Source organism: Gallinula chloropus (assembly GCF_964237585.1).
Source record: "Gallinula chloropus genome assembly, chromosome: 27".
NCBI lineage: Eukaryota > Metazoa > Chordata > Aves > Gruiformes > Rallidae > Gallinula > Gallinula chloropus.
Window position 1 is genome coordinate 2319691 of NC_140112.1, and position 67411 is coordinate 2387101.

The 67411-nt window shown below is 59.8% G+C and overlaps 4 protein-coding genes across 4 annotated transcripts; 3 read left to right on the forward strand and 1 right to left on the reverse strand.

Annotated features, from left to right (window-relative positions):
* Positions 1–208: 208 nt before the first annotated feature.
* CSF1 (colony stimulating factor 1) lies at positions 209–7537 on the forward strand. Its single transcript, XM_084276012.1, has 9 exons — positions 209–302; positions 1360–1491; positions 3336–3398; positions 3658–3837; positions 4087–4264; positions 5276–6114; positions 6370–6425; positions 6518–6570; positions 6871–7537. The coding sequence occupies exons 1-8, from the start codon at positions 282–284 to the stop codon at positions 6567–6569; spliced, it is 1521 nt and encodes a 506-aa protein (XP_084132138.1). The 5' UTR covers positions 209–281; the 3' UTR covers position 6570; positions 6871–7537.
* A 4975-nt stretch (positions 7538–12512) lies between these two features.
* AHCYL1 (adenosylhomocysteinase like 1) lies at positions 12513–37024 on the forward strand. The gene is made up of 17 exons (XM_084276011.1): positions 12513–12727; positions 28041–28152; positions 28608–28751; positions 29470–29570; positions 29779–29881; positions 30122–30216; positions 31024–31130; positions 31212–31328; positions 31520–31583; positions 32979–33067; positions 33490–33560; positions 34004–34098; positions 34199–34297; positions 34858–34926; positions 35982–36060; positions 36636–36756; positions 36896–37024. Exons 1-17 carry the CDS (start codon positions 12620–12622, stop codon positions 36900–36902), a joined length of 1581 nt encoding a protein of 526 aa, XP_084132137.1. The 5' UTR covers positions 12513–12619; the 3' UTR covers positions 36903–37024.
* A 2441-nt stretch (positions 37025–39465) lies between these two features.
* STRIP1 (striatin interacting protein 1) lies at positions 39466–49764 on the forward strand (the record flags this gene model as incomplete). Its single annotated transcript, XM_084276023.1, has 21 exons — positions 39466–39588; positions 41037–41106; positions 41389–41463; positions 41973–42107; positions 42437–42557; positions 42889–42957; positions 43247–43353; positions 43782–43909; positions 44368–44550; positions 44646–44863; positions 45152–45217; positions 45425–45488; positions 45863–45934; positions 46163–46237; positions 46373–46470; positions 46734–46860; positions 46953–47053; positions 47247–47313; positions 47565–47669; positions 47989–48193; positions 49128–49764. The coding sequence occupies 21 exons, from the start codon at positions 39466–39468 to the stop codon at positions 49373–49375; spliced, it is 2457 nt and encodes an 818-aa protein (XP_084132149.1). The 3' UTR covers positions 49376–49764.
* Positions 49765–52268: 2504 nt separating this feature from the next.
* ALX3 (ALX homeobox 3) lies at positions 52269–57924 on the reverse strand (the record flags this gene model as incomplete). Its single annotated transcript, XM_084276016.1, has 4 exons — positions 52269–52580; positions 53218–53280; positions 54344–54654; positions 57675–57924. 4 exons carry the CDS (start codon positions 57922–57924, stop codon positions 52269–52271), a joined length of 936 nt encoding a protein of 311 aa, XP_084132142.1.
* Positions 57925–67411: the final 9487 nt, after the last annotated feature.

Sequence of the window (67411 nt, forward strand, 5' to 3'; positions counted from 1 at the left end):
GCCGAGCCGAGCAGGGCCGAGCCGAGCCGAGTGGGGCCGAGCCGAGCCGATCTGAGCCGAGCCGAGCGGGGCCGAGCCGAGCCGAGCCGAGGGGGCCGGGCCGCGGGCGCTGGCCGCCCGCCAGCCCTTTCTCATAAACCACATGCTGCCGCGTCTCTATAAAGGGCAGCGCGGCGGCGGCGGCTGCTCAGCCCGGCCCCGCTCGGTCTCGCCGCCGCCGCCGCCTCCTCTTCCTCCACCTCGCCCGGCCCCGCCGCAGCCCCGGCCCCACGGCAGCCCTCATGCCCCGCCTTGGAGCCAAGGTACGGCGGTCCCTCCCGGCGCCCCCCGCCCGGGGAGCTCCTTCCTTCCCCCCACCCCTTTCTGGGCGCGGCGATCGCTGTCACCTGTGCGGGGTCCCCCGGGGAGGAGCGGCGCCGCATCCCCCCCCCTCCCCATTCCCAAACACACACACACCCCCCCCGACCCATCCCCGCCGCCCCGGTCGCGCAGGGGTCCCGGCTCCCGGGGGGTGAGGCCCCGTCCCCGCCCCGGTTATGGGCTCCAGCCCCGTCCCGCTTCCCGGGGCGGGTGGGGAGAGGCTCCGGCTTCTCCCTCGTCCCGTCCCCCGGCTGCAGCCCGGCCCCGTGGCCGTGGCCCGGCGGCATCTCGTCGTTTCACCGGCGGGAGGATTCTGGACAAGCTCCAAGGGAAATTCCCCCCCCACCCCCTTCCCATCCACCTCCCGGGCACCCTCTCGGTGCTGGGGTACCGGGGCACCCACACCCACCCCGGGGCTCTGCTCGGTCCCCGCCTCGGGAGTCTCGGCCCGGGGACAAGCCCGTCACGGTTCGGAGTCTCCCCGTTTCATTGCGGGGGGGGGGGGGATGGGGAGGAATTTGGGGTGATGCCAGAGCTGCCGCATGGAAAGAGCCCGGCGGGCTGCAGGCGCTGGAGATTAGGGGGGTCCGGAGGGTGGGAAGAGGATTTTTGGGGATGGGTGGGTCAGCGAGTCAGATGGTTCCCTGGAGCCAGGGCGGAGGAGAGGATCTGCGGGAGAGACGGAGAAATGGTGCTGGAGAGGGGGCGAGCGTGGGATGGGGGGGGGGGGCTACGGATGTGGGCGAGACACTCAGCCCCCCTTTCCCCAGTGCCAGGCACTGGGAAATTCCCCACTGACCTGGCTCTCCTTAAAAATAGCAAGATGGGGATGGGGTTGGAGGGCTGTGGTGAGGTTATCCCGCTGGACCGCGGTCAAGTCCTGTCTGCCATGAAGGTGGCTCATCGGAGGGGGCGATGGGGCAGGGCAGGGTGCTCAGACCCTGCAGGGATTTGGGGGAAGGTTCGTCCTGTTCTAAACCTTTGCTCTGCCGTGCTCAGGTATGCCTGCTCCGCTGCACCCTGCTGTCGTCCTTCCTCTTCCTCCTGGTCTGCAGCATCCATGAGACGGAGCAGAACAGCTACTGCCAGCAGATCATCACGGAGAAGCACCTGGCCGAGCTGGAGGAGCTGGTGAGTGCCTTCCCCGTGGGACAGGGGCTCGTTTAGGGCCGGGCAGGCACAAATCAGTCCTTGTTTCGGACCGAAAATCAACAGATCAGCTCGTCTTCAGCTCCGACAGCCGAGTGGTGGTACCCAGGAACTGAGCATCCCTGGGCATGAGGGATTAGCTGGCGCTGTGGGGGGTGAGGAGGGGGGATGTTCCGCCGTGCCTTTAGCAGGGAATGGCTGCGGGAAAGCGCCGGCGGGAGAAGCATAAGAAGAAGGGAAGTGGGAGCTGGTGGGAGCGTGGCTGGGAAGGAGCCCTGAGCCGGGCAGGATGGGTGCGGGGATGATGGGGTAGCGGCGGAGGGGGCCGGTGCTGTGGGGCCACGGCGTTTTCCGTGCGGCGGCGCAGGGGTTAAGCCGGAGGAATCCGGCTGCATTCCTGAGTCCAGCTGCTTGCCTGGAAGCTGGGCTGGCCATGGGGCTGTGGGTGGGTGGCAGGCAGCAAGGAGGGGGGCTGCTAGCCAGGCTAGCTGGGCGCTGGAGCCAGCCGGGTTGAAGCGATGGGTGCCTTCATCCAACGTGGCCGTGGGCCGGTTTGGGCGCCCGCACCCACCCCATACGGGGTGAGGCAACTCCTGGCCCCGTCCCGGCTGCTGGGGCTGGATCCCGCCCTGGCCCTTGGCTCACCTCTGCGCGGGGGAATCACGCAGATGCTCGGGGAAGAACCGGGAATCGGGGCCACGCAGGGATTTGCACGGGTTGTCACAGATTAAACCTTGTGGCCAGCGGGGTCTGCGGGTGTGGGAGATGTCAGAGGCACCTCGGAATCCTCAGGGCCTTCATGCTTTGAGCTGAGTTCTTGGGTGTAGCTGCTGTGTCCTGACTCGCTTTATCTCTTCGAGTATCAAAAGCTGTGGTGACAGGAGCTGCCGGTTATCGTGTGTGCAAGCTCAGCTTCCTCTGCCTGAGGTTTCCCTGCACCCTCCCCCTGCCCCCCCCCCCCCCCCCTCCAGCACCCTGTGTCCTCGGGGATGCTTTGCTTTTTGCAACCCCTGGGGTTTCAAAGTGGGGTGCGTGGTGATGGTGATGGTGATGGTGGGGGAAAAAGGGGATGGAGCAGGTTTGAAGGGAATTTCTGATTTCCCTGCTGAGGATAGCAGCCCTCTCCTCTTCCCACTGCTGGAGGAACCAGCCCTCACTCCAGCTCCTGTGGGATAATGGAGCAATTGTTTCCGGGCCGGCATCCCAAGCTGGGAGGGCGAGGGCTGCCAGAATTGCCAGCCGGCAATTCTGGCAGCCCTCGCCCTCCCAGCTTGGGATGCCGGCCTGGAGGCAAGGGGCTTATTTGGGATGAGGTTTCCCCCCCATTTGCCCCAGGGGTGTGGGAAAAGGGGGTCCAGCAGTGCTGTGTGTGGGATCCTGGTGTAGCGTGATGCTGGGATGTGTCTGACCTCGGTGTTACAGCCACCTCCGGAGTGGCAGGATGCTCTTCCGCAGCCCGGCATTAGTGGTGTGGGGGAGATCCTGGGGGAATCAAGCAGGGTTCAGTTCTGCCCTGGTGCTGGGAGGAAGAGGAGGAGGGGTAGGGTGAGAGCAGGCATGGGGAGGCAGGCGTCCCAGCTATGGAGAGCGCACTGTGCTGGTGGGAGAGGGATCCTGGCTCACCCCTGCCAGAGGTTCAACCTTAGGTCTGTGTGAAGAGGAGGGGGATGGTGTGGGATGAAGCTGGGGTGGGAGCAGAACTCCCCATCCTGTGGACTTGAGGGGACTCAGACACTCCTTTGTGCCCTTGGGGTGCCTGTGTGGGCTCTGCTGCCCCTTCCTGCAGGGTTGTCACTGTGGGAACATCCCTCTCTCTCTCCTTCCAGGCTGACACCCAGATGCAGCACCCGGGCCGTGTCTCCTTCAAGTTCATTGACAAGATGCAGTTGGTGAGTGGCTCCTCGCTGGGCACCAAGGGACAGAAGGGGGGACAGGGCTGGTTGGTGCATGAGGGGATTCCCCAGTTCTCCTGTCCCCCTTTTTTGGGGGGCTGAGTCCCAGCTTGAGCAGCCCATAAGACCACTGAGAGGCATTTTGTGCCTCCGTGCCTCAGTTTCCCCCAGGCTGAGTGAGATGGGGGGGTGGTCCTGCCTCTGCCCACCCAGTAACCAGTCTGGCTTGCTTTTTTTTGGTGGGTTGTCACTGCAGAACGACTCAGTCTGCTATGTGAAAGCTGCCTTCCCTCTGCTGGGCAAGATCCTGGAGCGGACGGAGTTCAAGGAGAACTCGTCCAACGCCAAGAAGATGCAGAGGGTGCGCAACATGTACAGCCGCATCGACGAGAACGTCGACCCCTGCATCAAGGAGGAAGATGATGAGGAGAGAGAGGTAAGGTGTCTGCCTCACAGAGGGGCCAGGTCTGTGGGGGTGTGGGTCTGAGCCCTCATCTTTGGGTGGCATGGGGTGCCCGAAGCATTCTGGGGTGGGTTGTGTGGGCAGAGATGGGGTGGGGTGTGAGCACAGGGTGCTGTGATGAGGTCAAACCCTGCCCTGGGCACAGTGGGGTGCCCTGTGGCAGTGACACTGGGTGCTCTGCGTGGTCCTTGGGGCTGATGCTGAGCTCGGTTCTTCCTCCAGCTCTCGCAGATGTGCTTTGAGGAGTTCACCACTTCCCCATACGAGATGCTGGTGCTGGTGAAGCAGTTCTTCCAGGACATCAACCAGCTGCTGCAGAACAAGGAGACCTTTGAGAAAGACTGCACCCAGGTCTACCACAGGACCTGCCACGGACCCAAAAAGGCCGGACCCCCTCCAGGTGAGATGCCAAGGCTTTGCCACCACCTGGCAAATCCCTGCTGGGATGGAGGAGGGGGGGGCTTGGGCTCACCTGCATGGAGCAGCTTGACAGCCGTGTGTCCCCATCCGTGGGCACACACGTGGGCACAGCAGGTGTCTGTGTTGGTCCCCGTCTCTGTCGCTCGGCTGGTGGCCGTCCCGTGGAGTGGCCTTAGCGGTGTGTCGGCGAGCTGTGTGTTGGGGGAGAGCTGGGCTTGGGAGAAGGGGCTGGCCACCCTTTGGAGCTGGGATTTGGGCTGAATCCTGCTGGAAACAAGGCCAGGAGTCACCTCCATCAGCTGGGCTGGAGGCCTCCAGCTCCACTCCGTCTCAAGCCCCAGTGCCCGGGTCAAGTGTAACATGGAAATGGAGGTGTCAGGACCTGCCTGCTCCTGACGTGCTGCATGACCTCAGCCATGTCACTTCAGCTGCCTCATGCCTCAGTTTCCCCTGACCAAGGCTCTGAGGGAAGCGTTTCCTGCTGGGGTGGAAGAGCCCATGTTGCCGTCCGTGCTTTTGCCAGTGCCCACGCTGTGTGTTTGCATGTCCGTGGAGGAGACGTCTTGTTGCCATCCATGTGTCAGAGCCAGGCTGTGTGTCCCCTGGACCATGGGGGACCTTAAATGTGACCATCCAGCTCCTGCCAGCCGGGCATAACCTCCTGCCAGCAGCCCAGGGGAACCTGGTGAATTGGGTTTGCTTCATCCTGCCCGCTGCTTGTCATCTTTGTGCTGCTGCCCAGCCTGCTCCCAGCCTGCTCCCCGCCAGCTCCCTCCCAGCTCCTGGCCCGACCTTTGTTCTCCCTCTCTCTCTTGGTTTTTTTTTTTTTGGTGTTTTGATTTGGTTTTGGTTTTCTTTTGGGGCTGTTTGACCCGCTTGCCCGGGGCTGCGGGGAGGGACGGGGATGCTGCCCCTGACCTCGGATCTGCTGGCTGTGCCCATCTCGGAGGCTGGTGACCCCACGGCCGTCTCTTCTCTCTGCTTCTTTCAGGTGTGGGGACAGATCCTGACTGCAATTGCCTGTCCCCTGCCCTCCCTTCTGCCACCCAGCCCTCCCTCTCCGCTGCCACCCATACCGGCAGGGACGTGGCACCTGCTAGCGCCCAGGTTCCCTACAACCTCCTCCATGCCACCCTCACTGACTTAGACGCCCCGTCTCAGCCCCCCAGTAGCACGGACGGCGGCTCGGGCACCGAGGAGGTCTTGGGTGCCGGGGTAGGTGACGTGGTGTCGGTGCTGTCCCCCGCGATGCAGCAGATGGCTCCAGCCAGCGGCGCCGAAGCTTTCCAGGACCCAGCCAAGACCCTTAGGCTGGCGGCGGTGGACGTCTCCATCCTGCGTGGGGATGGAGAGCTGGTGGAGAGCGGCACCAGAGTGGTGGCCGGCCATCCGCTGCAGGATTTGGCCCCGAAGCAGGGAGACTCCATCCTCCCGGACCATCCCGGCGGGCTCAGGACCACCGTGCCGGCAGCATCCCCCAGCACTGGCTTGGCAGGCAGCGGAGCCGGCATCCGTGTCACCAGGGCGTCCGAGCCTGTCACACAGCTCCGTTTCTCCAGGATGGCCCCGGGGATGTGGGACCGAGTGCCGGATGGGCCCGGGGATGGGGCCAGGGTGCGAGGCTGGGGGCCGAGCCAGCTGCGGGAGCCCGAGGCCGGCGGGGCTGGCCCCAGCTTTGACTCTGGCTTTGTTCTGAGCACAGAGCAGCGCAGGAAGGAGCCGGCTGTCCGGGAAGGCCACCGAGAGCCCCTGATCTACATCACAGTGGCCAGCGTGGTGGCCATCCTGCTGGCCATGGGAGGGCTGCTCTTATACAAGTATAAATCCAGGGTAAGCCCATCATGCCCCGCTCCCACCCCCCCTCAGGCACAAGCATCCTTTCCTGCCTCAGTTTCCCCACTCATGTCTATGCATGGATGTTGAGTCCTCCTTTCCTCATTGTTTTTTGGGATGGGGAGGGTGGTGCTGAGAGGGTTAATTAGGACATTCTACCCCCTTTTTCAATGAGGTGGGGGTGAGAGCCCTCCTGCCCTGCTGCACCCCTTCCCTAGGGCTCAGCTCCCCTTTCCCCCTCCCTCCACACAGGTCCTGGAGCGGCCACTGGAAGATGGAAGCTGTGACCCTGAGGAGCCAGAGAGGAGGTGGGTGTGATACCAACCTGTTTGGGGGGGAGGGGGATGTAGGGACCCCCACCTCAGCCCTAACCACCCCCTCTCCTGATTTTCCCTGGCAGGACGCTGCAGGGAGCAAGGGGATGTCCGGAGCTGGAGACTCAGGACCTCTGAGGTGAGAGGGGCTGGATGGGACCTCACAGGGCTCTGGCCTGCGGCGACAGGGGTGCGTCCTTGCACGCGCCCCCCCACCCCTGACCTCAGCCACAGGCAGGGGAATTTGGCTGCTGGAGGGGGGTGGACGTGGTGGGAAGCTGTGGAGAGGAGCAGGTCTGAGCCAGCGCGTGGTTTCGCAGCCCATTAATCCATTACCGGCACGTTCCGAACAGTCGGAGTGTTTGTCCCTGTGGTTTTTGCTCCCCCCCTCCCTGGCAGCATCTCCGCTCCCACTCATCCCTCTCCCTCCTCTCCCCAGGGCCCGAGGCGGGATGTGAAGCTGCTTGGGGATGGATCCGGATGCTCCTCGCTGGGCGAAGGAGGGTCAGCGCGCCCCGGCCCCTCCGCGGTCCCGCCATGATGCTCACGCTCCCTCCTCCCTCACCTCGCGCTGGCGGCCAGAGACTGCAAAGGAACAACCCCCACCCAACCCCTCCCAGGCAGGAGGTGAAAGGAGGTGGGGGGGGGGGGGCTTTGCCCTGAGCGGGACCCCCAGGCACCGGGAAGCCAAGGGCTGGAAGGCGTTGGATGTCACCCAAGGGCTTTGTCGTGACGGCGGCAGCGGCTGATGTGACACCGCAGTGCTGAGCAGGGTGACCAGAGGTGCTGGATGTGGGATGATGGATCCCCCTTGGACATGGCCAATGCTGGCTGAAGATGGAGGGAACCAGCACCCCGAATCCACCGGCACTTCTCCCACCCCAGCATGGGGAGGGGGGGGGGGTCTGGAGCAGCACCCATCGCCTCCCCCTTCCCGAGTGTCCCAGATGCTGTGGGTAGAGGAGGGTCTGTCGCCAGGACTCCCAACCCTCCCAGGGCTGCACGACCCCAGCCCCAACTTACAGCTTCAACCTCCACACTGTGAATATTTCAAGCCCGCTGGTCCCTGTGTCCCCCCACGGGGCTGGGCTTGGAGGGGGGGGGGGGTGATGCTCAGCACCGTCCTGGCTGCGGTCCTGCACCCGAGCTGGCCTCGGCTCGTCCTCGTGCCATTAGGGTTTTGAGATGGCAGAGCAAAGTCTTTTATCCTGTGGAAGTATTTGGGGGGGGGGGTTGGGAGAGGGGAGGGGAGCGGGCTGTGTTGTCCCCTCCCAGGGTTACTGCGAGCTGGCCTCGCTTGCGACTGGATGTGTGTTGTGACTGCGCTTTGAGAAGGGAATCGGGGCTGGGGAAGGAACTGGAGCCATCAGGGATGGAGATGCCCCAGCCACGTACCCGGGGGCTTTTCAACTCAACCCCCTCCCCAGCTTTTGGGGGGGAACCCACTGGGGGAGGTACCAGCCTTGGGGGCAGCATCCTGCCCCAGCACAGCACCCCTCCAGCCCTGACTGTGAAGCGTGGCTTGCGCTGCTTTAGGATTGGAAGTGTTATTTTTGTATGATGGAAGAAAACGGACAAAACCAAACTGTTTTTAAGGAAGCATTGCTATCAAGGGGTTTTATATAAATATATATATATATATATGCATATTTATAACTGCCAAAAGAGAAAGGGGCTGGTGCAAAGGACTGGTGTAAAGCAGGAGGGAAGCTCTGACCACGGGCCAGGCTCAGTGCTGGTATAAGCCACTGATTTGCACCATGAAGGAGATGCTGACAGCACCCCCACCCCTGCCTGGGGAGGAGGGGGGGGGGAACTTGCCTTTCAGCTGGGTCAGATTCATTTTGCCTCTGTTTTGGGGTTTGGGGTTGGTTTTTTTTTGATATGAAGAGAGGGTGAGATGTTTTATACAAAGTCATTTAAAGAAATCTATTTAAAGAGAACCACAGCACCAGCCTGGGTGTTCTGTGCCAATAAAGAGAGAGGTGTAGCACTGCCTCACTGAGGGAGATGGGGGTGGGAGGGGGGTGTGGGACCAGCCCTGGCTCTGTGGGTGGGGGGGTTTGGGGCAAGAGAGGGGACCCATCCCTCCTGCAGCTGCTTTTGGTTGAGTACTGGGGGCAGAGGGGGTGTCCTGGAGCTCTGGGATGTGTGTGTGTGGGGGGAGTTGTTTGCTCCCCTGCTGCTGCTCCAGGCTGGGGCCAGCTCTGAGCTCTGCCAGGGTGGAGGTATGAGGGGGGCCCATGCTGGAGCACAGGCTCAGGACCGGGCTTGATGCAGCCTGTGGCCGGGTGAGGGGTCGGGGTTGGGTCCCGACCCCGTTTTCCTGTTGATGCTCGTGGGAGTTCATGGTCACCAGCTCCAGGGCGGAGGGACAGATCCGGCCCTTCCCACCCCAGGCCCCTCCGCACCCCCTGGCAGGGCTGGGGTGAGGGGCTCCCAGGCTGAGCTCCCCTTCCCAGCCAGCTGCACCCCCCCAAATCCACGCAGAGGCCGGGGAGCAGCTGGGTAATGCAAACACACTCCGGGCAGAGCTCCTTGGGAGCTCTTCACTTGGAGAGGCAGCTCTTGAAGAGGCATTTCCTCCCCCCTGCCCTTATCACCCCCCCCCCCACCCTACCCAGCTCCCCTTTACCTTCCAGAAACAGCAGAGCCCCACTCCCTGCACCCCAAATCAGCATCCCTGGGAGAGGAGTGGTACCCAGAGCATTGAGGGGGCTTTGCCCCCACACCCAGCCCCCAGCAGCGCGCTCAGGGAGGAGTTTGGTGCTGGAGGGTGCAGGGTTAAGCCCTCACCACTTAGGGTTAAGCAATCCCTCCTTAGGGTTAAGGGCCACCCCCCCCCCCCATCGCTCACCCAGGGGACGGGAAGGGCAGGATGGGGCCCTTTTGCGGGTGTCGGTGCTGAACCCGCCGCCACGTTTGCTGACAAACAGGATTCCTCGAGGGGAGCTGACTCAGCCCAGCTCTTCCTCTCCCCAGCAGCAGCCGGGGGTTTCCCAGGTCCACATCCCCTTCCCAGGGAAATGGGACCTATATATATCCCACCAGATCCAGGCCACAATCATTATGGTCAGATTTTTCTTTTGGGGGGGGGTACTTAAGGTCAGAGGCTGCTTTGAGGGGGTAAGCAGGGTGTGCCTGGGTTTGGGGGTGCTGGGGGGCAGTGAGCCCCCGTGCTGCAGGCAGCTCTGGGTGGAAGCTGGCTGTGTGTGTGCAGGAGGAGGTGTTAACTCTGGAGCGGAATGATTGCAGGGCTGTGGAGGCAGTTGAGTGATTCGGTAAAGCTTGGAGGAGCAGAGGGAGTGCTCCTGGCTGGTGGCGGGGGGGTCAGGAGCACCAAGATTTGCCCCACACTGAATTTACACCCCAAAAATCCTCAGCACTGCCCCTCCCTCCCCCCTAAACTGCTTTGAAGGCACATGGGCAACGTGGGCAAGGCCTCTTCTCCACCCCATTGCTGGGGATTTGTTGTCCTGAGTAGCCTCCCTGCCCAGCCCCGAGCAATTTTGGGTGGGGGGAAACCTGCCCTTAGCCCCCCCCACATCAGGCATCCCATAGCTGGGGGCACATGGAGCTGTAGTCCTGTCCCTCCATGCTGGCAGGGGAGGGTGGGAAAGAAATCCCACCCCCAGAGTAGAGTGGGGCATGGTGGGGGGGGGGTACAGCATCCTGGGGTGCAAAATAGGTGTTTGTGCCTTAAAAAGCTGCCTTGGCGGGGTGAAAACTGGTGATTTTGGGGAAAAGGCAGCTGGCAGAGAGGATGGTATCACTGAGTGGCCCCCAGGACCTGCTGGGGGGTGGCACGAGGTGGGGCACCCTGTTCCAGCACCCTCCCCAGGCACCCCAGCACACAACCTGGGGGGTCTCCCGCATCCCCACTGCTTGTGGCACTGGAGGGGGGGTTGTCTGGGACCTCCCAGCCTCACCCCACTGCCCTGAGATCCCACCAAGTGCCCTTAGACCCCACCAAGTGCCCCGAGAGGCCTCTGCCCACCCTGGGAAACCTCCCCCCCGTGCCGCCGCGGGCACCACAAAGCTGCTGACGGGGCAGAGGAGCCCGGAAAGGGCCCCGGGTCGCGGTTCCTGGGGCACAGCGGGTCCGGGACAGGATTTTGGCCAAGGAGCTGCTGGAGGATTTTGGTGGCCAGAGGCCGTTTTGTGGCCAGACACAGTGATTTTGGTTAAAAAATGTTATCTGCACACTCCCCCCCCGGGGGTTTAACCCAAATGCTGATGTTTTTCCAGCCTGTATTTTAAGGGAATGCCCTTGGGAATGCAGAGCCCAAGTGGGGCTCAGACACTGTCCCCACCTCCCCTGGCTGCCTGTGGGGGGTCTGGGGACGAGGAACAAGGTCAAGATGCCCCGTGCACAGGGCTGCTGCCTTCCTGGGCACTATGGCACAAGCCCACCCCGCCCCCCCCCCGAGCCTGTTAGGGGACCCTGAGGACCTGGGGGGTGATACTTGGGCAGGCTGGGAGTGGGGTCGTGACCCCAGTGAGGGACCCCTGGCTGCACCTGTGCTCTCAGAGCCCCCCCCCTTGCACCCTGCCAAGTGGGCTGTGGGTGCTCTTGAGGGTCCTGGGTGCAGGATCAGCCCCCTCAGCAGCTCTGGCCACCTCAGGGTGTGGGTGTCCCTGCATGGATCCCCTGTAATGGGGCCAGGGCGAGGAGGAGGAGGAGGAGGAGGGGAGGAAGGCAGCCCTACCCAGGCTCAGCACCCCCGGACAGGAGGACTGAGCACCCCGTTGCCGGGCAGGGGATGCAGATGGGTCCTTCCCAGGGACCTCGGGGCCGCCGGCAGCTCGTTAATGGGTAACGGGGCCGGGGAGGTCACGGGCTGTGCTGGCGCTGAGCTGGGAGCTGCCGCGCTGGCGGGGCCCGAGCGCCCCCCGGGTCATGGACCCCCCCCCCCGGCCCCCCCCGCCCTCCCCCGCCCCCTGCGCCGTCCCGGGCTCAGAGCCGAGGGCGCGGCAGGACCCGGCCCGGCCGGTTCCCCCGCCCGGGGCGCCGCTCCCGGGCCCCGCCGCGCTCCTGCCGCCACCCGGCGGCTGCTCCGCGGGGTCTCCGTTTGCCGGGGGTTTGTCACTCACCGGGGGTTCGTCCCCCCCCCCCCGGTTTCATTCTGCTTCTCCCCGCTGATCCCCCCCCCCCCGCCCCCCACAACAGCCCCGCCCGGGACACCCCCGGGACCCCAGCCCTTGACCCCCGGGATTCTGCCCCGTAACCCCTCCCCTCGCGTGACCCGGTGACCCCTCCGCTCCCCGTGACCCCTCCCCGTGACCTCTCCCCGTGACCCCTCCGCTCATGTGCCCCTCCCCGTGACCTCTCCCCGTGACCCCTCCCCGTGACCCCTCCCCATGACCCCTCCCCTCATGTTCCCCTCCCCGTGATCCCTCCCCGTGACCCCACCGCTCCCCGTCACCCCTCCCCGTACCCCCTCCCCGTGCCCCCTCCCCGTGCCCCCTCCCCTCCTGTGCCCCTCCCCGTGACCCCTTCGCTCCCCGTGACCCCTCCCCTCATGTTCCCCTCCCCGTGACCCCTCCCGTGCCCTCTCCCCTCCCAGTGCCCCCTCCCTTCCCCGTGATCCCTCCCCGTGACCCCTCCCGTTACCCCTCCCCTCCCCGTGACCCCTCCCCGTGACCCCTCCCGTTACCCCTCCCCTCATGTTCCCCTCCCCGTGACCCCTCCCTTCCCCGTGACCCCTCCCCTCCCCGTCACCCCTCCCCTCCCCGTCACCCCTCCCGTGACCCCTCCCCTCCCCGTGACCCCTCCCGTGACCCCTCCCCTCCTGTGCCCCTCCCCGTGACCCCTCCCCGTGACCCCTCCCCGCGCCCTCTCCCGGCCCCGCCCCTTTCCCCCTCTCCCCTCTCTGCTCCCTCCCGCCGCCGCCAGGGGGCGCCGCGCCGCCGCCGCGCCCGCCCGTCCCTCCCTCCGCCGCCGCCACCACCGTACGGCCTCACTTGCCCGGCGGGTGCGCGCTGACGTCACGCGCGCTGACGCCACGCCGGGACCGCCTCCCCCCGCCCGTCCCGCCCCCCCCCTTCCCCCGGCGCCCAGCGCGGCGGCCGCAGTCCCCGCCGCAGCGCGTCACGGGCCGCCGGGACCGGAGTCCCGAGTCCAGCCGAGCCCCACCGGGCGCTGCCGCCTGCCCGCCGCGGGCCGCCTCCGCCTGCTCCTCCTCAGGATGTCGGCGCCGGAGCCCGCCGGTGGCGAGGAGGTGAAGCAGGCCAAGGAGGTGGAGGACGCCGAGAAGTACTCCTTCATGGCCACCGTCACCAAGGCCCCCAAGAAGGTGCCGGTACCGCGGCGGTCGGCCCGGCCCGGCGCCGGGGGGATGCTGGGAAGGCAGGAGGGAGCTGCTCCGGTTTGAGCGGGATGGGGCGACCGGGGAGGGGGGGGGGGGGTGTTGGTCAGTGGGGAGAGGGAGGTCGGTACCGGGCTGGAGGGGCTGGTACCGGCGGGGTGGGGGATGCTGGCCCGGTTTGGGGTGGAATAGAGAGGGCCCAGGTCTGTGCCTGGTCTATGGCCCGGCCCGGCTGGGGATGGGGCAGGGACCGGGGGTGCCCGGTTCCTGGGGGGACGGGGGTGCCCCCGGGGGAGGCCACGGGCAGGTGAGGTCGGGGGAGCGGCTGTGGGGACGCGGGGGAGCGGGGCCGTGGCAGGGACCCGTTAAACAGGCCGAGAGGGCACCCTGCTGCCGGTCCCTTGGAAGGGTGACAGGAGGAAGCTGGGGGTGCTGATCTCTTTCTGGGGCGAGGGGGCCGTGCGGGGGCGGGTTGGGAGCATGTTTGGCCTCAGGGAGCTCTCCCGAGTCACCTCTTTACCCCTCTCATCCCTGAAGACCTCGCAGGAGCTCCTGAGATCTCCTGGTGCTGCACCCCACGGTGCTTGTGTCACCCTTTTGGGGTGCGTGGCTGGCTGTGGAGGGGCACAGGACCCCCACTGCCTGGGGTAACCGCCTCTTAGATGGGTGAGCACACACAGACCGGCCTTTCTAGCCTGAGGTGGACCCGCCGGGCTCGGTAACGGTGCCGCCGAAGTCCTGGTTGTACCAGCGAGGTGGGTTTATGCCCCTGAATGCCACACGGATCCAGGGAGCTGTGGCTGGAGGTCCTGGCTGTGCTGAGCATCATGTTCTCTCCGGGGCTGCAGCTGCCTGGTTCTGTGCTGGAAGGAGCAGCAGAGCAGTCGCCCTTCTCTTGGGGGAATGGGTCTCTCACCTGCTCCGGGCAGGATTAGGGCAGCATCCAGCCTTCCTGGGGGTGCTGCCGTTGAGGGGCTGTGATCAAGGCATGGCTCCTTACCCAGGTGCAGGGGGCTGGCGTCTCTTTCCTGCACCCTGACCTTGTTTATCCGGGCTGTGGATGTAGCCTGGAGGCAGGAGCGGAGGAATGTGGAGCTGGGATCTGCCTCTTCCAGCACCGGCTCAAACTTGGGGATTGTTTTTCCCTTTTCATTACCCTCGTCTTTCTCAAAGCTGGACAGCCCGAGCTGTGAGGGGAGAGCAAACTGCTGCTCCTGAGAGATCCCTCAGGGCCAAAACATGGTGTAAAACAGAGTGTGGTGTATGTGTAGGGGGGAATCAGTCCTGCATCCTCAGAGGTGAAGTTCCTTTGCATCTCATGGGGGTAGGGGGTGTTGTATCCCCCTCAGGTTTTTGCACAGCCACACTCAGAGGCTGCTGCAGCCTCTCCTGGCATGGGTGAGGATATTAAAGGTGCCCAGAGCAACACAAGACATTTGAGGCTGATACCATCAGCAGCCAGCAGAGATCTTGGGGAGCGTTGTGATGCGGCTGAGGTCAAGGAACAAAATGCTTTGGGCCGCTCTTCTCCCTGCCTGGCTGGTTACCGCAAATAGCGCTCGGTAATAGCGGAGGCGTTGGCAGGAGGATAAAAGGACGAGGAAGGGAGAATTGCCCTCCTGAGATAAGATACTGAGTGTCCCCAGCTCAGATGCCTTCGAAGCAGGATCGCAATTAAGCCATTAAAACCCATTTCTGTTTCCACGCCAGTCGAGGTGACTTTTGTGCTCGCTGCCCCCAGAGCTCCCAGCTCGTCCAGCAGAGATGATGGTGGAGAGATGATTTACCAGTGTGGAGGCAGGGGAAATCCCTGGGTTTTTAGGCTCCTTGAACTTTGCCGATGCAGTTGGCATCAGGGGTTTGGGGATGGGGAGGGTGGGAAGGTGGCCAAGCTTGGTGTGGGTTCCATCTCCTCCGTGTGACCTGTCCCTGAACTGCATTTCAACAAGGAGCCTTAACTCGTGCTGGCACTTGGGGAAAGTGCCTGGGTGAGCCCACCAGCATTCTGTACCCAGCTCGGAGCTGGGGAAGCATCTTGGCTGTAGCTGGAGGCACGTTGGTGTCCTCTTTGCTGTTGACAGGCTGTGGTGGGGGGCACCCAAAGCGACCTGAGCTGTGCAGCCAGCCTGGGGCATCGCTGTCATCTTTGTTTCCTCTCTTGTCAGCGACTTGTTTAAGGTGAAAAAGTGAAACAGCGGGAGGTAAGAGATTAAGAGATTAAATATCATCGACTCTGGATTGAAGTGGGAGGCGATGCAGTTGGGGCGAATGGAGCTGTAGCCTCCCCACAGAAATGGAGCAGTTTTCTCCTGGGGCCTGGGGTCTCCTGGCCCTGCTGAAGCTCCTTTTTTTCACTGCAGTTTATAAGAAATTGGGCTGTCAGCAAAATAACCCCAGTTCGGGTCAGAGTGAGGTGGTTGTTGGGCGGGGAGCGGTGCTGAGCTTTCTGCTGTCTCTGGTGCGTGCTGGGGAGGGGGCTTGGAAACCCTGAGGCTTGTGGCTCCCCTGGGCTGAGCGAAGACGGGATGAAGGGAGAGCTCAAGGGCACAGGTTGTGCTCTTCCACATCCCACTGTGCCATCGCTGTTGTGTCTGGGCATCTGTTCTTCTGCCTCACTGGAGTCCGGAGGTGCCCTTGACAGCAGTTGCTTCCCTGAATCCCCTTCGACCGGAGCTGCAGGTGCCCCTGGAGCGGGCAGGACACGTCGCCGTGCTTGGGGGTGCATCCCCATTGCACCCTTGTCGCGTGGGGATCGCTGTCCGGTGGGTTCCTTCGCCTCTGGGCGCCGACAGACAGACAGACAGACACCCAGCGGACAGATCTGCTTACTCATGCAGCACACCTGGAGTCTGAAACGGGGCTGATGCCTCCAGTTTGCTCTCAGGGGGTGTTGGGGGGGGGTGAACCCCAGCGCACCCAGAAGCTGCCGAGTCCGTGTTTGGGTTGGTGCTGTGCGGCTGCCGGCGCCGGAGGGATCCCGCTGAGGCTGTGCGGCTGGGAATGCTAATGCACGGCGCTGCGGCTCTGCAGGGCTGGGGAGCGCCGGCTGGCTCCAGACCGGAGCAGGGGAAGGCTGGGAAGATGGGGACAGAACCCTTGGGGGGGTTGCTGTTCCCTTGGGGAGGGCTGGACACCTCCTGGGCATCGTCTCTGCTGCTGCTTTGTGCTGCTGCCTGCAGAGCCGCTCGCTGGCCCGAGTGGTGTCTGACCTTGCTGCAGTCTGCTGCTTCCCTGCCCTGCCCAGAGCCGGGATTTCTGCCCCATTTTTCCCTTTCCCGAGTCATCTCAGGTCCCTGCAGCTCTGCCAGCCTGGATGCTAACAAACCACCTTCCCCCTCGGTCTGTCAGGGGACGGGACTGTCCTTGTTTGTACCCACAGAGCTCCTGGAGCCGCTCTGGTTTCCTCTGTCTTTAATTTCATCCCTTAGACCGGCTGCTCATAAATCCTCCCCAGCCTTTGTGCGCTCGTCCAGGGCCGTGGCCACCACCTCCTCCCTGGTCCTTCAGCCAGCTGCCCTGCACCCGACTCTTCTTGCTTCCTTGCCCAAATCCTCTCCTCCTTTTCCTTTCTCCCTCTCTCCTCTCCTCTCCCTGCTGTTTTCCTTTCTCCTAAGGAGATGCCAGGGGTCAGGATGAGTCAACAGCTCATTCTGCATCCCTACTCTGTCTGGAGCACCTAGGATGGGTCTGGCCGTCCTCAGGGTGCTGGGAAGCCCTGAGGGGTGACGTGTTGCTGTGGTTAGATGTTCACAGGTTGAGCTGGTCATACCCTGACCCATGGCAAGGACAGACCATGAGGGTGTTTGGAACGGGGATGGTTTACCAGGGGCTGGGAGCAGGCAGGGCATGTTCAATGACAGCATCGTAATTCCTGCTGTTCAAAGTCACTCTTGGGTCCTGCTTGTGGCTTGTTGGAGGGTCTCAGTGGTGGCCAGAGGGGAGGCAGGTCCTCGTGAGCCAGTGCTCCTGCGAGGCCAGAAGATGCTTAGTTATGTTATTGACCTGGGAAGAGAGGAGATGCTGAGGGACACCACCCATCTTCACAAGGACTTGCCAGGGCGAATGCCTTTTGCTTCTCCCTTCTCCTGCAGTCCCAGTCTGGAGTCTGGCCTTTGGAGCTGGGAAAGGAGTCGGGTATTGATTCTCTGCTCTCTTGAGGAGCAGCTCTGGCCATCTTTTGATGGGGTGGGTGTGGGGACCACCCAGCTGAGCAGTGCTGGTTCTCCTGCGGGCCCCGCTGCGTTCGGGGGTGCCCAGCCTTCCCATGGGAACAGCAGGGTCTGGAGCACGGGAAGTCTGGTGGCAGCAACCCCTCGCTTTCCTTAGCCCTTTCCCGAAATGAGAGTCTATCTCTTGCTGGGCCCAGCCTACCACAATACTTTCTTTGGGACCCAAATGGTTTTCCCTTTGCTTTCCAGCCTGTGCAGGCGCTGGAGCTTGTTCCTCTGCTCTCTGCTAGAAGAGGTTGAAGGTGGGTTTTTTTGGGGGGGTGTTCCCTCTGGAAACCATCTTCTCAAGGCCAGGTTGGAGTGGGTCCTTTCAGATAACCAGCTGGCTTGGTGGCTGGGCTTTGCTGGTGATGATCCCTCCGTGCTGCTGGTCCGAGGAGTCGGCGAGTCGGCTTCATCCCGGGCGTGGGGCTCGGCGCAGGACTCAGCTGAAGAGATTTGCTCGTGCCTGGCTGTGCCTTTTATCGCCAGGAGCTTCCTGCGGGGCCCGACGTTGGCGTTTGCAGAGGGCTTGTTGCGTTTCCTGCTGAGCCCTTTGATCAGGGCTGCTTATCTGGGAACTCTGACTCACCTTCACTCAGGCAGATGGTGCTGACGTTTGAGGTGGCTGTCCCAGCACTTTGCTGCTGGTCCCCGTGGGGCTGCAGAGGACCTTGTGCAGAGTGTGACCCCCCCCCTGCTTCTTTCTCGATGGGGCTGCGGGTTGGATCAACGTGGGGCTGATGTAAGAGGTGTGGGGTGTCCCACCAAGGAGGAGCATCTCGTTGCCATCTCAGCACTTTGTCAAAGCCCTGGGGACTTGGTCACCCTCAGCAGCACCTGAATCTGCTCTCTACTGTACCCCATGAACCTTGGGGAAGCATCTCCATGTGCTTCCCCCGGTGTGGTTATCCCTTGGTGGGGCACGACACAGGGAACGGGCACGCAGGGACATCTTGGTCTGTGGTCTGAAGGGAAAAGTGCCACTTGGGGTGTTTTTTGGAGCAGCCAATCTCCCCCCATGGGCTCCCTGCCCCTGAGGAAGCGGGATGCGGAAGCTGGGGCTATTCATGCCTTCAGCAGGCTGCCCCGGGTGCCCTGTCGCACTGGGGCTGCTTGAACTGTGAATTTTAATTACACTTTGGGATCAATACGGTGGCCTTGGTAACGAGCTTATTGCTGCTGCAGAATCTGTTTACTTCAGGTTGGTGACAGCCAAAGAACTTAGGTGGCCGAGGACATGATGTTCCAGCTCTTCAAACAGGCTGCATTGTAATTCGGGTGAGGCTCCCGCGGCCCTGGGAGGTGGGTACAGCTTCCCCTTGGCTCGCTCCTGAGGACCTGGAGTTCGTTGGCAGGACAGAGGAGCCGCCTTCCTTCAGGAGCCGGGATTTGGGTGGGGATTGTGGGAGCCTGGTTTATCTGCGAGGCGTGGGTGGAGGGTAGAGCTCCTTCCAGCCTTTTGCAGGGGGAGAGAGGAGGTAGGAAACCTGGAGAGGAGGCTCCTCGGGGCTCTGCCTTGCTGAAATTCATGTTTGGGTTTCCTCCTTCCACTTGGCACGTGGTGAGGTTCAACCTGTGCCTGCTGTTTGGTGTCTCCCCTCCTTCCACCTCCCTGCAGGGAGCCCTGAATATGGCACATTCTTGCACTGCAGGGAGAGGCTTGCATCCAACCTGGCCGTGTTTTGGAGTGAGAACATCTGGCCCATCCCTGTTGACCTTGGAACCTGTGTCTCCCTACGTTAACCAACCCCTTCTCCAAATACTCCTTGAGCTCGCTGTCCACATGAAGAGGTCGAGTCTTATTCCTCCTGCCCCATGAAAGGGGCTTGATCGTGTCGCCCCCCGAGCCTCACCTGCTGTGTTGGTCTCTTGGGGGGCCAGGAGAGGTCTTGACATGCTCTGCTTCTCTGAGCCACTTCTGGGGGAGAGAAGAAGGTGTGGAGGGGCACTCAGGGTGACTCCTTCCCTCCTTCCTTCCCTGAAAGGTGGGGGCTGCTGTAGTGTTACGGAGGAGAGGTTTGGGGGTTCAGTCTGGTGCTTTTTGTGGCTGACCCCAGAGCTGTGCGTGGAGCTGAACGTGCTGCTGAGCATCCCCTCGCCCTGGGTGTAAGGGGGCTCCTGCTTCATTTAAACATCAATGCTGAGTGAAGCTGGTTCCCCATCAGCTGTGACACACCAAGACGTTCCTACAGGCTCCCAGCCCCGAGGAGCCCGTTAGTCCTCTGTTCGCCCCGCGAATGACGTAACCCCCAGCTCTGCCCCTGCTCCCAGCAGAGTAACTCTGATTAATCCCAACCACCCCGTTGCCTGAAGCCTGAGGGTGCCACAGGGCTGGGTGGGCACCACAGAGGAATCCATAGGTGAAAAAAGTCCAGGGTGTCTTTAACCAGATAAAACTTGTCCACTGTGGGATGTGACATTTGTCTGTCCGAGTTGCTGGGCTGGGTTTGTGGGCTTAACCCCTGAAAGGTGGTGGGAGGTCACTGTCCCCAAGGATCCCAGGTATGGGACTTTCGCTGTTCTTGCCATGAAGGAGATACCCTGCTGAATTAAAGCCAGGAGCAAGCCTTTGCCTCAATTCCTGGAGTCCAAGGACTAAATGCCTTATCTGCTGGTGGGGAGCTTTCCCTCTGCTCGTGCACCTTTGACCTCAAGGTGTTTAGAAGGCAGGAGTTATTCCCAGTTACTATTTAACAGCTGGGCACTCAGAATCACATTTATTTTAGCTAATCCTGCCTTCTGTTTATTTTTCCTTTAAGTAGCATTTACAGTGATTCCCTTGATGACTGAAATCTCGTGGTAGTTTCCAGCCTATTAACCTTTGGAATGGACTCATTTCTTTCCTGGTGCTGCTGCTTCTCTGCCAAGCTTTGGGATTTGTGTGAAAGTCCTTAATTCTCCTCTTGTACTCAGGGAAACTTGGTTCTTCTCCCCGCCCCCCACTCCCTGGCCCCCCTCTGGTGCTTTACTCAACCAGCCCTTCTCTGCCCATGAAGGATGGAGGTTGGTATCAGGGTTTGGCTGGTTTACTTTGCCAGGACCTCAGTGCACTTTATTTCCTTGTCTGTAATGGTGTAAAGGTTTCCAGGCAGAGAGCTGGCTGTGCCAGGCAGGTCCCTACCTTCCCAGAGAGACAAACCTGCCCCATGAACCTTCTGGGGAGCAGAGGAGCAGATGCTGAGTTCAGCACTGTTTGTGTTTCCATCTGCTCTGGTCCCAGCGAAGCACTTGGAGGTTTCCTCTAAAGGTTTGGGGTGGGGGAGTCACAGAATCACAAGGTTGGAAAAGATTGAGTCCAACTGTCCCTGTCCTGTGCTGACCCAGATCCCTCAGCACCTCATCTCCCCTCTGTTAAACACCCCCAGGGGTGGGGACTCAGCCCCCTCCCTGGGCAGCCTGTGCCAGGCCCTGACAACTCTGCCAGGGAAGAACTTTTCCCTCCATCTGCTCTGACCCTGCCCTGGGGCAGCTTGAGCCCATTGCCCCTTGTCCCATCTCCTGTCCCCTGGCTGAAGAGACCATCGCCCACCTCTCTGCACCCTCCTGGCAGGGCAGGGGAGGGGTGAGAAGGTCTCCCCTCAGCCTCCTCTTCTCCAGGCTCAACACCCCCAGCTCCCTCAGCTGCTCCTCAGAGGATTTGCCCTCCAGCCCCTTCCCCAGCCTGGTTGCCCTTCTCTGGACTCGCTCCAGGACCTCCATGTCCTTCTGATGGTGAGGAGCCCAGAACTGGACTGTCTGGAGGAACTGCTCCCATTGCAAAGACCACACCTGGGCCAGAAGCAGGTCTTGTTCCTACATTTAACTTCCCTAACTGGTGCTGTGCTGTTCCTAGCTCTTCCCAGGGCACTTGGTACTCACTGGAGGATCAGAAGATGCCTGCTGTGGCTGCTGGCCCTCTCCTGCAGCATCCCTGCAGCGTGGTGGGGCTGGAGCCATGGGCATGGCCAATGCAAACCCCTTCCTGGCCTCGTGCTCTGGCTGGGGTGTCTTCTGCTGCTGAGCAGATTGGAGGTGGCAGTGTGGTTGTCCCAAGAGCCTCGGGTGAACTCTGGTCACCTGGGTGTTTACTGGGTGCTTGGCCAGAGCACGGAGGTGGGAAAACCAGGGTGGTTTATGAGTCACCTAACCAAATCCACCTCAAAACCCTCCCTTGTGTGTGGTTTGGGGCTGAGGACGATGCGTGGTTGGGGTGGGAGCCTTATGGATCCTGATACTCCCATCCTTCTGCTCCAAGTACCTGATTTTTCCTCTCCTTCAGTGCTTTTGGGATGCCACAGGCCAGGAATACCCCTCTGGGGCTGTGTGACCTCACTGGAGAGGAACTGTAAAACCGTGTCTTGCCTTGCTGATTTCCACCCTAAAAAGATGTGTGTCCTGTCACGTGGCAGAGTGGGAGCTGCACCCCCTGTGCTGGGGTGGTTTCCCTGTCCCTTGTGCAGACACTGTCCTGGGGAGCAGGAGCTTGGCTCTCCCAGCCTGGCAGCAGGGCAGAGGGGCTCTGAGGACAGCAGCAGCCAAGTCCTCTAAACAAACTGGGCACCCTGGCCACAGCAGGACTGCTGCCAACCCCGGGGCCAGCACAGGGGAGAGAGACTGGGAACCTGCATCCAGTGGTTCCTGGTCCCAAGGGCGATGAAAGGGGCTTTGGGTGGCTTTGGGGATTAGCTCTTTTCCCCTGGTCAGGAAGTGTGGGGTCCCTGCCAGGATCCGGGTGGTTGCAGGAGCAGAGCCTGGAAGAGTGCTGTCCCCTTTCTGGGGAGCTGGCACCAGCAAAGCTGCTGCTGGGCAATGTGTGACCTAGAATGGAAGCCCAGGCTCGTGCTGGTTGTTTTATTTCACTTTCCCTTCCGCTGGCTGAGGGGACCTCAGCCCCTGGGGTGCCTCTACCCTCCCTCACTGCCGGGTTGCTTGGCTGTGCCGACTCGCCCTGCCAGTGAGGGGTTGAAATCACTCGTCCTTCAGAGACCCTGAACTGCTTGGACCCGGCTCCCCATGAGAAACCAACTGCAGCTCCTGGGGGGGGGAATGTTCCTCTGCAGCTAATGAAGCTTTGGTGTGTGGAACCCGGGTGCCTGCAGGTGCCCCTCTCTGGCTCTGCTGCATCTCAGCCCTGGTACAACTGATCATGGTGGGGCTGGTGACAGGGATGAGTGTGGGTTGGAGCTGTAAAACGTTTCTAGGTTGGCTGAATTTCCAGGAGTGACTGAGCACCGATGGACTCCATCAGCAGAGGGATGGCAGCAGGGACAGGGAGGGGATTGTCCCTCTCTGCTCTGCCCTCGTGAGGCCCCAGCTGGAGTCCTGTGTCCAGAGCTGGGGCCCCAGGACAAGAAAGATGTGGGACTGTTGGAGAGGGGTCAGAGGAGCCACGGAGATGCTCAGAGGGCTGGAGCAGCTCCCCTATGGAGAGAGGCTGAGGGAGCTGGGCTGGTTCAGCCTGGAGAAGAGAAGGTTGTGGGGGGACCTCACTGCAGCCTGCCAGTCCCTGAAGGGAGCAGAGGAACAGGAGGGGAATGGGCTTGTTAAAGGGCAGAGACTGGCAGGACAAGGGGGATGGATTAAAATTAAAGGAAGGAAGGTTTAGATTAGATATTAGGGGGAGGTTTGTTACAGTGAGAGTGGTGAGGGGCTGGAAGAGGCTGCCCAGAGAGGGGGTGGGTGCCCCATCCCTGGGGGTGTTCAAGGCCAGGTTGGCTGGGGCCCTGGGCAACCTTGTGTAGCTCCAGGCCTGGAGGGTGGTGGCCCTGCCTGTGGCAGGGGGTTGGAGCTCTGTGACCCTTGGGGTCCCTTCCAACCCAGACCAGTCTGGGATTCTAAGATTCTATGAGCTCCCAGGGCACATCAATGCTGGGTGCCCTCCCAGCCTCTGCCAGGGAGATTTTGTGGGGGAGAGGAGATTAAATAAGGGGACTTGGCTGCCTGGAGTAGTTCTGAGCTCTGCTGCTGCCTTTCTGTCGTCAAAGGAAAGGTCCCAGGACCCCAGATCCTTTGGGCTTTCTCCTGGGAAGGCAGAAGTGGGTCACAGAGGCCTCTTTGCTTTCGGGGGGGTTTTGTTGCAGCAGGAACGTGCTCTGCTCTGGTTTTGCTGTTTCTCCCTGGGTGACTGTGCTGTGGCGTCACGTCCACGGATGTGGTGGAGGAATCTTAGAGGAGGCTGGAGGGGTTTAGGTGGTTTGCTGCTTCCTTCTCACCTTGGGTGATGTGCAGAACGTGCTCCCTGCCCCTCCCCAGGTACTCGAGGGCAGAAGAGGGTGTAAGGGCATTTCTTTTACTGTGGATGTGCCAGCACTTTTATGTCCCTGATGACAAACAATCACTTAGAAAAGGTTGATAGAGCTGCTGGTGGTGAGACAGGAGCCTGGAGTCGCTCCCCAGCATGAGTCCTTTCCTTCACAGAGCTGCACCTTGTGAACAGGGTCAGCGTGCAGCCCCTGGGGATGGCTGTGAGCTGGTGGATGCTTTCCAAATCCTCCTCCTCCTCCTCCTCTTCCTTCCGCACCCTGCTCTGCCTCTGTCCCCCGGGGCTGCACGGGGTGGAATCAGAGATGTGGAACAAGGCAAAGGGACTTGAGGATCCTCTGGAGCCTTTCTGGGCATGGCAAGAGTTTGAAAATTCAACGCTGGGTTGTGTGGTGTGAGAAGGACGTGCCTGGCTCATCTGTGCCCGAGGTAAATCCAGCTGGATTTACAAAGCCCTCCGCAGCTCAGAGACAGGGGGTGGGACTTCTCTTGCTCTGTAAGCTCAAAACTCTGCTCTCTAGCCTGGGCTGCTGGGGAAATAACCACAGGATGAAGCGTGGAGGATGGCACACCCAGCCCGCGGTCACGAGCTGCTGGTGCGGTTCGGTGGTAGCAGGCAGGACCTGGGATCTGTTTGTCCTTCCTGTGTTGTAATGATTAAACAAAGGAGGTTGGATGTGCCACCGGGCACGTGTGCTGCTGGGTTCAGGACTGGATGTGGATTGGCACCTTGTAGTGCAGGGAGTGGCCTGGTGAGGCTGGTTGTTCAACTCCACGGTGGTTTTGGGAAGGAAAGTGGCTGCTGTTTCCTTCAGGGGAGCCCAGGGGTTCTGGCACCTCAGTTTTGAGATGCGATGCCACATCAGTGGGATCCTGGGCTCCATCAGCAGAGGGGTGGCAGCAGGGACAGGGAGGGGATTGTCCCTCTCTGCTCTGCCCTCGGGAGGCCCCAGCTGGAGTCCTGTGTCCAGAGCTGGGGCCCCAGGACAAGAAAGATGTGGTACTGTTGGAGAGGGGTCAGAGGAGCCACGAGGATGATCAGAGGGCTGGAGCAGCTCCCCTGTGAAGAAGGATGAGGGAGCTGGGCTGGTTCAGCCTGGAGAAGAGAAGGCTGTGGGGGGACCTCATTGTAGCCTTCCAGTCCCTGAAGGGAGCAGAGGAACAGGAGGGGAATCAGCTTGTTAAAGGGCAGAGACTGGCAGGACAAGGGGGATGGAGTGAAGCTGGAGGAAGGAGGGTTTAGATTAGATATTAGGGGGAAGTTTTTTACAGAGAGAGTGGTGAGGGGCTGGAAGGGGCTGCCCAGAGAGGGGGTGGGTGCCCCATCCCTGGGGGTGTTCAAGGCCAGGTTGGCTGGGGCCCTGGGATTCTGTGATTCTACCATCAGCAAGGTTGATGCTTCCTCACCTCCAGCTCAGCCAGACTTGCCACTGGAGGGATGGTTTGAGCTGAGAACCAGTGGCTGTTGTTGGGAAGTGTGGGGTCTGCGTGGGAATGGTCACACCAAGTTCTGCAAGGGGAGAAAATGTACTCCTGGCTTGGCAGGTGTGACTGGGAGCGAGCAGCATTCAGCGTCGCTCTGGGAACACTTGGCAGGAGACCTCAGATCCTGGAGCTTCTTCCACAGAACATCTCCCAGAACCCCCTGTTTCACCAGGAGCTGCTCGCTTGGCACAGGGCTGCCCCAGGACCCCAGCCCTGTCTCCTCCTGTAAGGGGGCAGCGATGCTAAAACCCATCCTGGCTGTTTCAGTGAGGAGCAATCCTGCAGTGCTGTTTCACCTCCTTGGTCCTGAATCGCTGGGATGAAAAAAAATCCATTCCTTGCTCTTAAACCCCTGTGCCTCCACCCGGTTGGAAAAGCAGGATGCAGTCTGGGATGTGATTTATGACCGTGCTCTGTGCAACCAGACAGCCCCCGATCCCGGTTCCCTCTCGCCGCAGCCAGCCCGGTCTGACGCCGGCTGACTCTCCCCTGCCCAGGGATGCTGTTCATTCAGATTCCCATGGCAAGCTGAGGGATTAGGAGATTTTCTCTGGCCTCTTAATGCAGCCAGAGAGCCCCAGCACGGGGAGGGTAACGCAGTCAGCAGTGGGTTTGGTGGCTTTGCCTGACCGCAGCACCCGCCGCCCTCCCTCATCTTCCTCTCAGCTGGTTGCTGGACTCTGCTGGGCTGAGAGGAGGTTGGATGTGCCAAGGATTCTGTTCGATTCAGAAGCAACTGGTGATGTTTGATGATAATTTTAGACAGGGCAGATTTTGCTAAGCTGCAGAGTTCAGATGAGCTCTGGTAAAGCCACGGCGGGGATTACTGTGGTTAATTCAGCACTTGGGTCCTTCCGCGGTGATTTCCCCCTCTCCTTGAAGCCAAACCTCTCCCTCATTCCTAGAACTGCTGCTTCTCCTGAAAAGTGGGACTGTGCCTTGGAGCTGGCTCCACATCCCAGAGGGGATGATGGTGTCTGATAGACTCATTCACCATGGTGGTGTGGGGATGGTGGGGACCAGGGGAGCACAGCAGCCGTCCATCCCCACCCTCTCCTTCCCATCGCATCCCAAACAGGCTTTGCTCTGTGAGACTGTCCAGCCAGGACGTTTCACTCCAGGGAAGTCCCAGGTCCAGGGATGTCCTGGGGGCTGTAAGGAAGGACAGACACCCATCCAGAGCAGCAAAGCTGGGTTATCTGGGATTCTTTCCCCCTCCTGCGTTCACCTCTTCCCTAGAAACCTTTCCCTGAGATGGAGAAAATTCCTCAGCTAACACTTTAAGCTGTTTTAATGCCAGCAGCTGTTTTATGGGGTGTGTTTACACCCTCTGGTTTGGTGAGCTGCCAGGGGAAGAGATGGGAGCAAAGGGATGGAAATCTTGCTGTGCTGAAATCCCTGATTTCCCCCACCTCCCCTCCCTGGAAATGCCTGTGAAGGATACACCAGCACAGAGGTGCCACAAACCTTTCCTGGGCAGTCTGGGGAAGATTGATCCAGGCAAAAGACCTTGAACAAATTCCAGCAATCTCATTCCTTGGTTGGGAAACCACTGTGCCTGCCAACTGCTGCTCCACGCCCCGAGGACACTGCTGTTACCTGCCTCGTGCCGCTCGCCCTTTCTGCGTGCCCCGGTGCCAGCTCTCCCAGCTCGGGGTTTCGGTGCCCTCTGGTTCCCTCCCCTGCACCAAACACCCTCAGCCAGTTGCCAAACCAAACCTTAAACTCCATGGGGCATTCCCATTCCTTCACCTAACGCCCATTCATGAGCTTTGAGTCAGGACCTCATGGTGTCTGCTGGGAAGTCGGCTCTGGGAGGCTGATACCAGCAGCGTATCCAGTGTGGAGGAACCTTTTTAGCAGCAGCAGCACCCATGGAAACCCCCCAGGACACATGCCCGAGTGTGATGTGGATTCCTGGGGGGGATGCTGGTGTCACCTCCATCACCCCACATCACCCCAAGTGTCTTCCCTTGGACTGAGCAGTGGGATTCATCTCCATTTCCCCCTCCTGAGCAGAATGCCACGGCTGCTTTTGGCCCATCGGCTGGGTTTCCCCAGGAACCCTGGCTCCCTTTCATAGCCCAAATAACCACCCTGGTGCTGTGGACACCCCAGACTATGCAGATTCCTCTTTTCTGGGATGGATCATCTCAACTAAATAGTTTCATCAGTCCCCCCTTAAAGGCCATTCCCCACATCAAAGCTTTTGGGGAGCTTTGGGGATGGTTGTGGCATGGAAAACCCATCCTTGAAGCCTCTGTGGCCTGTCTCTCTCCATCAGCTTGATTTCTTCAGGACTCTTCTTGAAGTCTCCTGGGTCTGTGGGGGATGCTTTGTTAATCCCACTCCCTGTCATGACGTCTCATCCCTGTTAAGTGGCAAAATTAAATCCTGCAGTGAGGATCAGAGGGAAGAGGCTGTGCTGGGGCTCTTTGTCAGGGTCTCCTGCGTGGTGGCATGCTGGGGAGGGGGTCATTGGCCTGGTTTCACTGGTGCTCTTCCTAATTCCCTTTCATCTCCACCATCTTTCTCTGGCAGAAAGCAGCCATAAGGCTTTTTGCTGGCTGGTCATGCAGGATGAGTGCAGCAGCTGAGCAGTGTGGGGTTATTTTCCCCCTCTTTTCAGCCCAATGTGCTTGAATTTGATGAGCTGGTGGTAGGTGCTGGAGTCTTGAGTTGCCTCTGGCCTGGAGAGGAAGGAGGGGCGGTGGTTTTGGGGCTTCTCTTACAATGGAAACATCTGTAATGCAGCAGAGACTGAAAGCCAATGCAATGTCAACTACTTCTTGTTGAAACGTTCTCTCTTGTTGAGTTCTCCCTCCCGCCCCCCCCTGCTCTTAAGAGTTGATTTTGGAAGGATGCGCCGTGTTTTTAACCTGTGGGATGCTCTCTGCTCCTGGGGAAGGACCTGGAAGCACCAGTGGATCTGAGGGGCTGCTGGGACCATGCCAGCTCTTGCTGCTGTGCTGTTGGGCAGAAATCCTTTGGGATTGCTTGGGACAGGGTCCTGTTGGAGCTGGGTTTGTCCAGAGGGCTGCAGGGTATTTGTGTTCTGTGAGCAGCCTGACTTCCTTGGAGGAGCTTCAGAGATGGGCTGAAGGGGATGTTCTCAGCCTGGTTGGGTGCTTTTGTCTTCTGCCTTCAGGCATTTGGTGTAAAAATCTGCTTTAAACTCCCTGCAATGGGGGTGATCAGGCAGATCAGAGGTTCAGCTTTCAGTCCCTGCAGCCACAGATCAGTTCCTTGGTGTATTTGTTTCTGCGACTGCAGCAGTCAAGAGGGCCTGAAGGGAGCTCCAGGCTGGGAGGATGATGTGCCCTAAGGAGTGTTTGCTGACTTGGCACTTCTCTTTGCTCTTCCAGCAAATCCAATTTGCAGATGACATGCAGGAGTTCTCCAAGTTCCCCACGAAGACGGGCCGCCGGTCCCTGTCCCGCTCCATCTCACAGTCTTCCACCGACAGCTACAGCTCTGGTAAGTGCCAGGCTCCCTCTCCAGACATGGATTTCTCCCAAATCCAGCCCTGGTGCTGCAGTGAACACGCTGCTTGTGCCACGTGTCGGGATGCTCCACGCTGCTGTGTGTACTCAGGTGTGATCCAGTAGCTTCAGGCTTGGAGGTTGGTGGCCCTGCCTGTGGCAGGGGGGTTGGAGCTCTGTGATCCTTGGGGTCCCTTTCAACCCAGACCATTCTATGCTTCTATGTAATAGGGATAATTCTGGGGGTTCCTGAAGCTCAGGCATCGATTAGTGGTTGACAATCCCTGATGTTCTGGGCTGTTTTAGGGAGCAAGAGTGCAAAATTCCTGCTGGATATCTGCTTCCCTTGGGGGAGCTGTAGTATGAACTGTGCATGAGGGAGCTGGGAAGCAAAACAGGGCAGAAACCTGGGATGTCCTGGGGTAACGTGTGTTCCTCCCCTGGCTTTAGCTGCCTCCTACACGGACAGCTCTGATGATGAAGTGTCTCCTCGGGAGAAGCAACAAACCAACTCCAAAGGCAGCAGCAACTTCTGCGTGAAGAACATCAAGCAGGCAGAGTTCGGGCGTCGGGAGATCGAGATCGCTGAACAAGGTACAAGCAGAGCAGGGGGGGTTGTGGGGCTTGGTGGGAACCAGGAGCTGAGCCAGGCCAATTCCCACATGGATTCCCCCCAGTTCCTTCCATGGGGAAGAGCTGGAACGTTAACGATGCGTGACATCCGTGTTTTAATGGCAGCAGAGCTCTCGCTGGGTTTAATGTCCTGGTGGCTTTGGATGAGAGACCTCAGTGGGCAGGGATCTTGCTGGCTGTCCCCACCCCTTCCCTGGGGTGGTGGGAAGCTGAGTTAACTGTTTCTAGTGGGGTGATGGGGTAACTTTGCTTTCAGGCTCCTTTCAGACACGTGCTGCCAAAGCTGTAGAGGAGGAAGCTAATCCAGGCATGGTTAGAGCAGCTCTTCTGAGCGTGGCAGCACTTTGTCATCTTCTGTAGGTGCTTCTCCATGCTGTTCTGCTGCCCTTAGCTGGGGCCCATAGGGTGCCTCCCTTGGGCAGGGCCTGTCCCAGCCCTCTCTCGTTACGTGGTCAAGTGAGAAATGAGGCTGGTCTTTTGGTCCCATTTGGACAGATCTGCCCGACCAGGGGTGAGGAGTTTTCTCCCTGGCCGTGTAACAACGAGAGCAAAGACTGGGGCTGGATGTAGCCTGGGAGACCCTGGGAAGGAGAGGAGCTCTGGCAGAGAGGGGTGAGCCATTCCTGAGCCATCAATCATGTCCTGAGCCATCAATAAAACCCCTCCCTTCCTTTTGCAGACATGTCTGCTCTGATTTCGCTCAGGAAACGAGCTCAAGGGGAGAAGCCTTTGGCTGGAGCTAAAATCGTGGGCTGTACCCACATTACAGCGCAGACTGCGGTGAGTGGCTGCGGAGTCGGGGTGTCTGGGGGGAAGGTCTCTTAACGTTCCCCAGCTTTGGTGCCCAATTTGGTTCCCGTTTCTCTGGAAGCTCCTCACAGAGGTTCTGCTGCCCTGCTCTGCCCCAGGGTGCTGTTTGCTGGAGCCCATCTCTCTCTGTGCTGTGCGTGGGGCTCCCTGCCCATCGCTCACCCGCGCTGTCCCGCAGGTGCTGATCGAGACGCTGTGCGCGCTGGGAGCGCAGTGCCGCTGGTCTGCCTGTAACATCTATTCCACCCAGAACGAAGTGGCAGCTGCTTTGGCAGAGGCTGGTGAGTATGAAACCCTTCCAGCCCCTCCTGGCACTGCAGCCTTGTCCCAAAGCTCTGGGTTTGAGGGGTGGTTTGAACCTGAGGTATCTTCTAGGGAAGGATAAAACAGGTCTAGTGCTGTTGGGGTCTGTGGTTTGAGCCCCGTGGGATCTCTCCTGATTGGGGCTTTTCCTGAGTTGGCCAAGTAGGGGAGAGCTCTGCCAAATTCGGCAGGTGCCAAGGACGCTCCTCTTCTTCTAGGTGTTGCTGTGTTTGCCTGGAAGGGGGAGTCGGAGGATGACTTCTGGTGGTGCATTGACCGCTGTGTTAACGTAGATGGCTGGCAGGCCAACATGGTAATGAGCCTTCTTCCAGCCCTTCCTCTTCCTCCGTGGAGCGGTCACTGGGTGCTCCTCACCCTTCCCTCCCTGGGGCTGTTCCTGGGAACCTGCTGGCTTCACAAAGGCCCTCTGAGACCCTGTTAAAGTGGGGGGGTTTTGGGAGCTGGTGTCCTGAGCAGGTCCAGCCCGATGGCGTGGGAACATCTGCCGGAGCTGCCAATGGGCCAAGAAACCACGGGACCTCTTTTCCCCCAGGGTCAGCCCTAAAGAGGCTACCCCAGCTGCTCCTCTCGTGACACAGATCCCAGCCACCCTCTCCCAAAGAATGAAGGGGTGTCTCTGCAGGGGACCTTTCCCCTGCTGAAAGCAGATGGCACCCCTCAGTGCCCTGATGCATGGTCCGGGATCGCTCGTGATGCAATAGCACGTGTCGGTGGGCAGTGACAGCTCCTGCAGCCTTTCCTCTCCACTGTTTGCTTTCAGGGCATGAATGTTGTGGCGTCCTTCTGATCTCAGCCTGTTTAGTTAGTGCTGCCTGTGGTCACGTTTCCAGGCTGCAGAGCAATAGCAGGGGCAGAAAACCCTGTTAGGATCCATCAGCTCCGCACAGGGGGTAAGAAATCCTCTGTGTTTTGGAGGAGACCCCGAGTTGCTGGCAACTAGGGGAACCCAGGAGTCCTGGCCCCAGGCCTCTGCCCAAACAGCCTTCCATCAGTGCCTGAAGATGCTCTCCATCTCTTCTCTTTCCCCTCCTGTCCCCCACGAGTGCTTTTCCCAGTGGAAGGCCTGACTGCTCCATGTTTTTCCTTGCCTGTTCTCCAGATCCTGGATGATGGTGGGGACCTGACCCATTGGGTTTATAAGAAATACCCCAATGTCTTCAAGAAGATCCGAGGGATTGTGGAGGAGAGCGTGACTGGTGTGCACAGGTAGGAGGTTTGGGAAGGCTGATCTGGAGATCTCTTACTGGGTTTCTGCTCTCTCCTCTGACCTGCCTCTGGCCTCTCCAGGCTGTACCAGCTCTCCAAGGCTGGGAAGCTGTGTGTCCCTGCCATGAATGTGAATGATTCTGTCACCAAACAGAAATTTGACAACCTGTATTGCTGCCGGGAGTCCATCCTGGACGGGTGAGTCTGACCCTGCTCCCCATCCCCCTTGTCACTCTCACACTGGTGGATGTGGCTCCAGCTGCTCTCCAGCAGAGCTCGGGCTCGTTGCTGCTTCGCCCTTGCCTTGTACTCACAGGACGTGGTTTTGGGGGCTGCCCAAGTGGTGTGTGCTTGACTAATCCCAACACAGGTCTCTCTCTGTCCCCCAGCCTGAAGAGGACCACGGATGTGATGTTTGGAGGGAAGCAAGTGGTGGTTTGTGGTTATGGGGAGGTGAGTTTCCTAAGTGATAGTCGGTGGAGCTGTGAGTCAGGCTCCCCCTCAAGCCATCCTTCCCCTGAGCTCAGCATCCCGCTTCTCCCCTCTGCAAACACCACCTGCCCTTGATGCAGGAGCAGCTCAGACCTGGTGAGCGATTTGCCAGGGGACTCTTAGCTAAAACCCACTGGGAGGCTGGGGAACAGAAGCATCAGGTTTCCCAGTTTGCCTGCAGATTAGCTGGGCTGCAAATACGGCAGTTGCTGGGAGCGCTGGCCTGAATTACAACTACCCATGGGTGCTCCCATCTGTTGTCCCTGGATCGGGTTCAGCATCCAGCCCGGCTGTCACCGAGCCTGTGACAGAGGAGGCAGAGGGACAGGCTGCAGCTCCTGCTGGATAATGTTCTGTCAGAGGGGAATCGGATCGTGAACTCGTAACCGATTCTGCCCTGGAAGAGCTGCAGAGCTGGGAGCTGACACCTTCCCTCCATCTGTGCACTGTCTGTGTGGGTGTTGATCTTCCCGCGCTGCGCAGGGCCTGGCAGGAGCTGCAGATGCTCTTCCCAGCAGGAAAATGCTTCCTGATTTATTCAGACACCGGTGGAGCCCGGCTCTGCTCGACCAAGAGCCTGTGCTGGCTCTAACCCAGGCGCTCTGGGCTGGCCTCTGCTGCTCCAGCTGGGGGTTGTGCTGGGAGTTGTAGTCCCCAGGGCATGTCCTGACTTTTTCCAGACTCCTTCAAAACAAGGGCGTCCTTCTCCTCTTACTGGTTTCCCCTTTGGATGGGGGTTGGAGTCCCAGTTTGCCCTGTCTGGCTGTTTTCAGCCGACCTGAGGTTGGAAGCTGGGTGAGAGGGGAGGGGGTGTCCCTGAGGGTGTTTCTTGCTGGTTGGAAATCAGGGCTGAATGTGGGGCCATGTGGGATAGCCAGGTGTCAGTGGGGGCCAGTGGTGTGGAGACTTGAGTTAAAACTTGGGAGGGGGATAGAGTCAGAGATGCTGTTACAGGAGCTGTGCCCTGCCCCATGCTGGCATGGGGAGCAAGGGGGAAGGGTCTGTCCCCTGGTTGGTGCAGGACAGCTCTGAATGCCAACCCCCCCTTTGGTTTAAAGTCAGGTTGAGGGGGTAAGTGGATGCTTGTCCAGAGTGGCTTTGATCTCCCCTTGGAGGAGAGCTTGGGCGATGCTCAGGGCTGCACAGGCAGCAAGTGCCTTGGGCTTGGAAAGCTCCTGCGAGCTGGTGGCTGTGCTGGTGGCCTGGGAGGGGTTCCACTCACCACGTATGTGACTGAGCTGCTCCTGGCAGTATGGATGAGCATCTCCCATGGGGCTGCTTTAGGGAGGGGATTGTCTGATTGCCTCACTCGAAGCATCCTGTGTTCAGCTTGACGCTGGTGCTTTGCCTTGGCAGGTGGGCAAGGGATGCTGTGCTGCTCTGAAAGCCCTGGGAGCCATCGTCTACGTCACGGAGATCGACCCCATCTGCGCTCTCCAAGCTTGGTAAGATGTTATGTCCTGCCTGGGAGCATCTCTCTGTCTGCCCTCTGGCCTGAGGGGCTGAAACCGAGCCAGGAGGATCAATGGCTCATCTGGGAGAATAAACATCTTGTTGGGATGTGATGGGAAGGGCTGGGGTGGCTTTTGGGGCTCAGGGGTACCAGGCAGTAGGCACCTGCACCAGCTGGCTCAGGAAGGATGCTTGAGGTCTGTGCAGGGCTGGCTGAATGCTCCACATGTCCCCCAGCTCCTCCAGCGTTCCTCAGCATGCATTTCATGCCACATCCCTTGCACCTCCCGTCCTCGTGCATCTGGTGTCCCCAGGGGTGTGGAGGGGACAGTGAGGACCCAGAACAGGGAGGGAACAGCCTTCTCCTCCTCACCATGGTCCCTCTCCCTCCCCCTTTATATTCTTTTTTTGCCAGCATGGATGGATTTCGGGTGGTGAAGCTGAGTGAAGTGATCCGTCAGGTGGATGTTGTCATCACCTGCACAGGTAGGGGTGGAGAAGGTCGTGGGTGAGCCCTGAGCAGGCTGAGGAGGAGAGGTCCTTCCCAGGCGGGGTGTCTCAAGGGCTCTGGGGGAGCTGGGGGTAGAAGCCGCTTCGCTGCCATGTGCTGCTGATTTTACAGGAGCCATAGCTGTGCTCTGACAAGAGCTTCCCCTCCCACCCCAGCCTCTTTGGCCACAGCCCTCCTCAGCTCCTGGGAGGAGGGACGTCACAGCCACGTGTCCCCAGAGGAATTTGGGGTCTCTTAGAGCCTAGTTAATTCCTGGCACCACAGATCAGCACTCAGCCCACACGTGTATCTGCTGTCACAGCTCTTGTCCTGGTTGCACTTCACCTGGTGTTGCCCTGAGCTGAGCTGGGAAGGGAGAAAGGGGGGAAGGGTTTTGTTTCCACTCCCTTGTGTTCATCTGCTCTCTCTCTCTCTGCAGGAAACAAGAACGTGGTGACCAGGGAACACCTGGATCGGATGAAGAACAGCTGCATCGTGTGCAACATGGGCCACTCCAACACCGAGATCGATGTGGTGAGTCTGCCCGCGGCCGCGGCGCCCGCGGCCTCCCCGCTGCCCTCCCACCGTGACTCCAGCCACCTCCTCCTCCTCCTCCTCTTCCTCCTCTTTGCAGACCAGCCTCCGGACCCCGGAGCTGACCTGGGAGCGGGTCCGTTCCCAAGTGGATCACGTCATCTGGCCGGACGGGAAGCGGGTGGTGCTGCTGGCCGAGGTGCGCTCGGAGCTGGGCTGCCGCGGGGCTTCGGGCCCCTCTCGGGACATCGCTGCGTGATGGAGCTTGGGACAGGGATTTAACCAGGTGGCAAGGCACAGGGACGTGTAGGAGGAGGTTCAGAGCTCAGGGAAAGGTTTCCCAATTGATGTCTTGTTGTTATTTCCCTTTCCTTGAGGCAGGGGAGCTCTCCTGTGCCCCGTGCAGCCACAGAGGGGCCATCTGGCTCCAATTCTTTTGGAGCCAGGAGCCATCCCTGTCACCCAAACGCCATCCACTTCTGGCTTCTGCAGCATTCCCCCACACAGCAAACTGGCCTCAGTTGCTCTGCTCTTCTCACTCGAGCTCTGCTGGCAGTAGGAAGGACCTCAGAGTCTTACAGCTAAGGGTTAGGGTGGAAACAGAGGCAGCATTTGGACACTCTGGTTGCGCAGACAGCCCTTGAGTCCCTGCGCTGTGGTTGCCCCCTTGCCCCAGGGAGGGGGGGAGAGGTGAATCCTGTCTCATTTGGCTCTGGGGGCAAGTTCAGCTCTCTGCAAACTCTTCCTGCTGTCTCCTAGGGCCGTCTTCTCAACCTGAGCTGCTCCACGGTTCCCACCTTCGTTCTCTCCATCACAGCCACCACTCAGGTCCGTACACTGCGGGGCTGGGGGGTGCTCTGGGGCCTTGGCATGAGCTGTGGGGTAGGGATGGTTTGGAAGAAGCTGGAGAAACACAGCTGGATGGGTCCTTGGGGTGGCACTGCTGCTGGAGATAGGGCAGCCACCGCATCCTGGCTGGGACCTGGGTAATGGTGGGAGCTCACTGCATTGGTTACATGAGCTGGGCTTGATGGCAGAGCTCCTGCTGCGCTGTTGCCTCTTCAGAGCTCCCCCAGCACGGGTTTAAGCCCTTTCAAAGCAAGGCTTAGTTTTGTCTTTGGGCTCTTTGACTTCTCCAGCACAATCCCCCTTGCTGGGGTGAGTTTCGGGCATCGGGGTGGAGCTTGGGGGTTAAAATCCACCCCAGCACCAGCTGGGCTGGGTGGACACAGCTTGTGCCTTGTCCTGGTTGTCATTACTCTGCCTTTCCAAAGAAAACATGGATTAGATTTGGCTCTGCAATCCGGTGCTGGCTGTGTGGGCACCCAGGCCCTGGCTGGCTGAGCCAGAGGGGGCTGGGGACTGCCAGCTCCAGGGAACTCCCTGGCCAAGCTGAAGGGGACCAGGGCTGTGTCTCATTCCTGGCTCCCAACTCCATGCTCTGGGGGGGATGCTGTTTCATTTCCACTGGCAGTGTGTTTTGGAGTGACACCGCCAGCTTCAAACCAGCGATCCCTATTTCCCTGCGACGTGGCAGCCATCTGGTTTAGGAGACTTGGAGCTGCTCCCCTCTCCTCCATCCTCCTGTTGAGTTTTCCCCTGGGCTGTGAAGCCCAGGTGCTTGCAGACTGGCTTGGTGGCATCTCATCTCCCACCCCTCTGGTCCTCTCCTGGTGTTGTAGAGGGAGACCCTTCCCAGAGAGGGATGTACTCAGAGGTGGAAGCCTTTCCTCCCAGGCATTTTTGGAAACGCTTGCCCCTTCTCTCTGGCTCCAAAGCCTTCCCACTGCTGCTGAGAGCTTTGTGCTGCTGTGGGTGTCCAGCGCTGCCCAGCATGGTGTCCATCCCTGAGTGTCCTGAGTTGTCCCCTGTGATCTCTGCAGGCTCTGGCTCTGATTGAGCTCTACAACGCTCCCGAGGGCCGTTACAAACAGGACGTGTACCTGCTGCCCAAGAAGATGGGTGAGTGGCTGGGACCCTGGGTGCTGGGTGCAGGGAGAGACTCAAACCTGTGCTGGACAAACCTGCCAGCGCAAGGATGAGCTCAGGGAAACCAGCAAATGGCACTGTTAAAATCATAGAAGGGTTGGAAGGGACCCCAAGGGTCACAGAGCTCCAACCACCCTACCACAGGCAGGGACACCAACCTCCAGCCTGGAGCTACACAAGGTTGTCCAGGGCCCCATCCAACCTGGCCTTGAACACCCCCAGGGATGGGTGGTTGGATTTAGTTTCCTCTGTACTCTGCAGCATGGCAGGCTCCCCTTGTCCTACCACCTTCCCACTCTGAGGCTTTTCACCTATCCCCCCGTGCCCTTTGGTGCACATCCAGCCCCACTCAGCACCAGGGCTTGGGCTCAGCTCTGCCGTAGGCTTTGCCTGAGGGTGACTCCTGCACCGAGTAACCAGGACAACCCAGCCAGACCCAGCGTGGTGCCCCAGCCTTTTGTCATGCCATGAGTCCATACAGCACCCCCCTGGCAGTGCTGTGGGGCACGAGCACCCCCGATCCCCTCTTTCCTCTCCCCCTTGCCCAGACGAGTACGTTGCCAGCTTGCACCTGCCTTCGTTCGACGCCCACCTGACAGAACTGACGGACGATCAGGCCAAATACCTGGGACTCAACAAAAACGGGCCTTTCAAACCCAATTACTACAGGTCAGTGCCACCCAGGGCTGGGGGCCACCATCAGCCCACCCAGCGGGTGCTGTGGGGGACATCTCCTTGTGCTGGGACAGGGTGGGCTCCCAGGAGCCACATCCCCAGGCACCTCACTGTGCCCTCCCTTCTCTCCTAGATACTGAGGACCATACCCATGAAGGACCAGACCACACAAGGCAACATTAGAGAGATTATTTTTAAAGATCATTTTATTTTGGTTTACCTTTTTTCTTTCTTTCTTTCTTTTTTTTTTTAACCGACAGAGAAACCCGTTTTTACATTTATCAGTGTGATTTTAAGGTCACTTTATTATTTTTTTCCCTCCCCCCCCTCAATTTCCCCCTTTTACATGATCACATCTCTGATCTTGGCAGACGACCTGGGATTTGCTTCCTGCTTTCACGTGGCTGAAGCCGCTGGTGGCTCCCAGCCCTGGCTCTTGGAGAGGGCTTCCCTTTCCCCCTGTGCCAAGGGTAGTTCATTCCTGCAGCTATGTTTTTATTTTGGTGGGTTTTCTTGGGGGTTTTATTTTTGTGGGGTGTTTTTTTTTTAAACCCCAACCTTTCCAGCCCTGGTTAGTCTCGGCCGGGATCCCTGCAGATACGGAGATGCTGTTCTACCTTATCTTCTATTCCTTTCTTTGTGTGGATTATCTGCAACTTCTAAATTGCCTTAAAGAGCCCAGATTTAGCTGCTAGACCAACGCTCCGAGCGCTGCGTGGGAGCAGAGTGGCGCCTGCTGGCCACCTCGCGAATGGGTGACTGTCCCCAAAACCCCAGCCAAGGTGACCTGGGTTTTGGTGGCTTCTGGCCCTGGTTTGGTGGCCAGTTGGCTATGGGGAGGGGGGGGGGAGTTCACTGTTTCAGGGTGCTAATCTGAATTCGGACGGGGGTCGCTTACCCACAATTATCCTCATCTCTCCTAGGGGTTTTTTTGGGGGTTTTTTGGAGTTTTTTTGGTTTTTTTTTTTTTTTTTTTTTAGCCAAACTGCACCTTAATTGAGTTAAAAACATGTTGGGTTTTGTTCTGCTTTCCTCTTTTCCTTTACTATCCTTAAGGAGACGTTAGAAAGTGGGAGGAAGCATGGGGAGTGCAGCTGCCCTGCCCAGCCCGGGTGCTCGCCGCATCCGAGCGTCCCCATTTCCCACTGGGAAGCGCAGGGCGGTTTTTAGGGTGTCTGAGGTGGTTTGGGTTTGTGTTTTTCTTTCGGGGCGTTTCACTTCTGAGGCGGACGCAGAGCTGAGCCTTCCCCCTACCCCAGCCTCTGCTCCCCGCATCCCCGCGCAGAGCCCTCGGCCTGTCTTTGCTGCCCTGGCCCCTTGAGCTGGGCCTCGAGCCGGCTTCCCTGCCCTCCCGCAGCGCGTTTCAGCCGCTCTCATCGCCTCGTTCATCCCCTTCCCCGTCCTCGCTGGTGACGTGTTTCTCTTTTTCCATCTCCCGCAGCTTGTCCCCGGCACAGGGGAAGCTCTTTGTAACCCAGTGAGGTTTCTCTTGGCTTTTCAGTTCTTGTTAAACCTTCCCCAAACTGCCTCTTTCTTCCCCCAGCCGAGGGCAGGCCCTGGAGGGAAGGAGGGTCCCCGCTGCCTGCGTCTCCCGGTACACGGATAATGGGGATGCTGCGGTACCTGTGTCCGGGGCTGCTCCTTCACCTCCACCCCTCCCTTCCCGGGGTGCTGCTGCTTCCCGCGGGATGCAAAGGAGGATGTGTGTGTGTGTGGGGCTGCTCCTGGCTTTGAGACCCCATATTCCCTTCCCACTCCCTCTCTATCCCTCTGCCCTGCCTGCTCTCCCCCGGGGCTGCCGCTGGGTCTGTCTCCTCACGGATTTGGGGATCGCACGGCTGGCAGAGACCCCTCCACCAGCCCTCCCACTGCGCGGGGGCCTCGAGCCTGGCCTGGCGACCCGGGATGGGCGGCTGGGGAGAGAGGGGAAGAGCCTGACCCAGGTCCCAGGCCGGGACCCCCGGGCTCGGGGGGCGGCTGAACCCCCCGTTCCCCTCGCCGTTCGGGCCCAACCGCGGCGTAAGGGCTCCATCCATCCCTGTGTAAGCCATGGCGCGGGGCCGGGAGGGAGAGGTTTTATTTTGTATATGAATGATTTTTAATGAATGCAATATTAATCCTCGCAGATGAGCAATAAATCATTAAAGTCTAATTAAACTATTAGGAGAAACGAAGCGCTTCGGCCCGTGCGGGGTTTGTTCGGAGGGGAGAAGCACTGGGGAGGGGTTGGGGGGGGGGGTCTGTACGCCTCCCCTGGGCTTCTGCCGAGCTGGGGTCCCACTGACGGGGCCCGGCCCCTCTGCCCCAGACCCGGGGACCCTCAGCCCGGCCCCTCTCCGCCCGCCCTTCCCAACATGGCGGCGCGAAGCGGCCGGGCCCCGCCTCCTTGCGGACTCGCCCCTCCCCAAGATGGCGGAGCGGGCGGTACGCCACGCCTAAGATGGCGGCGCGGGGGCGGGGCTCGCCGTCCGACCCGGTGCCGCGCCGGTCCCGGCCACCGTGGGCGGGCAGTGCCGGGGGGTGGCGTCGCGTCCGCGGCGGCCGGTGGAGCGGGTGGAGGCCGCGTCGCAGCGTCCCGGCCGACCGGAATCCTCCGGTGCCGCTCCCAACATGGCGGCGGCGCTGCCCCGGCTCTCCCTGCCGCTCCCGCGAGAGGGGGGGGTGAGTCCTCGCGAGAGCTCGGCGTGGTGGAGGGCGGCTGACATGGAGCCGGGCGGCGGTGCCGGGGGCCCGGGGCCGCTCCCCGGTAACAACAAGGCCCGCGGCGGGGCAGCGGCCCCCGGCAAGGCCCGCGACCTGGGCCGCCCGCCGCGCAAGGACTCCGAGGTCAGCGCCCGGCTCCGCGGGGGGAGGGACGGCCTTCCCGGGCGGGGCGAACCGGGCAAGGCCGCGGCTGGGGCCTGGGCCTGCCCGGGAGGTGTCGGCCCGGCGGGTGCCGCCGTTCGCCTCGGTGCTGAGCCCGGTGCTTTCCCCCGCCCTGCCCGGGTTTCGCCTCTCCCCGGGCCGGCGCTGGGTCCGCCCCACCTCCCCTTGGTGGAGCTGGTTTCCCTTAGAGCCGCCCCGCAGCTTCGGCCCGGCCGCCCCGGCTGTGTGGAGCCGAGAGGCCCCTCTGCGCCGGGCCCGTCCGGTACCGCCTCGTCCCGGCACCGGGCTCGGGTCGGTGCCGCTTTCCCGTTCGTCTGTCCCTTTCCTGGGGCGGGTTGCCCTGTGCGGGCCACGCCAGCGGCTCAGTCCGGTGCCCCAGCGCTGGCCGCTGGCCTCCTAGTGCTGCGCAGGGCTGCGGCCGCCCTGCCCTGGGGCTTCCCCCGGCTGTGCGGCCCGGAACCGGCCCGGTGTCCTGGGCTGTTGTGTCTCTGCGCATCGCGCCGGTCCCGCTGTGCTCCTTGGTCCGGGGACGGCTCTGCTGGCAAGAGGCGACCAACCCCTTCCAAGGAGGCGCTGACGTCCCGGTAGGGACTCGGGAGGGTCGTGTGGGATGGGGCTTCATTCCCGGGATGGCTCCGGAGCCGGCTGTGGCTCCGGGTGTCCTCACCGGCACCGGGTTTGGCCCGGAAACGGTAGGAGAGGGTCATGAGGAGCTCTGCGGGAGGTTTGGGTGCCGAGGAAGGGCGCTCAGCCCTGCAGAGCGGTGCAGACCCACCATCCTCCAAGGAACAGGCAGTTTGGGTCGCCCCTGGCTCTGGAGCAGGTGTCCTGAGGCTTGAGAGGGCTTTGCTGCAGTCCACGTTGATAACTTACTGAACAGGAGCGGGTGTTTTGTGCTCTGAGGCTTCTGGCTGGTTCTCCAGCCTCACCAAAGCTTGGAGTTGCTGTCTTCTTGCTATTGGCATCTGCTGGCATCCCTCCAGTCGGCACTGGGAGGGGGTGGATAGCCCAAATTTTTCCCCCTATCTATACAAACTGGACAAGCTCTGAGAGCTCTCCAGTCCTGCCTAACCTCCTCCTGTCCCAAGATTAAACACACCCTGTCCCCTGCTTTATTTTTTGGCCTTTTGGGGCTCCTGGAGTGGTTTAGGGGGTGGTGCAGTGGCCGGGGCTGCCCACCAGCCAAGCGCAGCGTGGCTCAATGCGGCGGAGCTGGGCTGGAGGCGCAGGAGGTGGGTAGGAGTTGCCTTGGTAACGTTCAGGCTGCTTGCAGGGACATTTTTGGTCTCTTTAAGCAGAAGATACAACCCTGGATTCACGGGAGGATGAGGTGAATTCTGAATGGCTTGAGGGCTTTTGGTTTGCCTGGAAAACGCTGCTGTTGAGCTGAACTCTTCCTCTGCTTCCAGGGCTACTCCGAGTCCCCGGACCTGGAGTTTGAATACGCAGATACTGACAAATGGGCAGCAGAGCTCTCAGGTAAGGGACTCATCCTGATGCAGCACTCCACCAGCCATGCTTTTCTTCCCAGGGAGTGATTAGAGGAGCTCCCCCAGCTCTGCTACAGCTCTGTTGTTGTCTTTAGCCCCTTGTTCACGTTAAAAGAGGTGTGACACCCTGTAATAATTTTTTTAAGCTTTACCTTGATTGTATCTTTTTGCATTTCACTCACCTTGGGTGAAGCTGTGCTGAACGTGGGCTGCGTTTCTCCAAGGGCTTGGGACAAGCTGGTGGAGCTGTTCCTCTGTGTTCTTTTGGCAGAGCTCTACAGCTACACAGAAGGGCCGGAGTTCCTGCTCAACCGCAAGTGCTTTGAGGAAGACTTCAGGATCCACGGTAAGACCCTCCTCTCAGAACCTCTCATCCCCTTGGGGAAGGGATGAGGCTATCCCCAGGGAGATGCAGGGATTGATGCAGTAATACTGTCAGAAAGCAGAGCCACACACTGATGATCCTCACGTGGTTTGTGCTGGCCATCTCCCTGGTGTGTGTGGGCTGGCTCGGGAGCGCAGCTCGCTGTCTCCAATGCGTCCAGCGTTTGCTGATGGCTGAGTTTGCCAGTGCCAGGATGGCTGTGCTGGAACACACTGGCAGAAGCAAGAGCATCCAGCTCATTTCCCATCAGCTGCCAGTGCTGGTTCAGATGGGTATGATTCATCTAGTCTGATGGAAGCCTGGGCGTTACTCCCGGGAGCGCAGTGTTCTCTGGGGCAGCCCTGGGTTCCATCATGTTGAATCCTTCTGAGCTTTTCCTGTCCAGGGCAGGCAGAGGTGCTCCATGCCCTCAGCCCCCCTGTACCCTCAGCCCCCCTGTGCCCTCAGCCCCCCTGCTTTGGCTTTTTCAGTACGAGACAAGAAATGGACTGAACTGGACAAGAACCAGCACCGCACCCACGCCATGCGGCTTCTGGACGGGCTGGAGGTCACCGCGAGGGAGAAGAGGCTGAAGGTTGCCCGAGCCATCCTTTACGTTGCCCAAGGTGATGCCAGGCCTCTGCCCCTTTAGTTTCTGCATCACTAAATCTGAGTAATGGATTGCAGGCTCTCAGTTTAAAATACTCAGAGTCACTTTCCTTACATCCTTGGTGTCCCTTGGGATGTGTGGAACAATGCTCATTCTTGGGGGAGACGAGGAGTTTGGTCCAAAATTTGGCTGACTTTCCTTGTGCCATCCCTGCTCTGCCTGACCAGGCATGTGTTACCCACAGGAAGGCTGGGTTTTCCATTTCCCCTCCCCCAAAGTGCTGTGAGGGTGTGGGAGGGCCCCGGATCCCTGTGGGAGTGGGATCCAGCCAGGGTATCATTGCAGGCACCTTTGGGGAGTGCAGCTCCGAGGCTGAGGTGCAGGCTTGGATGAGGTACAACATCTTCCTCTTGCTGGAAGTGGGAACGTTCAATGCTTTGGTGGAGCTGCTGAACATGGAAATTGAGTGAGTATTTGGGTGAAGATGCTTCAGAAAAGGCTCTGGAGCTCCTTGGCAGGAGTTCTTCCTGTCTGTCTGCCCCTAATGTGATTCCTGCAGCCTCTGGCCTGACTCTGGCTGTTTTTGGGGGGGTGGGGTTGGTCCTGGTGTCTGCCAAAACTCGCTGCTGGCAGTAAGCAGGGATGGGGCTGTTCCTCCTCCTGCCTCTGTTGTGCTGTGAGCAGGGTGCTTGGGGCAGCGATATCTGTTCTGGGATTTGGTTCTGGTGTGTCTGTGTCGCTCGTGGCAGAGTTAAAATGTCTCTGGAGGCTCCTCTGAGGCTCTTCTCCCTCCACAGTAACAGTGCAGCCTGCAGCAGTGCCGTGAGGAAGCCGGCCATCTCCCTGGCAGACAGCACGGATCTGAGGTATGGAGCAGGGCCTGGGGGAAGGGGCGACTTGGGGGGAGCAACGAGAGGGGCACCCCGTGTTTGATGGTTCCTTTGGCAAGCTGAGACAGGCCAGGAGGTATCTTTGTCCTCCTTTGATTTGCAGAGACTGTTCCCCCCCTCTGGTACCTGAGCACCCGATGTGGTGTTAGGTGTGTGGGAGCTGTGCCCTGCGCAGACCCAGCCTCCCCACTCCATAACTCATCCCAACCTCTGGTGATTCCCCTTACCTCTTTTTTTAGGGGGTGTTTTCTCTCTCTTTGTGCAGGGTGCTGCTGAACATCATGTACCTGATCGTGGAGACTGTTCGGCAGGAGGCTGAGGGGGACAAACCTGAGTGGAAAAGCATGAGACAGACCTTCCGAGCAGAGCTGGGTGAGGACCAGGCGCTTGGGGGGTCAATGGGGTGAAGGTTTCTGGGCCTGAAGAGCAAGGGAGTGGGATGGGTTTTGGCTTTAGGCTTCGGTTAATCTGGACTGGCAGCACTGGGTGGGTTTCTGCTGGGCTCAGCCTTGCTGGAGGGACAAAGGGGGATGAGCAGAGGAAGCCAGCCAGTTCTTCCTGCTGCCTGGCCGCTCTCCCTGGGGGAAAAACATTGAATACTGGGGCTGTGGTTTCTTCTTAACACAGAGGTGAGAACTTGTGGAGGATATGGGGTCTTGGAAAGGGAGAGGGGACCTGTTTGGGGGTGAGGAGCGGGTCCTGGAGCCGAGCAGTGCCAGGTGGGAGGGCACAGGAGCTGGTGGGGCTTGTGGTGAGGCCGCGGGCAGGAATGCCCGGCTATCGCTGCCGTGTGGTTCCAGGAGCCCCCCTGTACAACAACGAGCCCTTCTCCGTCATGCTCTTTGGGATGGTGACCAAGTTCTGCAGCGGCCACGCTCCACACTTCCCCATGAAGAAGGTGCTGCTCCTGCTCTGGAAGACGGTGCTGGTAAGGAGAGGCCGTGGGTGCGCCGGCACACGTCGTGTGGGTTTTGGTTTGGCAGGGGAAGGAAGTCCTGCCCTCAGAGCTGGGTGTAATTGCTCCATCCTCTTTTTTTTCTGGTGTTCCGAGGAGTGGTTTGCACCTTCCTAAACCCTCCCCTGGGTTTCACCCTGTAGAGAAGTGTTGGGTGTTGCTGTCTGGAGTTGAATACTGAGGACAGACCCAAAGTGAGGTCCCTGGCTGGGGTGTGCATGAAGGAAAAGGTCCGAATGCTTCAATTTCAGATCCTTGAAAGCCCTCCTGTCCCTTCTGCCTTCCACGGTGACAAGAGGAGCGCAGGGGACAGGCAGCTCTTGTTTTACATCCCGGGGAAGGCTTGACGCTCCTGGAGAGCAGATTTGGAGGAGGGCAGGTGCAGTACCCCCCCGGTGCTATGCATTGAGTCCCTGTGGTCTCCCTTGCAGTGCACCTTGGGGGGCTTTGAGGAGCTCCAGAGCATGAAGGCAGAGAAGAGGGAGGTGCTGGGGCTCCCGCCGCTGCCCGAGGACAGCATTAAGGTGATCCGCAACATGCGGGCTGCCTCCCCGCCCGCGTCCGCCTCCGACCTCATCGAGCAGCAGCAGAAGCGAGGCCGACGGGAGCACAAGGTGAGGAGGGGGGTAGCTGGGGCTGGGACACCCACCTTGGAGCAGCACATCCCTTGGGTGTTCACCTGCTTGCTCATCTCTCTCTCTCTCTTCAGGCCTTGATTAAGCAGGACAACTTGGATGCCTTCAACGAGCGGGATCCTTACAAAGCTGATGATTCCCGCGAGGAAGAGGAGGAAAATGATGATGATAACAGCCTGGAGGGAGAAACCTTCCCTCTGGAAAGGGATGAAGTGATGCCTCCACCCACCCAGCATCCCCCCAGCGACCGCATCACCTGCCCAAAGGGGCTGCCCTGGGCCCCCAAGGTCCGGTGAGTCAGGGGGTGTGACTTGGGGCTGGGCTGCTGGGAGAACTGGTGCAGGTTGAGGAGGAAGGAGGCTGTTCAATGCTGAGAAGTTCATCAGGGCTGTGGGGAAGATTCTGGGTGTGGGGAGGCTGGTCTGATGCTCACTGTAGGGGCTGTTTTTTCCCTGGGGTGGGCTCCACACCATCTCTATCCGACCACGAGGCTCTTCCTGACACCCTGTGCTTGGGGCTGTGGTGTGTGTACCCGGGTGGACAGGAAGATGTGACACTCCCCCTTGTCCCTTTGCTGCAGAGAAAAGGACATCGAGATGTTCCTGGAGTCCAGCCGCAGCAAGTTCATCGGCTACACGCTGGGCAGGTGGGTTCCCCCACAGCCAGCCTGGGGGGCTGCTGTTTCGGGGGTTGGCCTATGGCTGAGGGAACGTGGGGGCTGCTGTTGCTCTCTGCTTGGCCGCAGAAAGGTCCTGAGCTCGCTGCATCCTCCTTGGGGTGATGGGCTTTGACCTGGCAGTGGCTCAGCTTCGCTCCTGCCTGCCCCCAGCCCGGCTCTTTCCCTTCTCTCTAGTGACACCAACACTGTGGTGGGCTTGCCCAGGCCCATCCACGAGAGCATCCGAACCCTGAAGCAGGTGAGTAGGCTGATGAATTCCTCCAGCCCCTCTGTTAACATTCCTGTCTCTTCCCATCCCCCAGCACCGACTGCAGGTCAGGGCCAGCGGGGTTTTGCTGACCCCTCTTGCTCAGCCCTCAGGCCTCCAGTTTCTATCCCATCCCTCATCTCTCAGGCTGTGTGAGCCCCTTCCCTTACTGGTTCATCCCTTTCTTACTGGGGTTGTCCCAGAGCTGAGGCCAGCAGCCCACACCCTGCCCATCACCACTGGGACAGGAGTGATAGAGGGCCCGGGGGGGACTTTAAAAGATGATGGGACCAGGCTGGGGCTGGTGACATTGACAGGGCCTGGGGTGGGGCTGTGGTGTGACCCCCCTCTCTCTTCCTGTGCAGCACAAGTACACATCCATTGCAGAGGTGCAGGTGCACATGGAGGACGAGTACCTGAGGTCCCCACTCTCTGGGGTGAGCGTGGGGATGAGGATGGGATGAAGCTCACGGGCTGGGAGCTGGGGCACTCTGTTCCATCCAGACCTTTTGGCAAGGGGTGGGGGATTTGCTGGTGAGGGAGGAGCAGTTTCTCTGGGGCAGAGGGTGGGGGGTGTGGAGGAAAGCTTCAGGCAGGAGCTGGGGGTCTGGGGAGCCTCAGGGCTAGCTCCTGGTGTGAGCTGTCCTGGTGTCTCCTGGCACCAGGGGGAGGAAGAAGTGGAACAAGTCCCTGCAGAGATCCTGTACCAGGGCCTCCTGCCGAGCCTGCCACAGTACATGGTGAGTGGGGAGCATGGTCCCTCTCCAGTTGTGCCCCTCACGTTCTCTTCCCCATCGCTCCCCACCGCAGTGGGGAGCGGGGCCTGTGGCTGGGCCCCCCATTCCCATCCCCTTTTCCATCTCCCTTCTCCTCAGATCGCTCTGCTGAAGATCCTCCTCGCTGCAGCCCCCACTTCCAAAGCCAAGACAGACTCCATCAACATCCTGGCAGACGTCTTGCCGGAGGAGATGCCGTGAGTGGCTGTGGATGGCGAGTGGAGTGGGGCAGGGAGGTGGGGTGGGAGCACCAGAGGCACCAGGCAGGGTGGTGTGGCTCAGGCTGGAGCTGTGCTTGAGGTCTCCTGGGTGATCTGCCCATCTTCTGCTGGGTGGTGTGCCAGGGATCATGTGTTGCTGTGGGAGCTGGCTGCTGAGAGCCCAGGGGATGGCAGGGCCGGTGCTGCTGGCGCTGCAGGCAGTGCCCCAGCCCAAGGTTCTCTCTGTGTCCCCCCCCCAGGACCACAGTGCTGCAGAGCATGAAGCTGGGAGTGGATGTCAATCGGCACAAGGAGATCATTGTTAAAGCCATTTCTGCTGTGCTGCTGCTCCTGCTCAAGCACTTCAAGCTGAATCACATCTACCAGGTGAGGTGGGATGGGGTCCAGCCACCCCATGCAGGGCTTTCGAGGGTGGGCAGGACCCAGGGTGGGTCCTATTCACCCACCTTTCTCCCCAGTTTGAATACATGGCCCAACACCTGGTCTTTGCCAACTGCATCCCACTCATCCTGAAGTTCTTCAACCAGAACATCATGTCCTACATCACTGCCAAGAACAGGTAGAGGAGGGAGTGTCCTCCTGCATCTCTGCTGGGTGTGGGGAGGGGTCCTGCTTGCTTTGCTCCTGCGTGGTCCCAGCGCAGGCAGACCCAGGGCAGTGCCTGCTGCAGCTCCCTGGTGGGTGTGGGGCTGTTACCCCCAGGCTGGGTGGGATTTGGGGGAGCAGTGGGACACCCCCTCTCCTTCCTGCAGCATTTCTGTCCTGGACTACCCGTACTGCGTGGTGCACGAGCTGCCGGAGCTGACAGCAGAGAGCCTGGTGAGTCGCTCCCTTCTCAGTGCTTCCTGGGGGGATTCCCAGGTGCTGGGAGGGAGCAGAGCTCCAGCACCCAGTCCTGGCTCCCTCCTGTGCTCAGGTCCTGATGCCTTTGTGGGGGTGCACAGGGCTGGCAAGACCCCTCCTGCTTGCATGCTGTGCTGTACCCCTCTGGACAAGGGTCCCCAGACCAGAACAGCCTCTCCCCATCCCTGCTCCATCTCCTGCCTCACCCCACCCCTGCTTTCCCACAGGAAGCTGGAGACAACAACCAGTTTTGCTGGAGAAACCTCTTCTCCTGCATTAACCTCCTGCGCATCCTGAACAAGCTCACCAAGTGGAAACACTCCCGCACCATGGTGAGGGATGGGAGGGTGCTGGGGGGCTCAGCCCAGCCCTGACTGGGTGCAGGGCCCATGGATACTTTAGGGTGCCCCTTGTGCTGCACCCCAGCCCTCGCTGGGGAACGAGAGGCGAGGGAGGGTGGGTTGAAGGGGAGGGAAGAATGTGTGTGCACCAGGCTGAACAGCCCCAGCTCCTTCAGCCTTTCCTCACAGGGGAGATGCTCCAGGCCCTTCAGCATCTTCACGGGAGGGGTTTGCCAGCGCTGGAGGGGACAGGGTGGGGACGTGTGGGACAGGATGTGTACCCAGACATGTCACCCCTCTGTCCCTGCAGATGCTGGTGGTGTTTAAGTCGGCACCCATCCTGAAGCGGGCGCTGAAGGTGAAGCAGGCCATGATGCAGCTCTATGTGCTGAAGCTGCTCAAGGTGCAGACCAAGTACCTGGGCCGGCAGTGGAGGAAGAGCAACATGAAGACCATGTCAGCCATCTACCAGAAAGTGCGGCACCGCCTCAACGACGACTGGGCGTACGGCAACGGTACGGCCCTCACCGTGCCTGCGGGGTGGGCTGGGCCCTGCTGTCCTTCCCGCTCTGTCCAGTGACACATGGGCACCCAGACTTGTCCCTTGGGATTAGGGGTAGCAGCATCATGCTGCTGGAGAGGAGCTCTGTGGAGAAGGACCTGGGGGTCCTGGTGGGTGACAGGGTGGCCATGAGCCAGCAGTGTGCCCTGGGGGCTGAGAGAGACAATGGGATCCTGGAGGGCATCAGAAGGAGTGTGGCCAGCAGGTCACAGGAGGGGATCCTCCCCCTCTGCTCTGCCCTGGTCAGGCCCCACCTGGAGTGTTGTGTCCAGCTCTGGGCTCCCTGGGATCAAACAGACAGGGATCTCCTGGAGAGAGTCCAGAGGAGGCTACGGAGATGCTGAAGGGCCTGGAGCATCTCCCCTGTGAGGAAAGGCTGAGGGAGCTGGGGCTGTTCAGCCTGGAGGGAAGAAGACTAAGGGGGGACCTTATTAATGGTTATCAATATCTTCAGTATGGGCTGCAGGGGGAATGGGCAGCCCCTTTTCAGTGTCTGTGGGGACAGGACAAGGGGCAATGGCTGCAAGTTGGAGCACAGGGACTTCCACACCAACATGGGGAAGAACTTTTCCCCAGTGAGGGTGAGGGAGCCCTGGGACAGGCTGCCCAGGGGGTGTGGAGTCTCCATCCCTGGAGAGATTCCAGCCCCGTCTGGACGCCGCCCTGTGCAATATGAGCTGGGGAGCTGCTTTGGCAGGGGGCTTGGACCCCAGGAGCTCTCCAGGTCCCTTCCAACCCCTGTGACTCTGTGATGACAAAGAGGGAAAGCGCTGGAGCTGCTGGTGGCCGCCTGCCTGGCGCTGCGCGTGATCCCTTTCCTGTGAGACTTGTCCTGGCTGCAGGCTCCCCGATTCCCTTCTCACCACCCCCTTTTCCCTTCTCTCTAGACCTGGACGCCCGTCCCTGGGATTTCCAGGCGGAGGAGTGCGCCCTGCGCGCCAGCATCGAGCGTTTCAACGCGCGGCGCTACGACCGGGCCCACAGCAACCCCGACTTCCTGCCCGTGGACAACTGCCTGCAGAGCGTGCTGGGGCAGCGTGTGGACCTGCCCGAGGATTTCCAGGTCAACTACGACCTGTGGCTGGAGAGGGAGGTCTTCTCCCGCCCCATCTCCTGGGAGGAGCTGCTGCAGTGACAAGAGGAGGGGAAAAGGCAGGATGGGGTTGTGTTGGGGACAGCTGGAAGCTGGGCCTGCTGTTGTGGGGCAGGGGGAATAAGGTTTTGGGGTGTGTGGAGGGGTGTTCTCTTGGCACCCAGACCCCCCGCCCTGTGGTGGGCTTGGGAAGAGGCTGGAGCTGTGGAATGCTCACTGAGGTGCCATCCTGCCCCTCTGCCTCCTTCCAGGCTGCGCCACGCTCAACCCTCAGCTGAGGGTGAAGGTTTGGTGGAGACTCTGGTGCCCCTGGGGGTGTTCTCTTGGGTGTGGGGGGGTTTCTTGTGTGTGCCCCCCCATTGATGCTTTTGGAGGCAGCGCTGCCATCCTCCTCCTCCTCCTCCTGAGGTGGGGGAACAGCCAGTGGCGTGGGGGGGGGGTGATGGGGTGCTGTGGGGGGCAGGAAATGGGCTGTGCCCTGCCCAGCGCCTGCCTGGGGCACGGTGGGGGGTCAGGGGTGCTGCGGGAGGCTGAGGGGCTGTAGTCACTGAGGGGTTGGAGCCTGCAGTCTCCCCTTGCCCCACTGGGTGGGGTGGATGAGCTGTACATATATATATATATATATATACATACATTGCCCGGGATCTCTGGCCTCAGCCTGGCTGGGTTCTGTCTGTCTGTGTCCTGTGTCCCTCCTGCCCCTGGGCAGGCCCAGCAGCTGTGCTGAGCTGGTGCCTGGGGTCCATTGTCTTGTGTCCTCAGCGCCCCTCCTGAGTTCCCTTGGGGGGGGTCAATGAGCTGTCCCCAAAAGATTTAATATTGATTTGTCAGCCAAAGCTGGTAGTTTAGGGAGCTGGTGCCCTGGGGTGGGGGGGTGGGCAGCTTTGGGCAGGCATTCACCTGTCTCCCCCCATAACCCCCCGCCCAGTTCTGCCCTGGGATTTCTGACACTTGCAGTGGGGTGTTGCTGGGGTTTCCTCCTCCCAGCACGTCCCCATAGCCTGGCCCTGGCAGAGCTCACCCCTTCCCCTCACCCTGCCTCAGTTTCCCTGGCAGAGGTGGCAGCAGCAGCTCTGGGGGGTTCAGGCCAGCGAGATTCACCCGTGCTTTGAGCAGGGGGTGCTGGTTGCTGGGGTGGTGCCACCCCAATTTGCTCCCCATCTCCTCTGCTGAGTGGGGGCATCAAACCAGAGCCCAGCGCTCATTCAGGGGGCGCCCCAGTGCTGCACAGATCAGGGTGGGGGTCTGGGGTGGGGGGTTCAACCCCCACTGCTGCATCTCACTGGGTGATGCACCTACTTCCAAAGCGCACTGAACCCCCCCATGGCATGCTGTCCTTCCTCCTGGGGTGCCCCCAGCACCCCCACCCACCCCCAGCCCCGTGTGGGTGCAGGAGTGGGGTCTGGGGGGCTGCTGGTGGGTGAGGTGTGAACTCTCTACCCCCCTCCCTCTACCAAAATACCCCCTGCTGGGCTGGGCCCTCACAGGGGTGGCTCTGACAGCCCTGGGTGCTGTATTGCCATGGTTTATTGGTTATAAGAGATACCCCCCCCCCCTCGGGAGGGGGGCTGCAAGAGCCCAGCTGAGGGTGGGCACCCACTGGGTGTGTGGCTGGGTGACCCAGGGTGTCGAGCCCCGTGTGTGTGGGGGGGCTCCCTTTGGCTGAAAGTCTCATGGTTTGGCCCAAATTGGGCTGGGCTGGGGGCTTGGGTTCCCCCCCAAGGTTCTGCACAACCCCCTGCCCCCCCCCCAGCATGAGGTGCAGGGTGGAATCACAGTTGCCTGACACAAGGGGAGCTGGGGGAGGTGTAACAGCATCTCCTGTGGGGGGGGGGGTGAGGGGACACCCCCTTGGTGACTGGATTTGGGCTGTTTGTGGGGTGGGGGGCACGTTGGCTGGAGGGCAGGATGGGGGATGCAGTGATTTTCTGTGCCCCCCCCCATCACAGGGAAACACAGATGGGGGGGGGTCACACCACAGAGGGGGGTCCCACCATGGATGGGGGGGGGGTCCCCACCCTGCTTCAGCGAGCTGAGGGACAGATGGGGTGGCTACATGTGCCCCCCAGGGCAGGGGGCTCTGATTTAAGGGGCTCTGTCCCTGCAGCCCCCCCATTGTACTGGTCACTGCCAGGCCCTGGGGGGGCTTTGGGAGTCGCTGGTGACAGTGCTGGGGGTGGTGGGGGTGTCATCCTGAACCTTATTTCCTTTCCGAGGGGGGAGCAGAAGGGGCTGCTGGTGGTTTGGGGGGTACTGTGAGGGCTTCTTGAGCCTGGCTGGGGGTTTTGTTCTGCCCCAGTAACCCCCAGTTTGCATGTGTCATCCCAGTATGTTTGGACTGGGCCATGAAGAGCCCAATTCCTGCCCTTGCTGGTTGCACTGGGGGGGTGTCAGTGGCCAAATTTCTGCTGGGGAGGGGAGTGCTATCCTTAAAACAGCCCCATGCACCCCCAACCAGCACAGTCTCCTTGGCACCAGCTGGAGCCCCCCAGGTTGGTCAGGGGGTGCAGGGGGGCACAGGCTGCGGTCCTGCTGTGAACTCCTGGGTGTCTCCATCAGCCCTGCTCACAGAAGGTGCTGGAGAGGGGTGGGTGGGTCTCAGGATTTTTGGGAGCTGCTTTTGGGGTCCTGAGCTGCCAAGGGCCAGCCCTGCTGGGTGGTAGGGTTTGGGGGTGACCCTGTTCCCTCCCCCAGCAGCCCCACACTGATACCCCCCCCCCAAACCCTCCCCAGGGAGAGGGTGCTGACAGCAGCGTGTGGGATGCAGGAAGCTCACAGACATCGGGGTGCACGGGAAGGGGGGGTAACAGTGACACACATCCCCCTCCCCAACCCACTCCCAAACCCTGGTGCTCCGGGGGGGGGGTGGGGGGTGAGCAGGCAGCCGGTCTGTCCCCCTCCCCACCCCGGGGGGAGGGGAGGGGAGCAGGGAGAATCACGTAGCCCAGTTCAGCAGGGTGCTGGTCGCCTCTTTGCTCTTCATCCTCAGCGGCACCGCGCCGGGGGGCTTGTAGCCGTGCTCGGGGGCTGGCTCCAAGGGGGGGCTGCCCAGGGTCTGGGGGGACAGGCCATGCAGCGAGTAGAGGCTGTTGATGCCGGGGTGGGGGCTGGGAGAAGCGGGGATGCCCATGAAGCCGCTGATGTTGCCGGGAGCGTGGGGATACGGAGACAGGCAGGGCGGGGGGATGCTCTCGGGGGGCAGGAGCCCCGCGGGGCTCCCGGTGCTCGGCCACAGGTTGTTCTGCAGCTGGAGGGACCAAAACAAGGTGTGTGGGGGGGGGGAAAGAGCCCAAGGTGAAGCAGGAAGAGGTGGGGGGGTCACATCACACCCCCCTCTTCCACCCCATCACCCCCCCCTTCCATCCCACCCTCCTCACACCCCCAGGATGCAAAGCAAGGTGCTTTATTTTAAGGGGGGGGGGATGATGTTGTGTGTGTGGATCCTGGGTGAAATGTTCCTTCCCCCTCACCCTGTGCTGGGAGGGTGCAGGTGTGGGGTGCACACAAAAGGTGAGAGTTCAGTTATGTTTATGCATTTCAGTGTTGGGGGGGGGGGGAGGAAAAACCCCTCAGTTTTGTAGAAATGGGGGCAGGATGTGCTGGGACAGGTGAAGGGGTTTAGTTGGGGGACACACCCCCCAAAACCTGACCCAAAGGGTGGGTTCTCCCTGGAGATGGAGGTGGCTGTAAAGCTGCATCTTCCCTCCAGCCCCCACCCTCAGTCCCCCCTTCTTGTGCTTGTCCCGAGGGTGGGTGGAACTGTGGGGCCCGTGGGAGAGAAGGGGCAAAACCCCGGGTCACCCCCCTGGGGACGCTGGGTGCAGTGGGGTGGGACCCCTGCCCTGGGTGGGTGGGGGGGGGACATGGGCTGGGGCACCTCTCACCTCCTGGATTTTCCCATAACGTTCCCGTTTCCGCCACTTGGCCCGTCGGTTCTGGAACCAGACCTGGGGGAAGGAGGAGGGGGCTGAGGCTGAGACCCCTGCCCACCCTCTGCCCACCCTCTGCCCAGGTCAGTGCTCCTCCTCCCAGCAGGAAAAGAGCCAATGCCCCAGCGACCCGGCAAACTGGGGAGGGATGGGGGAAGCCGCCTTTGCAGGCAGCTCTGCTCCAGCTCCAAGAGCAGGAGCATCTCTTATCCCCCTCCCAAACACGGGGTCCTGCTCTGCTCAGGGCCTTCGCTCTCCCTCGTGCTCCTGCACCTCCTTCACCCCGTGTTTTGATGCAGAAGGGGGGGGCCTGACCCACCTGCCTGTCCCCCCCACTCCTCCACTGTCAGCTGGGGCTGCAGACTGGTGCCAGCTCCAGCAGCATCCCCAGGGAGGACATGGTACTGGGATGCTGTCACTGGGCGCTCGTGGTCACAGGAAATCTAACCCAAATCCCCACCCAGCACCCAGTGGGTGCTCCCCAGTTGCCTCAGTACCCCCCCCTGCCCTCCCTCTTCTCCCCACCGGGTGCCCCCTCCAGCTGCTTCTTCCCGCCGGGAGCCTCAAACCACACGGAGCTGCCTCTGGAAGCAGCTCTGGTCTGACGCAAGCGGGATGCTGGCGGAGCTGGGGCGCTGAGGGGGGGCCTCATCCTGCCCCCACCTCCCGGGATGTGCCGGCCCCATCCACACCGAGCACCCGGGGATCCCGGGGCAGCTCCATCGCTGCCGCTCCCGAGCTGGAGCCAGCTGAGTTGGGGGGGGTTGAGGTGGGGAGAGGGAGGCTGGGGATGAGGGATGAAGGGGAGGGATCAAGATAAGGGATGCTGGGGGATGTGACCTCCTAAATTTTGGCTCTTCTTGCCCCTCGGGTGCTGCAGAGAGGGGACAAGGGGAAGAAGCAGGGAAAGCTCAGCTGGCATCCCGTAGCGGTGGGTGATGCGGGGCCCTGGGTTGGGAATTCCCCTCTGGGGCTTAGCAAAATCCTGGGAAAAACCAGCTTCTCCCTTGTCCTGTGGAGGCAAAAGCCTCCTCCAGCGCTGCCCAGCACAGCCCTGCGGGGATGGGACCCGTGTCCCTACCTGCACCCGGGCTTCTGTCAGGTCTGTCCGTAGTGCCAGCTGCTCCCGGGCGTAGACGTCGGGGTAGTGTGTCTTCTGAAAGACCTTCTCCAGCTCCTCCAGCTGGAACGTGCTGAAGGTCGTCCTGTTCCTCCTCTTCTTGCTCTTGCTCTTGCTCTTGCCCAGGGGCTCGGGGAGCTCGGGGACCCCGTGTTCCCGAAGGCTGCCCAGGGGTGCTGCCAGCGGGCACCCCAGTTCCCCTGGGGTTTTCACGGGGCCCCGGCAGGCTGTGGGCACTCCGTGGTACCCGCCTTTGCATCCCCTCTCGCTGCCTGGCAGGGGAGAGACTGGTGTTAATGGTGCCAATGAAGCCAAGAGCTCTCTGCCCCCACAGTCCCAACCCCCCCACTGTCCCTGTTATCCCAGGGGACACTGGGGTGCGGTCCCAGGAGAAAGGGGCTCGGCACAGGCACGCAGAGGGTCAAATCCATCCCTGGGGAGGGCAAAATCCCCCTTCACGGGGGAAACCCCTGAGGGTGGCAGGGCAGGGGGGAGCCTGGCTGGAGCAGCCGGGTGTTTGGGACCCCCTCGGGTGCCACTGCTGAGGGATGGGTAGGGAAGGGGCGTGCAGGCTCGTCTTGCTGACAGGGCTGTACCCTGCTCTCCTGTCTCCTGTTCCCTTCCAGCACCGTCCAGCACCTCCATCCCACTCAGCTGCACCCAGGGCAGAGACATGGGGTGCGGCAGTGACCCCCCACCCACCCCAGCACGGGCTGTACCCTGACCCCCGCGCTTGAGCTCCGCCTGTCCCTGGCCAGCACTTCCCTGTGACTCTCAGGAAAGGAGTGAAAAATCCTCATCCTCCCTTTGTTTGAGAAGAATTCCCCTTCCCCGCCTTCCTGCGGGGCTGGAGCAACAAATTTGGGGTTTCCCCCCCTTCCCTTCTCTGCTGCCATGTCCCTGGGGTGTGGAAGGAGATAAGTCTCTGCCATGAGTTTTGGAGGTCACCTTTGTCCCCCAGGAGGGTTGTCTGTCCCCACCCAGGGACACATGGGGCTCAGCGGCTCCGGACCATGCCGGGAGGACTGAGGGGAGGATTTAGCAGATGAAGTTGGACACACACACACAGGGGATTCACCCAGGAGGAGATGACCTGAAAACACTGGCTGTGCCCCAGTTTCCCTCCCAGTTTCCCCTCCCACCCCGAGCTCTATTTCCAGAAACCCGCTGCAGGTGGAGAACACCCGTCCCGTTTGCAGGGACAGGATCAGACCCACGGCTGGGCTCAGGGCGCAGCGTTTGGGGCCGGTGAGGGGGGAAACCGCCTCCCTCGGGCCGGATCCTCCTCCCCAGCCCCGTTCACCATCCCTTCCCGGTGCAGCAGGGTCCTCATCCCCTCACACCCACCCGGGGCTCCGCACCCCCCCAGCCCAGCTCCTGCCGCGGCCTTTTCCGGACTTGGAGTTTTGGTTGTTTCCTAATTAAGGCAATTTGGGGGTTACAGGCAGCCCAGAGCTGCCGTCCAGCTGCTTTGAATTAAGGGCAAAACGTTCTCTGGTGGGGAGGAGAGTGTCAGAGGGGGCAATTACTCCCCGTCACTCTCAGTACCGACCTGTCGACGTGCCCGGCGGTGGGTAACGGGCAAAGGGGTGAGGATAAAGCGCCCTTTCCTCCCTGCTTTGTCCTCCCAAGGGCTCAGTCGCCAAGCCAGGGGGATCAGTGATAAAACCCTCCAAACAGGACCAAAAAATAAGGAAAAATGATTGAAATACAGCCCCCCACCCCCCCAGAAAATGGCCCAACAAATGCTTAAAGTTTGGGGCTTTTCCCCCTTCCCAAAGGCACCACGTTCCCAGCGACCCCACAGGCTTCGGAGCCGGATAAATAAATGGCCAGAAAGGAGGAGAAGGCAGGAAGGGAGCTAAATAATAAACACGGCGTCGCAGGGGGACAAAGAGGATGGGAAAAAAGGGAAGATACAGATATTCCCTTCCACTTCCCCCCCCCCACCCAGCCCCCCCACCCTTTCCTAAACTGACACCCCCTGAAAGATTTGGCGGCGCTGGGGAAGGCGGCAGCTGGGGAACAGCTGTACGGTTCTTGGGTTAAAAGGAGGGGAAAGGAGAACTCGAAGGGATCATTAGCGAAGGGATGGGGGCACGGAGCGGACTCCCGGGAATCAAGGGAGACGCCACCGGCACCCCCGGGGACGGCAGCATCCCTCCCCCACACCCCCCCGCTGCACCGGGAACAGGTAAGCACGGCGGAGAAGACCGGCTCGGTGCCCCTGGAACCTCCCCCGGGGCTTTTTCTACCTGTTTCCCCCGCCTTCACCGGCCGGGGGGGTGTTGCTGGGTCCCACCTGGTTCCCATTACACTCGCGGCGCTGCTTTTTTCTTATATTAAAGCAAAAGGGGGGGGATAAAAGGCCGGTCGGCACGGGGACCCCCGGGGGGACGGGGCGAGCTCGGCTGGAGCCTCCCGACGGTCCCGGCCGGGAGGGAAAGTGCGAGGGAGCGGCGGGAGCTGCCCGGCCGGGGGAAAAGACGGGGGGATCCTCGTCCTGCCCCAGCCTGGGGTGGGGTGCGGAGCCCCGGCGAGCAGCGCCCGGGAACCGGGCAGCGCTGGAAGCTCCGTTGCACCGGGAGAGCCGGAGCCCGGCCCCAGGGAGCCCCGTGCTCCGCAAACCCGCCGCTCGTCCTCCCGGTGCTGCCCGGGCCCGTCCGTGCGGCCGGTGGCTCCGGTTGCTCCCGCCGGTCCTGCCCGGTGAGGTTCGGCCACGGGGACCGGCGGCCGAACGCACCTTCCCGGCCTCTTCCCCCCGGGTCGGGGTCGTTCTCCAGCCCGGTACCGGGCTCCGAGCTCCATCCCCACCGGGACCGGCCGCTTCTCCGCCCGGGGCGAGGCGGGCCCGGGTCGGTCCCCGCCGTCGCGGCAGCGGGATCAGGTCTGTCTATCGCCTCCTGTCCCTGTCCCCCCCCTCCCTCTCCTCCCGTTTCTGGAAGGGGGGACCGATCCCGGAGACCTCGGTCTCTGTCGCGATACAGTCCCGGCCACTCGACACGCGGGAGCACCGGCCCGGTCCTTGCCGCCTCCCCGGCTCCCGTCGGGGGACGCCCCGGCGGCCGCCTCTCCGACGGGGCCATATCGCGACAGCGGCCGTGTCGGTGAAACAGGGTGGGGGAAGGAGCGTGTCGGCGATAGGACTCCCCGAAGGGAGTGGGGAATCAAGGCTGGGGGTCCCAGCAGCCCCCGAGGAGGGGGGTAGAGAGGAGGAAAGAGCAGCAGAAGAGGCCGGGGAAGGGGTTGGCGGCCCCGGCTTCCCCCCTCCACCCGCCGCTTGCCCCGGTACCTGCAGCCCCGGCCGGGTGGAACGGCTTCCCGTCGGCTGCCACGGCGAGGGGCCCCGGGCTGGCGACCCCCAGGTACCGGGGCTCGGCCTTGTCCGGCGGGCAGCGGGCCGGCCGGGGGCTGAGCGGCGGCGGGTGCCGGGGGGGACCCGGTGGTCCGGCCGCGAAGGCGGCGGGAGCCCGGGGGAGCCCCGGGGTGGGGGGCCCGGCCCGGCGTGGCGGGGGAAAGGCCGGGCAGCCCGGTGCCTCCATGCCGCAGGTTGGACGGAACGGGGGCGGCCGGCGGGGAACGGATTTTGTGCGGGGGGCCGGGGGAGGAGGGGGATGGTGGTGATGGGGAGGGAGGGATCGCCGAACAGCCCCCCCCGCTCCCCCCCCCCCCAGCCCACTTCCCCACGCCACAGCCAGTCGCGTGCGTCCTCCCATCCCCTTGGTTAACCCTCTAATCCCAAATCCACCCCCAGCCCCACGGTCCCTCTCCCGAGGGGGTCGGGCCGGAGCGGCAGCCCCCCCTCCGCCTTCAAGGCAGGGGCCGTGGGGCAGCCCAGCTCCCCCCTCCCCAGCGCTCCCAGTGTCTCCCAGCTACAGGAAACGCCCAGGGCCCTTCCTCGATTCCAATCTTCATCCCCAGCTGCTACGACCGGTTCGGACTCCCGGGCAGGGGAGAAATTCCCCTTTTTCAGACACTCTCTGGCCTTTCTCCCCCTTCCCAGGCTGATCCGGGCCCTCTCCCTCCCCAGGGCTGGCGCTGAGGCCTGAGCACGTCGGTTCAGGGATGACGGTGACCCTGGGACACGGGATCCGGGATCCCACGGTGCCGTGTCCGCCCTCGCAGCAGCCGCTGGGCTGTGCTGGCGTGGGTGGTGTTTGCTCCCAGCACCGGGAGGGTCCTATCCTGCTCCCCACGTGTCCCTGCGCTGGTCCCACACCCCGGGATCTGTGTCCCCCCCCCCGCCCCAGCAGCCTGGCTTTGCCTTCCGCAGTGAGCAGCGCTGGTGGGGCAGGCACCGAGCTTGCCTGGAGGCTTTTTTCTGTCCCTCTTTCTCCTCCCCTCCATCCAGCCGCTTTGTCTCCCTGGGGCTGGGCAGTTTTGCAGGGCAGTGGAAGGGGGGGGGGAATTCTCCAGTTTTGGGGGTGTTTGAGTGCAAAACGATGGGGTGGGTTTGGTGTCAGAGGGGGGCTTAACAACGGGCAGGGCAACATGAGCAGATCTCTAGGCTGAGGGGTGACGTTTTACGCCTCCATTTGCTTCCCCCCCCCACATACGAGAGGCAAACTGCAGCTCCCAGCTCACCCGCAGCATCGCTCCCTGCTCCCGGCCCAGGGGAAACTGAGGCACGGGTACAGGGGGGTGTGTGGGGAGGGGAGGGACTGTGTGGGAGCAGCACAACGAGGTGCACAAGGACCAGGCAGGATCGCTGGTTAAGTAGCGGAACGGCGGGATAACGGTGCCCATCGACCAGCATCACGTTGTGGCTGGTACTGGCCATACTGGGGCAGCGCTGGGTTATCCCGGGCACGGTGTGAGTGCGGGATGGGGAGCCAGCCTGGCTTCACAGCGCTCCCGATAGAAACGCGGCGTGACCCCCGCGCTCTCGGCAGCTGCCGGGCGCGGGGTGTAAATCACGGCTGGATCTCCCAGCTCCCTGCCTGGGGAAGCTGCGTTTCCAAGGGGAACATCGTGGCCGCACTGCTAATCCCGGGCTCAGGCTTCAGTAGTGAGGGGCTGGTTCCGTGCCCCCTCCTCAGCCACCCTTTGGATGCCCACGATGACTCCCCCAGCATCCTGGGTTGTTCCCTGATGTTTTCCCTTCGCAGCAGCTGGAGCTGCTGAGATTTTCCCTGTGTGCTTCCCCCCAGCTCGCTGGGTGTTGTACGTTATCCCTACACAGGGACTACAACTCCACCAGCGTGCAACGAGTCATGAAGTACACTAGACGTGGCATAACTCCTGGGAAGACTTACCCCTTCCAACGTGCCTCTCCTGGCTTACTACTGGCATTTAAAGGGTTTTAATAGCCAAGGGATCAGTCTGTCCATGTGTGCTGGTGGTATGGAGTGGGATGGGTTGGGATGTGCTGGTTTTCCAGGCTGGAGCCATCGCTGGGACCCTCCTGGGCGGGTGGAAAAGCTCTTGGGAAGGTGTTTGGACCTTGGGATTTGGGGTGTTTGGGAGATGAAGGCAGCGCGTGGGGAGGTTTGGCAGGTCTGAGGGAGGTTTGTGGAGCTGCTGAGGGGTTTGGTTCCTCCAGCTGAACACCTGGGGTCTCCTTGTGAACCTGATGCCGACCCTCTGCCCTGGGTGTTCCCACGTGTGGAGCCAGACTGGGGTTCCTCCCCCTCCTGGATGCGTTGTGTGCTTGGAGATCAGGGACAAAAGCTGCTGGGGGGGGACTGAGGTGGGTGCCTCTTCTTGGGGCACCACAGTGGGTACCAGACTGATGGGGCAGGGAGGTGCCTGTGGTGATCCCAGGGCTCGTGGGGGTTTGTTTGTCACAGACCAGATTCTCTGTGGGTGAAGGATGATCCCAGCACAGCCCCTGCCCGAAAAACTCTCTGTCCCAGTGTCTGACTCCGACCCCTCCACGAGGGCTGTCTCTTGGATTGCAATGACCTTTTGGATTGAAATGACCTTTCCTGGCCCAATTTTAATTACATCTGCCACCAAATGAGCCACCAAGTGCAGGGAGGGGACACAGGACAGGGACCCAGGGCCACACTGCAGCTGGATCTCTGTGGGCAAACGATTCCTGCTCTGGGTTTCTCTCCGGCTTGCTGGGAGGAGGAATATTTCCCCCCCTCTCTTCGCATCCCATTGGCTTTCCCAACCATCTCAAACCATCCCTGAGAGCTGCCTCTCCTCCCCTGGGATCCCGGGATGTCAGTGATGAGCTCGGCAGGAGGCCGGGAGGGTTTGCATAGCTCTGTGGTTAGTTCCAGCCTCCCCGTCCCCGCGCGCCTCAGGCTTCGCAGGGTTCAATCCGGCGGGACTCAGAGTGGTGCCTCACACCCCAGGGCCAGGACCCGGCTTCTCCTTGCCCAGGGACATGCTCTGCTCCCAGCCTGGGGCTGAGCAGCGCAGGTGAGGACCAGCACTCTGGTCTGGCTTGGTTTTTCTCCTCTAAGGGGTTGGTTGTTGGGAGCTTTGTGGGTTTTGGGGAGGAAAGCCCGTTCCTGGCAGGAAGCTCACAGCTTCCTTGGGATGGCAGCTCAGCAGCTCTGCTCAACGTGGCTCCAGCACGTGAAGCTGCAGGGTCAAGGGAGAAGGGGCAGAGCCTGGGGACAACCGTTCTGATGGCACCATTGGTCGCCAGAGCTGCCGCCGGCGTGCAGCATATGTTGGGCAGCTGAGCTCAGACCAGGGCTTGGAGGCTGTTCCCCAGCTCTGCTGCTTCTCTCTGTGCCCAGCTTCGGTCCCCAGCCTGGAGGAATCTTGTAGGGGTTGGAAGGGACCTCAGGAGATCGAGTCCAACCCCCCTGCCAAAGCAGGTTCCTTAGGGCAGGAGCATCTCACGGGGGCAGAAGGAGCTGGGGACAGCACCGTGAAGGCCGCTCCCTCTGTCCCTTCGCAGGGACCTGCCTTCTGGGGAAGCCCCTGAGGTTCTTCCCTCCTGGGAAGATGCAGGACTTGGTTGGCTGAGCTGGCTGCTCTTCGCTTGTGTCCCCAGGCTGGGCTCCTCCAGGCCACACACCCCACAGCGAGCACCTTCCCTAATCCCAGAGGAGACCCCCCCCACCCCCCCCAGCTGCTCTGTGCCCCTCACTGGGTGCCAGCGTTGCCCTCTCACTCACCTTGGGCATGTGCCCATGTCTCTGTCACCCAGGGACACCCCCCGTGCTGCAGCCCGTGCCCACCTGTACCCGCCCCTCAAATCCCCCCATCCCCACCCCTGATTCAGTGTAAAGCTCCAGGGTTGGATCAGGCTCAGGACTGCACAGCCACGGCTGGAGAAAGGGCTTTTATTACTTCACCTGGGGAACTCTCCCATGCCCATCACAGCCCCGTGAGATGGAGCCCCCAGGTCTGGCCCCACCAACCCTGCCCTGAGCTGCAGCCAGGTTTGGTGTTTAATGAGGCTGGGGGGTGTAGCAACCCCCCTGTTCCAGGGCTCCCTACAGAACATCCACATTTTGACAGGTTTCCGTGCACATGTAGATATGTACACGCCTGTTCATGTATCTACAGGCATGTTTATACACCTACACACACAGCTAGACACATACACACACAGCCATACACATACACACACATGTATATGTTTGCATGCATATTCATACATGGCTACATGCATATATGTGTGTGTATATATGTGTTCATACATCAACATGCATATCCATGCATGCATATATGCACAGCTATATGCACACACACACCTCTATATGCCTACATGCATATCCATATATGTGTACATGCATATCTATACATGTACACAAGTGCTTATATATATATACACATGCATATTTATATATGTGTACATGCATATTTATGTCCACATGGTTATCTATAGATATATTTACATGCATATCTATATATTTACCCGGTTATTTATATATATTTACACACATATTTATATATTTACCTGTTTAGATATGTTTACATGCTTATGTATAAATGTACAGGCATGTTTATATATTTAATTGCATATTCTATGAATACGTGCATATATATATGTGCATATTTATATATTTACACAAGTACTGATTTATACACTTATATCCATATTTATATATGTTTGCATGAATGTTTTTATATTTACATGAGTATATATATTTACATGCATATTTATTTACATTTATATGTATATACATGCACATGTGTGTTTATATCTACAGGCATATTTATACATGTGCACACACAGCTATACACATACACATGTATATGTTTCCATGCATATTCATACATGTTTACATGCATATATATGTGTATATGTGTGTTCATACATCAACATGCATATCCATGTATGCATATATGCACAGGTACATGCACACACACATCTCTATATGCCTACACATGCACATTTATATATGTATACATTCATATCTATATATATACATGAGTACTTATATATCTACATACATATTTTTAAATGTGCACATGCATATTTATGTCTACATGCTTATTTATATATATTTACATGCACATCTATATATTTACATGGTTATTTATATATATTTACACACATATTTACATGTTTCCTTGCTTATTTATATATGTTTACATGAACATTTATATATTCACATGAGTATTTCTATATTTTCACAAGTATTTATAATTTTGTATGCATATTTATATCTGTTTACATTAATATTTATATATTTACACGAGTATTTATATATATTTACATGTCTATTTATTTACAGTTACATGCCTATACATGCACACATGTGTTTGTATACCTACAGGCATATTTATACATGTGCACACACATATTTATGTTTACATGCTTATTTAGATATTTACATGCATATCTATATTTTAACATGGTTATTAATATATATTTACATGCATATATATGGTTATTTTTATATATTTACTTGCACATCTATATATTTACATGGTTGTTAATATATATTTACATGCCCATCTATATATTGACATGGTTATTTATATATATTTACACACATATTTATACATTTACCTGTTTGTTTAGATATGCTTACATGAATATTGATATATTTACATGAGTATTTCTATATTTTCCCAAGCATTTACAATTTTATGTGCATATTTATATGTTGACATGACGATTTACATATTTACATGAGTATTTATATGTATTTACATGTATATTTATTTACATTTACATGCATATACATGCACACGTGTGTATATCCACGTGCATATTTATAGAGGTTTTAATGAATATTTAGATATTCACATAAATATTCATGTATTTTAATGAATATTTAGCCATTTACATGCATATTTATATACCCACACACCTAGTATAGTTGCAGGGCTATTTTAATGTAGTTCCATGAGTGTTGGTAGTGGGATTAGAGCCCCGTGGCCGGCGTGAGGAGGGGTAACACGTGGAGACCCCTCTGCACTGGGGAGGGGGGGGGGACGGCGACAGGATTTTTTCCCCACCCAAAACTCATGAATTTCTTGAAAAATCCCATTTTTCCAGCTGTATTTTTTTTTGGTTGGATCCTTTTTGTTGGTGCCGTTGAGCTCTCTAAAGTTCCCCTGAGCGTCCCGGCGCCGCTTCCCAGCGCTCGCGCCGAGGGGCCGTAAATTAACGATGCCAATAACAACCAGGGGAAGAAACATCAAACTCAGGGCTGAGCCCCATCACTTCTTGGTTTCGTGGAGATAGATTTTTTGGGGAGGGGGATAAAAATACTGATGAAAATAAAAGATCAGCGTTCCTTTGGCTGGATTCAAACCAACGTAAAAACCATCAGGGATTTTTGTTTTTGCAGCTGGTAAATCGAATAAACCCCCCGATTTGGAGTGTTTTGGGGATGAAGTGGCATTTAAAGGAGGAATAAATCAGTGTAATTCCCTCAGGCTGCTTGAAAGGAGGGTCCAGCCCTGTCCCCACAGCCAGGCCCGCTGGGTTTTCCTCCTCCCGTCGCCATCCCGGTGCCGTTACGCCCGGGCGGCTTTTGGCTTTAATAAGGCAGGATTTGTACTTCACCCGTGTGGGGGATTTTCAGGCTGCTTTTGGGAAGTGCTTCAGGATGCCAAACTCGGGCTCGTGCCTCTCTCCAGCTGCTTCAAATATATATATTCCTTAAAAAAATACAGAGAGGGGGGGTGGGAAATAAAGGCTGAAACGAAGCGCGGCAGCGGCAGCGCGGCGGCGGCAGCTGGGATTTGGGGTGGGGGGGATGCTGGGCTGGATCCCTGCTCGTGGCGTTAATCCCAATAAAAGATGGATAACTGGGAGTTGAGGGGGGTCTTTTGGCTCCTAAAAAGCTGATAGGGGTGGCAAAATGAGGAACACAACTAGGGATTGAAGGGAGTTTACTCCGGATTTGCTCAGCTGGGAAGTGGTTGGGATGTGGGTGGGTTGTTTCTCCTTGTGGAGGAAGGGGGTTAAGGGGGTGTAGAGCTGAAGTGGGGTCACCGAGTAAGCGGGGTCACACCGGGTTTGGTTTGTATGTAACCAGGAGCAGGATCTGGCCCCTGATTTAAGGGGAAGGGGTGTAAATGAGGGTGACTCGGCGCTGGGTGTTCCTGCAGGGCCGTGCTGCCTGGGGGATGTGAACCCCAATTATTCCCCCAACCCCCCCAGGAATTGATTTGCTGTGGTGTGGGGCTGGGCTGAGCCAGCCTGGTTATGTGGGGGCTGCGTGGGGTGACCCTGGGCAGAGTTCAGTCCTTAAAAATTGCTGGAAAATGCTGAAAATGGGGAGGGGGGGAAAGCAAGAGGGAGGTGATGGGAGTATGATTTTGGGGTGCTGGGGTTGGGGTGTGTGTGTGTGTGTGAGCCCAGCTGCTCTTTGTGCACAGGGCTGAGCTGGCCCCAGGAGGGGTGAGGGTTCCATCCCAGCTTTGTTAGAACGTCTGGCTCCAGCTCTCCCGGCTTGTTCAGCATCCGCGGAGCAGATCCCAACCCCGCGCTGAGTGGTGGTGGGGGGGGGGTTGGGGGGCTCAGCACCCTCCTGATTCACAACCAGCCATCACTGGGGGGAGCGGGACCCAGCAGCGTGCCTGGGGAAACCCAGATGCTTCCCCCCACCTCAGGGACTCATCCAATCCCCCCCAAACCACACCAGCAGCGCCAAGTTTCCCCAGCGAGGGTCCTGAGGACCCCCCCCTTCCCATTGGGATTTACAAGCTGGACACAGAGCTGGACAAAGCTTTTCCCTCTCCCTGGAGCGGGGGGGGGCGATGGATTTATTAGCCTCATCCCCTAATGAGCCACTTCCAGACCCCAGTAAATTATACTCACCAGGATGGGTGAAATCTTGCTCCATAAATCAGAGCTGAGGCTGACGAGCGCTGCCCGCACTGGTATCCCGGCGGGTTTGGGAGCTCCCAGGTACTGCTGCCTCCCTTGGAGCTCCCAATAAATCTGGGAGTAATCATTCCCGACAGAGAGCCAGGAAAAGCACCAGAAAACGGTTTCTTGCCTTAAAACGTCAGCGGGAAATTTATTGCAGGGAAAGGAAAAGTTTTCTCTGGAGAAATCCGGAGCAAAGCTGGAAGCAAATCCCTAGGGATGAGCTGGTGGGATGGCACCGTCGGGATAAATTCATAGCAGCCCCTAAAAAAATCAGGGAAGGGGGTTGTTTTTTACTTTTGGGGGGAGTGAAATAAAGAGGGAGGGGGAATAAAGGCAAAGATCTCCAACTGGTCGTCCCAAAAAAAAGCCCGTGGAGCCAACGGGCCGGAGTCTGTCGCCTTCTGGTTTGTGTTTAGGCTTTGGGAAAAGAAATGATCCCCCCCTGGAAACCTCGGCTTTCCTCGGGGGGAAGATTGAGTTGATTAACTGGCTGACACCTGAAAGTAATCGGGGCTTTTTCTGGGGGGGGGAAGGGGAGGGAAGGAGCCGTCCCCCGGGGGCTCTCTGGGGAGGAGAGCTGGATTTTCGTGCTGCTGTTGGGTTTGGGCTACATCCACTGTAAACCCTCCTGTACTGCACCCATGGGCTCATCCTGCTGTGCACCCTCCTGTACTGCACCCACGGGTCCATCCTGCTCTGCACCCTCCTGTACTGCACCCATGGGCTCATCCTGCTCTGCACCCTCCTGTACTGCACCCATGGGTCCATCCTGCTGTGCACCCTCCTGTACTGCACCCGTGGGTCCATCCTGCTGTGCACCCTCCTGTACTGCACCCATGGGTCCATCCTGCTCTGCACCCTCCTGTACTGCACCCACGGGTCCATCCTGCTGTGCACCCTCCTGTACCTCACCCGTGGGTCCATCCGAGCGGGTTTCACCCATGGGTGTGGTACAGGAGGGTGCACAGTGCTGTACATATGTGGGATGCTCTGGCTTATCAGCAGTTAAGGTGGGAGGTGCTGGATGGGTCCTTACCCTCCGTGGCCCCATTGAGGAGGCAACACCAAGGGACGAGGTGCTTCTCTTTCAGGTGGGGAAACTGAGGCACGGGCCACCAACGAAGGTGGAAAGGGTTACAGACATCCCTCCAGCTCTTCCTCGAGTGGGTTTTACTGATGGGTTGGCTGGAGGAAGCCAGGGGAGGTGGGGTTGACCCCAAGGAGCCACCTTCATGCATCTCAGGAGGTGTTCTTCCCCTCCTAGCCATGTGTTTTCCACTTCTCCTGGCAGGTTTGCTTTCCCCAGAGGCACATCAGCAGGAGCTCTCGTATTTCCATCACGGGATTGTGCATGTCAGGACTTCAAGAGATCAGGCTGGTGGCCATCCCTGTACCTGTCAGGATGAATGAAAGGTGACAACACCGAGCACACCGGGGAGGTCACACCAAAACCAGATGGGCTGTCAAGGCTGCTTGTTTCCCACCGATGTGTTTCGCCTGCTCCGGCTCCCAGCCCGGCTGGGGCGGCTGGTTTAAGGTGTGTGGGGACCAGTTTGTGTGGGGAATGGGGAGGAGGGAGCAGGGACAGGGGAAATCCAAGCACCCAACAGCTCAAAGCATGGGTTGGATTGGCAGTGTGGTCCTGGAGGGATGGAGGGGTGGCAGGAGGGAGGGAGGGAGGGAGGGATGGATGGATGGATGGATGGATGGATGGATGGATGGATGGATGGATGGATGGGTGGGTGGATGGATGGGGATGGCTGAGAACAAGGTGGGGTCAG

Excerpts from the sequence above, each read along its gene's own strand:
- CSF1 (XM_084276012.1), top strand. The coding sequence starts at position 282 with ATGCCCCGCCTTGGAGCCAAG. Across the intron at positions 303-1,359 it reads TGCCCCGCCTTGGAGCCAAG|GTATGCCTGCTCCGCTGCAC; the intron begins GTACGGCGGTCC and ends TGCCGTGCTCAG. Across the intron at positions 3,399-3,657 it reads TCATTGACAAGATGCAGTTG|AACGACTCAGTCTGCTATGT; the intron begins GTGAGTGGCTCC and ends TTGTCACTGCAG.
- AHCYL1 (XM_084276011.1), top strand. The coding sequence starts at position 12,620 with ATGTCGGCGCCGGAGCCCGCCGGTGGCGAGGAGGTGAAGCAGGCCAAG. Across the intron at positions 29,571-29,778 it reads ACATTACAGCGCAGACTGCG|GTGCTGATCGAGACGCTGTG; the intron begins GTGAGTGGCTGC and ends GCTGTCCCGCAG. Across the intron at positions 34,298-34,857 it reads GGGTGGTGCTGCTGGCCGAG|GGCCGTCTTCTCAACCTGAG; the intron begins GTGCGCTCGGAG and ends GCTGTCTCCTAG.